The sequence below is a fragment of the Micromys minutus genome (genome assembly GCF_963924665.1).
Source record: "Micromys minutus genome assembly, chromosome: 4".
Lineage (NCBI taxonomy): Eukaryota > Metazoa > Chordata > Mammalia > Rodentia > Muridae > Micromys > Micromys minutus.
In genome coordinates, this window is record NC_137973.1 from 42486232 (window position 1) to 42538935 (window position 52704).

General features: G+C 52.3%; 3 protein-coding genes across 4 annotated transcripts; 2 read left to right on the plus strand and 1 right to left on the minus strand.

Moving 5' to 3' along the window:
- Window positions 1-2199: 2199 nt before the first annotated feature.
- On the plus strand, window positions 2200-20005 carry MYBPHL (myosin binding protein H like; the record flags this gene model as incomplete). Its single annotated transcript, XM_080916019.1, has 8 exons — window positions 2200-2344; window positions 11058-11146; window positions 11657-11852; window positions 12031-12170; window positions 12381-12540; window positions 12643-12779; window positions 14032-14218; window positions 19932-20005. 8 exons carry the CDS (start codon window positions 2200-2202, stop codon window positions 20003-20005), a joined length of 1128 nt encoding a protein of 375 aa, XP_080772145.1.
- A 611-nt stretch (window positions 20006-20616) lies between these two features.
- PSRC1 (proline and serine rich coiled-coil 1) lies at window positions 20617-23911 on the plus strand (the record flags this gene model as incomplete). The annotated part of the gene is made up of 6 exons (XM_080915200.1): window positions 20617-20635; window positions 20724-20781; window positions 21378-21816; window positions 22637-22751; window positions 22844-23080; window positions 23772-23911. 6 exons carry the CDS (start codon window positions 20617-20619, stop codon window positions 23909-23911), a joined length of 1008 nt encoding a protein of 335 aa, XP_080771326.1.
- A 3121-nt stretch (window positions 23912-27032) lies between these two features.
- CELSR2 (cadherin EGF LAG seven-pass G-type receptor 2) lies at window positions 27033-51185 on the minus strand. 2 transcript variants are annotated; one of them, XM_080915199.1, is made up of 34 exons: window positions 47727-51185; window positions 42527-43174; window positions 40270-40492; window positions 39818-39933; window positions 39545-39633; window positions 39208-39365; window positions 38721-38884; window positions 38437-38562; window positions 37924-38090; window positions 37392-37679; window positions 37133-37307; window positions 36805-36946; window positions 36536-36656; window positions 35935-36118; window positions 35675-35776; window positions 34932-35026; window positions 34522-34731; window positions 33825-34008; window positions 33592-33720; window positions 33318-33498; window positions 33036-33203; window positions 32818-32944; window positions 32515-32715; window positions 32032-32206; window positions 31642-31754; window positions 31416-31495; window positions 31204-31330; window positions 30994-31116; window positions 30302-30429; window positions 30005-30093; window positions 29722-29904; window positions 29422-29592; window positions 29093-29327; window positions 27033-28619 (listed from the first exon to the last, which is right to left on the minus strand). In XM_080915199.1, exons 1-34 carry the CDS (start codon window positions 51034-51036, stop codon window positions 28592-28594), a joined length of 8760 nt encoding a protein of 2919 aa, XP_080771325.1. In that variant the 5' UTR covers window positions 51037-51185; the 3' UTR covers window positions 27033-28591. The 2 variants fall into 2 exon arrangements, with proteins under 2 accessions (XP_080771325.1, XP_080771324.1); XM_080915198.1 differs by having other exon boundaries at window positions 27033-28752.
- Window positions 51186-52704: the final 1519 nt, after the last annotated feature.

Here is a 52704-nt window from a genome sequence, read left to right on the forward strand (position 1 = left end):
GGGAGGAGGGATTGCAGAAGAGCAGACAGCAGTCAGGATGTAAAATAAGTACATATATAAATAAGGGAAAATATATGGGGATATGGGTTTGATGAGATAGCTCATTGGGCAAAGATGACTGCCACCAACTTTGGCTCTGAGTCCAATCCCTGGGACCCACAAGGTGGAAGGAGAGAACTAACTCCCGGAAGTTGTCCTCTGATCTTCAAATGTGTGCCAGAGCACTGGGTTTGATTCCAAGCATCCTGTAGCAGCTCATTTACTTCCAGATCTGATACCCTCTTCACTGGCACCAGGAATGCACATGATGCACAGATATACAGTTTTTAAAAAGCGAAAAAAATTAAAATACAGGATTGCTGGCCCCTGAGTTAGGAAAGAGGGTGTGTGCTAAGAAACCATATCATTTGGGTAGAGGGTACAGTGTGAGGTGAAGTGTCTGAATGAGCATGGCTGTTGGGGGAGGGGGGGGACTCTTGGGCTTAACAAGCACTGACTGTGTGCTGGCCATTGGTTAGTGAGCACTGACTGACTGTGGGCTGGCCATTGGTTAGTGACACTGACTGTGGGCTGGCCATTGGTTAGTGACACTGACTATGGGCTGACCATTGGTTAGTGACACTGACTGTGGGCTGGCCATTGGTTAGTGAGCACTGACTGACTGTGGGCTGACCATTGGTTAGTGACACTGACTGTGGGCTGACCATTGGTTAGTGACACTGACTGTGGGCTGACCATTGGTTAGTGACACTGACTGTGGGCTGCCCATTGGTTAGCAAGCACTGACTGTGCGCTGGCCATTGGTTAGCGAGCACTGACTGTGGGCTGACCATTGGTTAGTGACACTGACTGTGGGCTGGCCATTGGTTAGCAAGCACTGACTGTGCGCTGGCCATTGGTTAGCGAGCACTGACTGACTGTGCGCTGGCCATTGGTTAGTGAGCACTGACTGTGGGCTGGCCATTGGATCCTAGCCTTAGTCCTGGCATCCACATTGCTTGTAACACAAACCTGAGGTTCAGAGCTGAATGGTACAGGAAATGCCACATGTCCCTGTCTCTGGGGAGCTTCCTTCCCTGTGAGGCTGCCTCTCACTTCATTCGTGCTTCTCATAGGAAGGGAGCCATTGACAGCTTTCAAGGGGGTAATTGCTGCTCTGACCTAAAAATAGCTCCTATTTATCCAGCGCTTAGTCAGCTACACCCTGCTAAGCACTTTACAGAAATTACCCTCTTAATCCTCGCAACAACCCTATGGTTATTATTATCTACATCTCACAAGTGAAACCCAACTTATGAAAGGCTGGGGGTGTTAGGTGTAGCTCAGTGGCTCTGTAGTAGAGGGCTTGTCTAGCAAGTGCAACGTCCCAGGTTCGAACCCCAACACACACACAGAAGGGAGAGTGGAGGCAAGTCCCAGTACATATACACACACAGTGGGGGATTCCTAGTATACACACATACACACAGAAGAGCAGAGACAAGTTCCAGTACACATACACACACATGGGGGATACCCTAGTACACACACTCACACACACACACACACACACACGAAGGAGGGAGAAAAGCCCCAGTATACATACACACACAGAGGGGCAGAGAGATTATGGGGTGTCACTAGTCACATAGCTAGCTGATGACAGAGCCCAAGTGTAGCCAACTAGTCTGGCAACAGAGAACTGACTGTCCCCACTCCTTCCCTCCCCTCCCCTGTCCTTGGGGCTGGAACAGCAAAGGGAGGGCCACCTGAAGGCCAAGGTATGGAGACCAGCTCAGTGACCTGCTGTTTGAGTGTGGGAACAGCTGAAGGGGTGCCTGGGCGGTCACTGGCCTTGGACCTTATGCCCTGTTGAATGAGTTGGAAATCAGGAGCAGAGGTGCCGTTCAGACCTTCCCCAAAGCCAGATGTCCCTCTCATAGACTGTGTTCATGCTCTCCCCTCCCTCCTAATGCTGTAGGGGTGTCATCTCACTCCCAAGATAACAGAGCCACCTCAGCCCTCCTCCTGTGGCTATTCTGGGCAGTTCTCTGATCCTCCTCTTCTGGCCCCTACTTCTCCCTTCATGGGAGTTGATGGGTGGGGAAAAGCCAGCCCACTTACATAAGCCTGTGGTTGCGACCCCAGGGGCACCAGCCTGGACAGCAGGTGCACAGCCCCTCCCTCACCAGCTGCAAAGAAAACTTTCATCTGGACCCCATGGAGACAGCCACCACACTGGAGACAGCCTCACGCTCCCAGCGGCAGGTAGAAGAAGCTGCTGACCCAGCGGATGCTGAAGGACCCCAGACTGCACTGCAAGAGGCAGGCAGCCCCTCTCTGCAGCTCCTGTCCTCTATTGAAGGTGACCTGTGTCAGTCTATAAAGGTGGGGGGGTGGGGAACGTCCTATTGCCCTGAATATACCTTAGGGGTTCACACACACACACACACACACACACACACACACACACACACACACACACACACACACCGATCCCTTTGAGTAAGCTTTAATAACTTTATGAAACTTTTAGTTGGAATAATGCAGGAACATTCTTGGGAGCACTTCCCTTCCCTCTAAATTGTGACTTGCTACTCAGATGTCTTTGATGCAATTTTATTCTTTAGAGAAGTCATCAAAAATAATCACAGGTCCTGGAGGACCCAGTACACTAAAGAGCCAGTTGGGAAGGGAACAGAGGAAAGGGTGGCTATTTGTAGTGGAATAGGAATGATTTTGAAACTGTTGGCTCTGAGGAGGTTGCGTATCTTGGACAGCATGAAATATGGCCTACCCCAACACTCCACACCAAATCACCGGCCAAGACCTCTCAAAGTCAGAGCTCTGAGGAAGAGCCTTTCAGAGAAAGCTCTCCATTCCCAGTTTCCAGATGAGGGTTTGTGGTGCTACCTCAACCGCATTGTCCTGCTACCCACCCCAGTGACAAATGTCACCACAGCTCACCTGGGCAACTGCTGGGAGCCAAATGACACTGTGTGTGCCTTCACTGTACCTGTGGGTCTGCAGACCAAGGGGAGAGATGGGAAATGGCTCTTTTCTTCGTGATGGTCTTTAGCAGCCCTGCTGCTGAGCTAAACATTTAGCCCAATGAAATCCCAGGATTATAACCCCTTAAATTTGCCGAAGAGTTGAAAACCTTCTATGTCTATGAAATCATAGAGAAGTCTACAAACTCCCAGAGAGCAAAGGGGAAAAGACGTTTTAGACTGGCAGGCAACATCCCAGGCTCCTTTTCCAGAGTGACCTCTAACATCACAGTGACCTTGAGCAAATCAATTTAACTGCTCCCTTTTAGTTTCTTCTCTGTAAAAGGATTTTAAACATCTTCCAAGAAGGTCAGTTAGAAGGATGGCTGATCAGCATTGGAAGAGGCTAAACCAACACAGGGACATTTGCAAGAAAAAGATGACAACCAAGTTCTGTCTCCAACTAAGGCCCCAAAGCACAGCTGTCCACTCCTTATCCTAAAGAAAATCCTAATGAGAGCTGCCTGAATGTCAGGAGCTGGAGGAATTTATGCCATTAAGACGAGATAGGAGAGCTATCGTGAGCATGCTAAAATAAGACATTAGAGACAGAAACCCAGTTCTTCCCCTGAAAGGCCAACAGGAGTGAAGAGCCAGAACCACTAACTGCCCAGCTCTGAAGGGAGTGGCGTCCATTCAACCGTACCACCAGAGAAGAGTCAGGACATCTCTCCAAGCCTTTAATTTCTCCCCTGCTTGGAGGGTGGGGCACTGTGGGCAGCTCCCTCTGGCAATTTCAGGCTCCGGATCCCAGCTAGAAGCCCCAGCCTCCTGTATAGCAACTCTGTGTACTGCAGACCTCAGGACCACAGCCAATGGCTCCACCGAGAAATGAGTGACAGTCAGAATATCCTTTGACACATTGCAAAATCTATGTGCATCTAGTGGCTTCTCGAAAGACTGACGGTGCAAGTTCAAATCTCAGCTCTATCCTGCATCAGAGAAGAAGCCAGGATGTTTCTCCGAGCCCTCATTTTCTCCTCTGTAAATTGAGAGAGCTGAATGTGAGCAATGTCCTATCCCTTTGATAGCTGTGGACTCCTGGGGAAATCTATATAATTTCTGAGGTTCACAGGGCCTCTGGAGCCCATCCAGAAATTTTGAAGGATGTTCAGTATGGGACCTGCTGACTCCTAAGTTCTCTGAGAGTTCCAAAGACTGTCTGCCTCCTAACACCGCCTGTTCCTCGTAGAACACGTGACAGCAGGAAAGGGTAAGCAGGCGGCCACTCAATGGAATCAGAACAAGTTGCATGTGACCAATAACGGCCTTTTAGTCCAACCATGAGACCAAATCGGCTAGACGACACGGCTGGCTTTGGGGCCATTTGTCCTCAGTGCCCCACAGAGGTACTGTGTCCGGGAGTCAAAACCCGAAGGAGCCAAAGGGGAGGCGAGGGAAGGGGCTGAACCCCTGAGTAGGAGAAGATGGGCCGGGAGCCAGTGAGGGGAAGGAAGGTCAACTGCTAATTTCAACAGAATGGCTCCGAGAGATTGCTCCTGCATCCTCTGAGGGTCTTCTAGGCACTGGAGCTGATCATCTCATGCCCAGGAAGAACCAGCCCATCTTTAGGTTTTCCTTCCTTCCCCTACAAATATTTCCTTCCTTACCTGTTAGACAGTATCCTAGGTGCAGATACTAGGTGTTTTAAGTAAACAAAGTTACTTAAAATGATGTCCTCAAGGTATATTCTAATAGAAAGAAAAATAAACAGTGTGGGTCAGATGGTGCCAGATGTAACAGAGGGAAGGAGGCCGTCTGTTCCAGATAGGATGATGAGCAAAGGCCTTACAAGTAGGGCACAATTTGAGCAGCAATGTGATAGATATTTGAGTGGATTATTTTCTCTGTAGACAGGCCAAGTACAAAGGTCCGGAAAGAGGAATGTTCTTCATAAAGGGTTGGGCCATTGTGGCGATAGGGAGGGAGGACACAATACTGGGCTGGAGGGCAGAGCGTTACCAAGCCAAAGCAAGCAGTGAAGAATGGACTGATTCTGGGATGGAAGGGCAGCCAGACAGGATTTTAAATAACTAACATGGCCGTGTATAGGTTCTAGGGATTTTTTTCTGTGGGTACCATGTTAAGAAAAGACAGTGGTGCTTCTTAAACACCACCAAAATTTTCTGCTGATGAGAAAAGGGGACCACAGACAGAGTGAGCTGAGGCTGTGTGACATGTCAGGACCCTCGGGGATGGTGGTGGTACATGACTTAGTACCGGAACTTGGGAGGCAGTGCTAGGAAGATGTGCTCTGTACGGTGGCGCATGCCACTAATCACAGTACTCGGGAGGCAGAAGCAAGTCGGTCTTTGTGAGTTCAAAAGCAGCCTGGTCAACATACAAAGCCCTGTCTCAAATATGCATATTAAGGTCCATCTAGGAGCAGCATAATAATCAAATCAGCATAGTTTTCATTACTTAAATAAACAAACCCATTTTAATAGATGATTGACATATCGCTAATCACACTTCACATCTGGATTTTCAGAGGCTGAGGGAGTTCATGGGAGGGAGGACCACGTCTCATACATACACTGTCTATTCGTCAAGAGTTTTGTACACATGTACATTGTTTTTTCGATGTCAAGTCAGAATGGCGTTTTGTTTTCTCCTACTTGCTTGCCTGTGCACACACACTGTGTGGGCGGACGGTTTATTTGACTAGTTTAGGCACTGCCAAGAGGGTATGCTGAAGTGAGAGAGAGATGAAGGATCTGGGTGATGATGCAAGAAAGTGGGTGTCACATGACCGTGAACTCCAGGCTGGTGGGGGAGAGCGTGAAATGGCTGCATGGTGGGGTAATCTGTCTCGGTAGCATGACAGAATTTCGATATGGCAGGATTCAGGAAGAGAGGTGAAGTAGAAGCGTCTGTCATCAGTCAGGTACTGGCAGAAGAAGCCAGCACAGCTGGAGAACAATTGAGTTTCTTGCTGGTAGTACAGAACTAGAAATAAGTGTCCCTGTTAAGTAGATAATCCTCCATAAATCAATTCAGGGACACTCCCCTTTTTCCTATGGGGGCCTCTGCCCTTGAGGGGCCCTATGATCACCTGCCTATTGATAGCAGGAGTAGGGGAGACACAGAAAAGTCTATTCTTGCAAACCCTGGCACTGAAGCAATCCTCACCCCTTGGATTCTCCTCTCATTGGAGAGTTAGCACCTAGCCCAAAGTATCGGGGACTGGAAACTGTTCCTGCTGGGGTAGCCAATGGTCAGAGTTAACTCTACCGAGAAGCATCTGAGTTGGTGATCAATGACTGTCTCAGTTATGGAGGTGTGGAAAGAGAGTAACACTTCCAAGTCAGATCGCAGAAAGGTCGCATTGTCTGGATTATGACCAGTGATGAAGCAGGCATTGAACTCGTGAGTGTCCAGTCTGAAAGAAACTCAGGACACACGGCTAACTGTGGTTCCTATTAGCAGAGCAAAGTGTCTGCTGGCCTCTAGGCTGGCCTCAGTTCTTCTCACTCTGCTCCCTACCCTAAACTCCAACTCACTGGCTTCCCTTCCTCTAGCTTCTCGTTCCAGTCCAGCCATGCACTCTCTTGTTCTCTCGGCCCCCTCTCTCTTACCCTCTCTCTTTCCTCTCATGGCCCTGGTTCCATCTGCTGATCCGGTTTAACCACTACTTTCTCACCCTGCTCTGAACTCTTCTGGATGCCTCTGGCTATGCTCACCCTTATACCTGAGATAAAGTCCTTCCCCCCCCCACCACCATACCTCGGAACCGTCATGCCCTTACTGGTGACACCCCACCACCACCTTATACAATGAGTCAGGCAGTGAGAGAACTGGCATGGATTAGAAAGACAGACTTTGAAATTACCAGAACTTGTGAGTGGGTGGAGCTGTGTGAGGGGCCAAAGCCATCAACCATGAGAGCCAGACAGACGAGGGATGATAGCCTATCACAGAGAACCATTTTCTGCTTCTATATGGTTTTGCTTTTCCTAATCTTGCTTTCACGATCTGTAACAGGGGTGACACTGTTGTCCTTTACAAGAAGGTGCTTCCGAGTGAGGTCTACCCATTCTTTTCTGTCCACATCTTACCAAACTGGTTCCTAAGGCTACACCCTTTGCAACCATAAATGTTTCTCAAATTCTGGTGCATTCTTCTCGAATCCCTGGAAAGATTTACTTTGAAATCTATAGATGGCTTTGAACCTCTTGCCCTTGTTTTGGTAACCACTTACTCACACTGGCATATGTTTATGTATGTATGCATGCATGCATGCATGGGGGTGCAGGGGAGGAGGCGTGGGGGAGATACACACTTGCAAATCTACCCATTTACATATACACACATATTCCTCTCTGTGTGTGTCTCTCTCTTGTTTCTGTCTCCCTGCCCACCCCCCAGGGCATCTACACTTTTCTTCTCCATCCAGGCCATAGTCAATAGCAATGTATGGACCATACAACCTCAAGATTACTGAAGGAAAAGTTTCTGACCATGTAGAAGAAAATTAAGAGAGGATATGACCAATTACTTCCTATGAAAATAGAAAAAAAAATGGGCATGAACTTCAGTTCATTAAAATTGGAGTAGACCGTAGGGTAACCAAGATCTTGGGACTCGAAATAAGCTCTCCATTTTTGAGACTTAATATTCTCTTGGAGAGAAAGTGCTGAGAACAGCCCAGCTGAAAAGTCAATGTTTCTCAAAGGACATTTCAAAATGTTCCACCCCCAGACCTGCCAGGCCTGTGGTCATCAGTCCTGGACTAAGAACACTGAGGCTGAGCTCTGGGTTCTGAGTCCCTCCGCTCCTGACATCAGAGGAAAGACCCTTGGGTGTGATAGGGAAGCCTCCCCAAGGTCAGTCCAATTTACACCTCACTTGACCGGAGGTGCGAAGAGAGAGGCCTCCAAGGAGCCCTCAGTTAACATTCTGAGCAAAGGGTCAGATTGCTGACCAGGTTGAATTTGGAAGGTGACAGAACTCAGTGCTGACAAGGCACCTCTAGCTGCCAGAACCTCTTTACTGACCAGCCTATAGTTACTCTCAGGGCTATCCATGGCTCTCCCCTGAGGTGTTTCTTCGTCCATTCACCCTCTGAGAATCAGGGACACCCTTGTGACTTCAATATGATCATCTTGTCAGGGGCTTCTTATACATAAAGAGCATCAGGGAGGGAGACCCTCCCCAACCTCAGCATCTCCACTATAGCTTCCCCCTTCTAGCTGCTCCAGCAGACTCCCCAGTCTCAAAGGCTGCTTCCCAAATCCTCCGAGCTCTGCACATCTGAGCTCTTGCTCCTGTCATTTTTCACTCTAGCGTAGGTGAAAGAAAGCTAACTTTTTCTACGATATTATTTGTAAGAAACAAGAAATGCCAGGGGGGAAACAGACATCAGGTCACATCAATCAGAGGAAGCCCAGACCCTGAAGCCTAGCCTAGGGCTAGTTGGTTTATCTCTTAGCACGTCCTAACTCAACCTTTCTTGGTCCTTGAGCCTCACCTGCCTCCTTTCCTCCTCCTCTTCCTCTGGGTGACTGGAGGTCATACCAGGCCCTGACACTGGCACCTAGGTCTAGGAAGATACTGATGGGGGTGGGACACTGGATGGATGAGCCATGCTTCAAAACCTGGGTCCTTTGGACATCTGATCCCAGCTAGGGAGGCAGGAGTCCTGTGTGCCAGGTACAACTCCACACCTCAGCTGGAGATCAGCAAATCAGTGTATCTCACAGCCTCCCCCGCTCCAGCTGGCTTGCCTCTCTGGTGCTCACTAAGATCTCTTTCCCTCGGATACTCTGTAGCCAGCACAGGGACAGAAGAGCCCTTCTTTGGCAAGTGTGAAAGGTTATTTCCTTGCCCAACAACGGATAACCAAGGCCAACAAGATGAGGTTTTTTGACCTTCATTTCCTATCACTTCCCTCCTTAAAAAAAAAAAAAAAAAAAAAAAAAAAGTTCCTCACATCCTCCCGTGTTCAACCCCTTGGTTGCTCGCCAAGATGGCCACAGGAAAGGGGCACATCATACAACATTCCATTGTTGCCACCCCACCCCCTGCCACCAGAGTCAGCAGAGAGCAGAAGGAGCAGGGTCACTGGGCAGCTGGTGTGCCTTGTCTGCCCTGTTCTTACTGAGAACACTCATGTTTCCAAAGGTAGAGACCAACTGTTGTGTTTTATAAAAATAGAGAAGAAATATGTTTGGTGAATAGGTAGTCAGGTGTGGGGGAAGGGTGTGCCTCTGCAGTATAGCATGGAATAGTTTATTCAGGACATGGGGAGGGGAGTTGAGAGGGTAGAAGAGGCAGAAAAGGCAGAGAGGGAAGAGAGAGAGAGAGAGAGAGAGAGAGAGAGAGAGAGAGAGAGGGAGGGAGGGAGAGCCAGAGGAGTAGAGGCCGGCCATAAGCACAAGAAGAGAGGGGGGAGAGGGCATAGGGAAGGGGGGTAGGAGTAAGGGGACAAAGCAGAATCAAGAAAGCAAGAGAGAGAGGAGGGAACAAGCAGCCCCTTTTATAGTGAGTCAGGCACACTTGGCTGTTGCCAGGTAACTGTGGGCGGAGCCTAGACAAAATGCTAACAGCAACCCTACTGATAAAAGCAAAACTAGATAAAGGAGGTAATCAGCAAGCTTTGGGTACTTACTTTAACTTCTAAAGACAGTGGTTTGAAATCGTAATGGGGAGGTAGTTTGCAAAGTGGGTCGTAAGAGGAACACAGTAGGGCCTCTGTCTATTTTCTCTCAACTGCCATTATTTAAAGGGTTGCTTTAAACAATGTATGTATTTAAGCTGTTTAAGCTCTAAGTAACATACGTGTGTTGTGGTGAACGCACAGGAATGTACTCTCTGGGAAAAGTGTATTATCACTGCACTTGGAATACCCTGTCAGGCACTCCTGCTGTTTGCCACAGGAATGTGCCAGGGGTGGAATTTCTTTAACTGCAAGGAATACATTTTGTCAGACATCTTGGGCTGTTGGTGGGAACCTAGGTGCTGTCACATTCTACTTGATATAAAAAGTGGCAGGGAGCTGTTTTTGAGGAAGGAGGAAACTGCAGTCCTGAAAGATGGGTGGGGGAAAATTGTCCCCAAGTGAGCCAGGAGGGATGTCTGCTCTTCTACCACCAAGGTAGCCTGTAGCATCCTCCTGACAGCAGGACACCCAGGCTCCCCCAAACCCTGTGGTCCCCTGAGCATCTCTTGCCTGTACCCTGGGAGCAACAAAGATACCCAACTCCCCAGTGCTTATATGCCTGGAAGTCAAGGACAAGTAACGAAAGACCCCAATACTCCCCAGATTCTGTTTGTATGAAGTGATCTATGACTGATGACAAGAATACCACACTGAAGGGATGGGGTGGCCATGCAGAAAAAGGGACCCAGATACTGGCTGCCTCTGTGTCTTTGCAGTGCTTCTGTGGGAGGACAGGATATTGACTCCTGCAGAACAGAAAGCCTTCTCTTGAGGTCTGTACCCGATTAGGAGGTCAGATTCACTTGGACAGCAATGTTATTAAGGACCCAGCTCCCCAAAAACAAAAATTACTGGAAAGACAAGCTGTGAAGATGGGTCTGCTCACGGAAAAGAACAAAACTCAAATGGGTGAAAAGCCAGTAGTCGAGAATTACAAATCAAGAGAAGCAGCATCTGGCTGGGAGTCCAGGTTTTGGGAGAGGCGAGGTTGTGCTGGACAAAGCCCCACCATGAAGCACATCCTGCCTTGCTTCTGGTGTTGAGATTACAGGCAGTCACCACCATACCCAGCTCCCATGTTTTTTCTGGAGACCTCAGCCTTTCCAGGGCTCCTTTAACCAACTGCTCCCCACATCCCAGCACAGTGGGAAGAGCATGGGTGTGTGACTTAATGGTAGACCACCAGAGTGACTGAGACTGCTGTGTTTGATCCCCAGCCTAATAGAAAGGTCTAGGAACATTCCATATGATAAGGGCTTAATCTGGTGGTCACTTGGGCCACTGCCCACAAAATACTACAGGACTCAATACTCACTTCCTCTGCCTACTCATTTCCTATTCTCTCTCTCTCCTTCTCTCTCTATCAGAGCACCCCAAGATCGTGTTACCTCGGGCCCTGAGGCAGACTTACATCCGGAGGGTTGGGGAGACAGTGAATCTACTAATCCCGTTCCAGGTGATCATGGGTCCCATGTTGGCACCAGGCCAAAGTTCTGACTTGCAAATAGACCGAGGAGTGAGGCAGTCTTTCTGGCCTCGAATGAGGAACCATAGTACAACCCTGAGATCACCACTATTCTATACTCCCAAGGCTGGGTTTGGCTAGGACAGGTGTGTCCCATGAGAGGAGGTAATAATGCCAAGCCAAGCCCTACAGTCTTCAGAGGTCTGGAGACCTTCAGTTTTAGTGGGTTCTTAAGCATTAGGCTACCCAACGACCCTGAGTATTTATAACCAAATCTCTCAGAGGGTGAAAGTCTCAAAAGCTATCCCATCTCTTGAGAATACAGTGAAAGGAGGAAGCTTCCTAGAGGAGTCTGCCAAAAATCCTCTAGCTCAAGGGATGCAGCTCCACGTCAAGATACCCTGAGGCCTTGGGGTAGGTTGGCTGAAGAGAGAGGAGGAAGGTTATGTGTGTGGGTCTATGAACATCTTGGGGATGTTCAACCTTATCCCATCTGGTCAGGGTAAGCCCAAACCTCAAACCATCTGGACTCACAACGGCTCTGCCCTGGACAACAGTCGAGTCAGTGTCCGGAACGGAGAACGAGACTCCATTCTTTTCATCAGAGAGGCTCGACGCACTGACTCTGGGTGCTACCAACTGTGTGTGCAGCTAGGTGGGCTGAAGGCCACTGCCACCATCAATCTCCTGGTGATCGGTAAGGTTGGGGGCTGGAAGAGGTTGTCTCTAGCATCTCTGAGCTGAACAGGAGCTATCGCAGAGAGCCTCAGACACGGTGGTAGGTGGTGGGAGGGTTCTGAGCAGAGGAAAGGGCCAAGGGTATTCTCTAAGTGAGGTCAGCATGTGGGTTGCCATCCATGGCTTTGCTCTTCCAGAGAAGCCAGGTCCTCCTCAGAGTATTAAGTTGGTGGAAGTTTGGGGCGCCAATGCTACTCTGGAATGGACACCTCCACAAGATACGGGCAATACAGCTCTCCTGGGATACACGGTGCAGAAGGCTGACAAAAAATCTGGGGTAAGGCGCAGCTGGGAAGAAGGGAGGGAGGCATTTTGGATTAGCTTCTGGCAGCTCCACGTGGGGCAAGATTAAAAAAAAAATTCAAAACAAAACCAAACCAAAAAAAAAAAAAAAAAAAAAAAAAACAACCAAAAAAAAACCCCAAAAAAACCCAAAAGCCAAACAAAGCCGAGGTGTCTTACATGGCATCTTCTGGGCACCCCACAGCTCTGGTTCACAGTACTGGAGCGTTATCACCGAACTAGCTGCATTGTCTCCGACCTCATTGTCGGCAACTCTTATGCCTTCCGTGTCTTTGCCGAGAACCAGTGCGGGCTCAGTGACACAGCCCCGGTCACAGCTGACCTTGCACACATCCAGAAAGCAGGTAAGGGAGTTAAGACCATGTGTTGACAAGACTTAGAAGAAATAGAACCGAGGCTAGACAGAGTTCTCACGTGCTATATCGTGGTTCCTCTTGATGCCACAGCTACTGTTTATAAGGCCAAGGGGTTTGCCCAGCGGGACCTCTCAGAAGCCCCCAAGTTCACCCAGCCTCTGGCAGATTGCACGACCGTCACTGGCTACGACACCCAGCTCTTCTGCTGTGTTCGTGCCTCTCCCAGGGTACGTGAGAGCTTCTGGGGTGGGCGTGCCTCTCCCAGGGTGAGTGGGAGTGTCTGGGGTGGGCGTGCCCTGTGCTTGGGGAGCGTCTGGGGTGGGCGTGCCCTGGGTTGTTTCCTGTCCCTATGCATCCTAACCTGAGTCTACCACAGGGCATTCTAACTGAACTTCTGCTACCAGAGCCCCCATCTGCCTCCTCAACAGCTGGTTACGTAGAAACCGTCGGGGCATCTGTAATTCAAGATGGATGGATGGAAATGTTGTTCCCTTTGAGTGTTGGGTCCTCCAGCTAGTTACCTGGCAGAAGTGTCTGATTCCTGCTAGCTTCTCTTTATTCGTTCCCCATGCCTCGCCTGTGTGGCGCTATGCACGTGTGCACGTCTCTGCTTGCAATCTGGTCTCCGCAGTCCGCCCCATTAACGGCTTTTACCAAGTAACTTGGGTTACAAGTACAGGTCAAACTGTGTGGGCATAACACCTTGAAAGGAGACTTGATAAAGCAACTCCAGAAGCCACTTTCAAAACAGAGGGCACAGAAACCACTCACCAACAGTGAGGATGGAATACAAGTGAATCACTGTGTGGACATTAAAACGAAACAAAACAAACTACAACAGAAACGGAGACCCTAAGCTGGCAATGTGGTTCAGTGGGTAGGGGGGCCTGCTCCCAAGCCTGCCCACCTGAGTTCAGTCTCTGGAACCACACGGTGGGAGGAAAGAATTAATACCTGCATGTTTTCCTCTGACCTCCAAGTGTGTTACAGCACCAGTGCACACCTCCACACAAGCATAAGTGTGGTTTTAAAATAATTTCTGAGTGGAACATGTGGCAAGGTGTGGAAATACATACCTTTAGTCACAGAGCCGCAGAGGTAGGGGTGGATCTCCGTAAGTCTGAGGCCAGCCTAGTCTCTGTCGTGAGAACAGCCAAGGCTATATAATGAGGCCCTGCCTTAAATGAAAAATATTCTCTAAAAACTGTAAAAAGTAGACTTTGATGCCCATGATGATTCCTGAGCAATTTCTTCCAAGTCACTGACATCTGTGGAAGTGGACTAGGGTTCAGACACTCTATTCAAACGTAGGAAGGAGTTCCAGTGGCTGCTCAAGGTACTGAAAGGGGAATCTTCCCACCGCGTGGTGGCAGAGAACCTTGCAGAAAACTGTCACCTCCAGCCTGTAGGCAGGGTTCCAGACACGGAGTGCAGAAGGGCTGATCGGCTCCTGCTCTGCTCTGTGCCTCCATCTTCCAGCCCAAGATCATCTGGTTAAAGAACAAGATGGATCTTCAAGGCAACCCCAAGTATAGAGCCCTCAGTCAGCTGGGGATCTGCTCCCTGGAAATCCGAAAGCCCAGCCCCTTCGATGGAGGCATCTACACCTGCAAGGCCGTCAACGCCCTGGGGGAGGCATCCGTGGACTGTCGGGTGGATGTTAAAGGTAAAGATGGGAGAATTAGTGTCTCTGGCGCCAGGCATCTCCTCCTTCCACCCTCCAGAGTGACTGACACGAGATGAGATGGAAAGGCCCTCCCTTTATAGCTGTCACCTGCTGCAGTGATGACCAAATACTCAACAAGAAGCAACCTGACAATGGGCTTATTTGGCTCATAGCTTGAGGGCACAGTCTGTCACCTGCAGGGTAGATAATAGGGCAGGAGTAGGCCTGGGTTACAGCAGGAGGAACAGGAGTCTGCTTCTTCATATCTGGACACATCAGGATGCAGAGAGAGAGAGAGAGAGAGAGAGAGAGAGAGAGAGAGAGAGAGAGAGAGAGCGCTGAATGCTAATATTCATTGGGTGTTTTCCTTCTGTCTTCTTTTATTCAGCCTGGGCACCCACGCTATGAGATGATGTCACCCAAGATTACAGCGGGTCTTTCCTCCTCAGTTAAAACCCTCTAGAAACACCCTCACAGACATGCCTAGAGATAGATGTGTCTGTCTCCTAGGTAACGAAGAGATGACAATTAACCATCACAACTACCCAGGGCTCTAGGGTCACTGACACCGTTGAGATGCACTAGGAGCCCATTTTATCACCCAAGGTTTCATTTCTGCCCATCACAATTCAATAGTAACCGGGGAGATGACATTCCAGAGGCGAAGAGCCCAGGCACTTTGTGACCTTTTTCCTAATGCTGCACAGGAAGGTCATGCTGCTCCCTTGCTTCCTCTCTAATCCATCATTTTTCCTTTCTTGTTACCTTGTTGGAATGCACCTAGCATGTTATTGGGCTTGGGGGGAGGGGCATTCTTTTTCTTTAATCTTCAGAATCACACACCTATATGTAAGTATGACCATATTGTCCCAGCACATTATTTTCTAATTATCTACTTACAGATTTGTCTTCCAGTTAAATTGTAAACAAGCTCTCTGTCCCCAGTGTCCAGCCTAGTTGCTGACACACAGAAGGCTGTAGCTAAATGCTGTTGCATGAGTCAGGAATGAGTGGGCCTTTATATACTTGCTATGTATAGACTCCCCATCTAGTCAAGTTTGGACACCCGCAAAACATAAGTGGGACATGTGTGAGATTTATGCAATGTTAACACTGAAAAATGTCTGCATTTTTGCAGCTCCTCATTAAAGCTGTCCTAAGACGACGGGATATACGAGGAAGGTAAGGAAGGAGGAAATGGTATCTTGGTGGATTATTTCATGTTCCTGATGAATGCTGATAAGTTTGGGATGCATGTGAGCCTCTCAACCATCTGACCCTTTTCTCTTTTGAGACAGGATCTCGCTGTATAGCCTTAGCTGCCCTGAAACTAACTCTGTAGGTCAGGCTGGCCTTGAACTCAGAGATCCGCCTGCCTCTGCTTTCTGGGTGTCAGGATAAAAGGATGGGCTGCCACCACCCACTTTTTTTTTTTTTTATTCTAACACCATCAGCTTTGCAGAGGAAACTTATAAAGTCTACTTATGTCATATCCTGTGTGTTTCTACAAAGGTCAGCGATAGAGCTGAAACCCTATAATCCTCAGAGAATTCAAGCCTCTACCTTAGGGGGCTCTGTGGGGAGGAAGAGAGAGGCCAGAGTTCCACCACCACAGACTCACACTGTGGGTAGAGGCAGGTCAGCTAATCTCTCTACCTCAGGATTATAAGCAGGATGAGAAACAAAACAGCTTGTTCATTTTTTTTTTTTTTTGCTTGCTCATATTCTTTTAAATTTAATGTGTCTCTTCCTGTTCAACAGAAGAAAATCTTTCTTTCTTTCTTTCTTTCTTTCTTTTTTTTTTTTTTTTTTTTTTTTTTTTTTTTTGTTAAATGTCAACAATAATTTAACATTTGGGCATGTGGTTCCCAAGCAGCTCCTCACTGGCAAAGGGCCACTTGGATCGTTACCTAGAATGTGGTTAGCTGCTTCAAAGTCCCTGTCATTCACAGGATGCTGCATACAAACCGATGTGTAAGGTGAAAAAGAGGCCAAAGAGAGAATGACAGAGACCTAGCTCCCAACATTCCCTCTGACTTTCAGCTCCAGGCTGCAGAAAACTGAGCATGAACTCGATCTACGAAACCATTTATTTAAGCCCATTAATGATACATAGCAAATGAAAACCCTAAAGGCTACATTAAACGCACAAACTCTTCTCAGGAGAGCGCTCTCTGCCAGCTGGCTCATGGCCACTTTTCTCCTTTCCCGCCTTCTCTGTCAATACCACTTATGTTGGTGTTGATTTTTACTTATCCCTGGTTCCCTTCTGTCTCCCAGCCGGTGCTCAGAAGCGAAGTGTGGTGGGCAAGGGATTTATAGCACTGGACCATGAAGAGAGATGGTCTCAGCACATCCCGGATGGAATCTGTTTGTCTGTCGCATTACTCTAATACACCCTCTCTTTTCAGGGCCTCTTGGGAGCCTGACTCTGACAAGACTATTCTCAAGGAGTATTAGCTGACTTGAAGTAGCCTAAATAAAGTATAGATCCTCAATTCTTGAAATGTCCTCTTTCTGAGCCTTTCTATAAGGAGAAACCTTACAAAGGTCACAGTCCTTTGGCCAGTCTGTATGATCCCAGAATCTTAAGATTCATCTTTTTCTTCTGTTCTACTTCATATCCACAGAGTCTCTTACAGAATTGTTCCTTCCTCCCTGACTTACTTTTGAGGCAGAGTTTTAAATATTCCAGCCTGGCCTTAACTCCACAAGTAAACCAATGATGTCCTTGAACTTCTGATGCTCAGAACTTTATTTCCTGAGCGCTGGGATTATAGGCTTGTTCCACCACACCCAGTTTGTGGGGTCCTAGGGATTGAATTTAGGACTTCATGTAAGCCAGACAAGCACTCTACAAAGTGAGCCACATCCCCTGCCAACCCACAGAGGTTTCTGATATTATCATTTACCCCAGGCCGCTTATGATAGGGCTGAATTCAGCTCTGTGCTGCATGGGGGTGCTAAAAAAGATGAAGATAATTTGCCATCTTCCCCCGCGGGCTTCCCTTTGTAAACTGGTGTTACAGGATGTGTGCCTGTCAAGAAGCAGCAAGCAGAACAACACAATCCTACAAAGGCAGAGCCCCGAGACAGAGCCTTGGGATGCTGTTTCTCCTGCTTCTGTTTGTGCTGAAGATGCTCTGTAATGGAATCTCTAAAGATGCCGATGGACCCTCCCATTCTTATATGCCCATTGTACCCATCTCGTCAAGGGCCACAAACCAGACTGGAGAGCTGTGATGGCTCATGACCACCTGTAAGGTACACACATGTGGTGCACATACATACAGGCAATTACACACACACATAAAAATAAATATTTTTAAAGAGCCTCAACTCAAGCTGGGAGGTGGTGGCAGATGCCTTTAATCCCAGCATTTGGGAGTCAAAGGCAGGTGGATCTCTGTGAGTTTGAGGCCAGCCTGGTCTACACAGGACAGCCAGGGCTGTAAAACAGAGAAAGCCAGGCTCAAAGAGCCAAAGTGGGGGGAGGGGAGTCGCTCAATTCACAATTCTGCTACCTTGATTTCCCAAGGGGTGGGATGACAGGCATGCCCAGATCCTACGCCATCTCTGTCTGAAGCAGTCTGTTACATAAAAGATAACAGAGGCTGCCTGGTTACATAACAGAGAACCGTATCTGGGTGGGAGAGCACTGGAGTTCAGAAGCTGCCTGGTTCCCTCAGCATTAAAGCCCGGTCACAGCAAGTATCTTCCTGTGAGACCTTAGGGAAGTATGTCAATCTAAGATTGCACTTCACATGGATAATAGTGACAATCGGCACTGGAGTTGTCAACAAGAGGACAAAGGTTCTCATAAGCACATGGGACCCTGCTGGTGACTGAAGTGGCCCTTCTGTCCCTGTGGCCCAGGGTTAGTGAACTTTAGTGAAGAGCTAGAGAGGGAGCAGAAGCCGGGGTGGGGGTAGGGGGCTCAGAGGGTAAGGAGTGGGGGGAGAGATAGCTGTCTATGCATCCAGAACTGAACGGAAGTGATTTCTCTTTTTAAATCGTCACGTTACAAATGAGAAAGTTAAGCTCATCCCCCCCCCCCATCCCTAAGCCATGATTGGGTAAATGGCGAAGCTTCTCCACTTTTTCTCATCTGTGTCCCCAGACAATCTGGGTTAGAAACATGGGCTTAGAAGACAAAAGTTTCAAGGTTTGGGGGGATAGTAGGTCACTTTTTTTTGGAGAAGGGAAAGGATGTGGATTGGCTCTGAAGAAGTCTAAAGGCTTTTTTTTCAAACCAAAGAGATGTACTTTCACTTTGAGGCTGAGACTATTCCGCCCTTCTCACTGAAGTTCTGTGAGAATGAAGCTTCCTACGAGGGAAGATACCTGGTGTGTTGTTAGCTCCTTAGCTCCTTAGCCCACTAAAGCATTACTACTTACATACAGCCCTGGGAAAACTGAGAAAACAATTAGCAACTCTATCGTCCTTAGGAAACACCAGTTTGAATTATAAGAGAGCGGCCAGGTTTGGTGGCTGCTGCTAAAATTTCTTCCCAGGGAGAGACATAAACAATGCCTATCCAGCCTCTTAAGGTCCCAAAGACAACAGTAGGAATCCACCAGAGTTTATCCAGAGGAACGAATGAGCTTGATGAACTTACAGAGTAGAAGGTGAGCGGTTGTAGGCACAGATGACCTAGAGGCAGTCACCCTGGACCGTCTGAATCCAGCAGCTATGTTGACTTCCTTGAGGAGCCCTCTGCTCCCCTCCCCCCCCCCCCCCCCCCGCCACTTATATCCTCTAGCCCCTCCCCCAAACCATGTGCAATTAGGACAGAACTGCATACAGTTGGTTGAGAGGGATGGCTGTATACTCAGGTGAAGGTCCCATGACCTTCTGCCCCACCTCTTCCTTCTATGGGGGAAGGTAAGCAATCCACAGGCCCAGCTGTGATGGTCTTTCCAGAGTATGTGCAACAGAACTCCTGAAGGTGTTTGCAGATGTTTGCAGTTGTCTCAGAGGATGCACAGGCCTTTAATCCCAGCACTTGGGAGGTAGAGGCAGGAGGATGGGGCTTCAAGATCATCCTTGGCTATATGGTGAATTCAAGGTCCACATGAGCTACATAATAAAGGGGAAAGAAACAGATGGTGTGTGTGTGCATGTGTGTGAATGTGCATTAATGGATGGAAAAGAGTGGTCAGGTCATAGCCAGGCAACAACATTCACAAAAGCAAAGGTTTCTCTCCACTTGAAGCAGGACTAGGGTAGAAGGTGGTGAGATATCTAGTGACTGCCCCAAGGATCCGCTGAACATTTCACAGGCCTGAAATTCACACTTCTCCAGTATCTTGGGGAAGGAATAAAATCTTCACACGAACAAGATCTCTAGCTATACGTGATCCTTTTTGTACTTAGGGAGCACTGCCCTGAAATCTGCTATTACTCCTACTTACTGTGTGCCTGGAAGAGAGAGATTTATTTGTTATTTAAACTCTTAAATAGCTGTTCATGCTCGTCGTTTTGGGGTCGTGGTTGAAGCACGAAGAAATATCAGATATCTCAGAGAAGTGGCTTTATACTAAATGAAGAATTCTTGTGCCTCGGGTGCTGAAGAGATGGTCTATTTGGTGGTCTCGGCAAGTAAGCGAGAAACCCAGCAAGCCTGGAATCCAGGAGGTGGGGTGGGGGAAGAGGCGGGGCTCCAAGACCACATTGGTTGGGCAAGTCTCCCCCTTTTCTGGCTCCGGTTAGAAGGAGGCACTCCCGAACGTGCCACGGCGCACTCGCTGCTCCTCCCGCTACCCCCCGCCGAAGCCTCGGAATGAATCTCTTTGGGACCCGCGCTTTGATCCAAGGAGACAATCTTCTCAGGCTGCAGTCCCGACAGCTCCCGCCTCAGCCCCGCCCCCGTGGACCCGCCAATCGCTGTGCGTTTGTGGCGGCCGTGGGTGGAGCCTATGAAATTCGAACGAAGCTCCACCCTCCCGGGAGCCTATTCCCGGGAACTGGGAGGTTGTAGAAGAAAAGCTTCCTGCGTAGACCGTGAGGCGAGGTGGGAAGTGGAAACCGTGTGTGCGCTGGAGGTGTGGCGGGGATGTGGTGCCGCGGAGTGGAAGATGGCTGGGTAGGGGGAGGAAAATTCCGGATAATAATAAGGATGGAGGTGGAGACTGCCCGACCTGAGGAGAGGCCAGGGCGCAAGTTGGCGGATTGCACATCAGGTGTTGGGGCAGGAGCTTTCTGCACCTTTCCCTAATATAATAGACTAGTTTCAGGGGCACGTGCTGTTCCTGTGATCTTGCTTTACCACTACTATGCTTCTTTACCCCAGCTAATGCACCCCGAGTCTAGATGGGGCTCTAAGGTAGGACGATAAATACCTGAGGTAGGCATGTTGTCTTTCAGGTCTAAGCCGACTTGCTTATGCTGTCTGGGCATGGAGGATTTGAAAGAGGGTAAGGAAACCATGGAGGGAGGAAAGAGGCCCTGAGAGTCTGCCTGTCCAGAACTGATAGCTGGCATTTATTCTTCTCATCCCTTCAGATATCAAGTTCATCGTGGATGAGACCTTGGACTTTGGAGGGCTGTCCCCATCTGACAGGTACCAGCCTATTTTATCTATTTATTGTTTTCCTCCAACAATACATCCTTATCTGAAACTCTTTACTGCTAACTTACTGACCTCTAGGACCCTAGGACCGCGGTCGGTAATTTAGCAGAGTATAATACACCCTAATACCAGCACTCTGGTAGACCTGGGCCTCTAGGATGCATCTCCTCTAGGTGAGAAGGGAGGAGCTGGAGGGAAATTTAGGGGTAAATGTAAATGAAAGGTAAATGTGCTTGGGCATGTTGAGACATGCCATGCAGACCCCCTCCCCCAAGGATAGACTAGAGTACAGAGGCAGGGAGAGAGGGAGGGAGAGAGGGGGGAGGAAGAGAATGCAGAGAGGATTTTGAATTTGAGATCATTCTGGTCTACAGAGTTGAGACCTTGTCTCAGAAAATGGGGAGTAGAAATGAAAAGAGAACAGGAGCTGCTGAAGGCTTGCAGGGCCTCCAAAAACCAGGTTTTCCTCACCTAAAGGCAGTTCTAATGGCTAAAATGGAGTCAGGGTTTGGGACTGTCCCCAACTCACCTACAGGAATGCCTTCTGCACCCTGTCGTCCAATATGGTGCCATATTTGTTTTTTCAGTCATGAGGAAGAAGAAATAACAGTATTCATGAGTCCAGAGAAACCACTTCGACGGGGCCTCTCTCATCGGAGTAACCCAAATGCAGTAGCTCCTGCCCTCCAGGGTGTGAGGTTCAGCTTGGGCCCACTCAGCCCAGAGAAGCTGGAGGAGATCCTTGATGAAGCCAACCGCCTGGCAGCTCAGCTAGAGGAGTGTGCCCTGAAAGATCGAGAGAGTGCTGGTGCAGGCCCTGGAAAGCCCAGCCCCAGAGGGAAGCCCAGCCCTCGGCGGGAGACATTTGTCCTGAAGGACAGCCCTGTCCGAGATCTGCTGCCCACTGTGAATTCGTGGAGCACCCCACCTCCGAGCAACCTAACTGGGCTCCGGAGCAGTGATAAAAAGGGGTCAGCCAGGGCTGTTCGGGTAGCAGTTGGAAAGAAGCCCTCCAGCATAAAGAAGGTGAGTGTGGAGGGTGGTACGGCATTCGTGTACCTGGACAAGGTGCAGGAGACACTGAAGGCATAGTGTGGTTCCCTTAGTGGGCAGAGGGAGACAGTTATTCTACCCCTGAGAGTCTTAGAATTACGTAAGTTGGGTTGGAGACATAGCCAGGTGGCTAGTGTTTGCCGAGCCTGAACAAAGCCCCGGGCTGGATTCCCCAGCATCACATAAATGGATGTGACAAACATAAAAGAACAAGTACATACTTGTGATCTCAAGACTGTGGAGGTAGAGCCAGGAGGCTCAGGCACTCAAGGTCATCCACAGGGGGCTGAGTTTGAGACCAACCTGAGCTACTGGGCTCCCTCGTTTCAAATAATAATAGGCTGGTCAGATGGCTCAGTGAGAAGAACCAGAGTCAATTCCTGTGGCCTGCCTGTGAGGACTCCCTATGTAAGGGGCACATTCCCACACACTGTCCTCTGATCGCCACGTGTACAGCCACACAGTAAATAAATATAAAATGACTCTTAAGAAAGAAAGCAGCCAGGTGGTGGTGGTGTACGCCTTTAATCCCAACACTCTAGAGTTTGGGGCCAGCCTGGTCTACAAAGTGAGTTCCTGGACAGCCAGGGATATACAGAGAAACCCTGTTTTGAGAGAAGGGGTGGGGGGGAGGAAGGAGGGAAGAAAGGAAGCTTCTACCACAGATCTTGCTGCGTAATATCTTCCTCACAGGTTCTAGACAACACCTGCCTCCTATCTCTTTTCCTTAAAGCCTGAAGGCAGCAAAACACATACTGTCTCCATTCTGGTCCCTTTCTGTACTCTGTTTTAGGACTCACCCACTTGCAATCCGTTCTCTGCATCCAAGAGCCCAGGGCGCTCTCCTCTTGCACAACCAAATCTTCCAGCTCGGCGGAAAACTGGGTCCAGCTCTCGGACAACAGCAAGTGAGACCTGGGCAGCAAAGATGTGGGTGAGGCTGATAAGGGGAAGAGAGGAACTAGGACCCACCCTGACATGACCATACTCTTGTCCACAGGCCCACCAATCCCTGTCAGACCAGCTCCACAGACCTCAGTCAGCAACTCCCACCGTTCATCCCGGCTACAGGGAGCAGCTGCCAAGTCTTCTAGTCGATTACCCGTTCCCTCAGCCCTCCCCAAGCCTGCCACCCGAATACCACTCACTGGGCGGAGTGTACCACCTGGCAAAGGTGCCCTAGCTCCAGATTCTCTCTCAACTCAGAAAGGGCATCCAGGTGCCACAGGGCACAGAGGTGAGATAGTGTGGACGGGCTGAGTATGGTAGCACATTTCGTCTCCACACCCGGAAGGTAGACGCCAGAGAATAAGAAACTCAAGGCCACCCTTAGCTATATAAAACCATGTCTCAAGAGAGGAAGAAAAAAAAAATTAGAGCGAGTCATGATGATGGTACATGCCTGTAATTTCAGCACTTAGGAGGCAGAGGCAGAGTTCTGAGTTCAAATCCAGCCTGGTCTACAGAGTGAGTTCCAGGACAACCATAGCTATTATAGGGAGATCCTGTCTCAAAAACCAAAGAAACAAAACAAAACAGAGAACCTTAGATAGAAGAATGCCTGTTGTGACCCAGCTTGATCTTACCCCTGCTTCAGTGTTACAACTGTATTAACAAGAGGCTTGCTTTCCGCGTGGCTCATGGTTTTACCTTGGTCAGGAAGCACATACCTTCATCCAGTCTTTTTTATTTATTATTTATAAGCACACTGTAGCTGTCTTCAGACACACCAGAAGAGGGCATCAGATCTCATTACAGATGGTTGTGAGCCACCATGTGGTTGCTGGTATTTGAACTCAGGCCCTCTGAAAGAGCAGTCAGTGCTCTTAACCACTGAGTCATCTCACCAACCCCCTCCCCCAAGTCTTTCTTTATGATGAGGTCAGCTGAGCTTTGCTCTGACTCATTTCTTGTTAATCCCCAACAAGCTCCTGTGCCCCAGCGAACAAATCTTCCAACCACCAGTGCCACTCGAGGCAAGACCTCCAGTGGAGGCAAGACCTCCAGTGCCACTACAGGCAGGATGCAGCCCCTCAGGAGAACCGCAGTCCCTGGGCCTACTAGGTAAGACTGTTCTCATTACCTGGGCTTCCAGGATACTATGTGGAGTGGGGAAGAGAGGGGAGAGGGTCCTGCTCTCTTCCATCCTGAGGGGCACAAACTTGGCTGGGTACCACATGGGCTCAAGAGGAAGAAGGTGTTCTAAAGCAGATCCCCCTCTCTCTTCAGGTAAGAAGATCAGCAAACAAAGACACCAACTATAGCAAGCCGCTACATCTTAGCCATCAAAGACTGCTCTCTTTTGTCAGCCATCCCTAACTCCAGTAGATTTGTGCCCAGAGATGGGAGGAAGAGATGTCTCCAGAGCTGATCTCTGAAGTAGAGACTATGGAAGTTGGGGTGGGTTAAACTTGAGAAAAGATTCAACCCCCCCCACACACACACACACACCCCGACCCTGCCTGAAGGAAGAAGTGAGAGGCAGAGATCACCTGCCCGTGGAGGAATTCACAAACAAAATAATAAATTCAGGCAGAGTGACCTGTCTGTCTCCTTCCATCTGGTGGTCAGGCCTAGAGAGCTTGACCTTCTGCCCAGACCACTGGCCATTTCCATATCAGTGGCCTTAGGAGCGGGCCGGCCTCCTGTTCTCCAGGACAGGTCTTCTGAAGATTCCTACCCTGGATTCTGGTCTGTTTGCAGGGGCCAGGCAGGCAGCTGGCGTGCAGAACTTGTTTCCTGTGAACACTGACTTCTTACAGGCCAGTCGGTCACATGCTTACTCACCTTCTTCGTATTTTGTCTTAAATAAAATGAATTAAATATATCTGAAAGTAGATTTTAACAGTTTTAAAGTAAGCATCTGTGTGATTCTAGTGAGACCTCAGACATAGACATAGACCCTAGGGCTTTGAAACTCCAGCTCATCCAGCCCTGACTAGTCCCCTGTTGCCGTTCAATTGGGATCAAACCTCCTTTCTGCAATTTAATGCTTACAGATAGTCCAGACCAAAGTTGACTGTAGTTTTTTCTACAGTGCCTGAGGCTGCTGTGCTAGGAATTAATTCTGCTATTTCTATTTTAAACTTTATTATTATTTCTGACAAGACAATGGAACCCCTTAGGGGATAAAGAGGCCCTTTGCTGGTGTTCAGCTTCTGAGGTTACCTCAGCCAGAAGATGCCAGAAGGCCTAGTAGTATCTTCCTCACATGATTAGGGTTGCCTGTGCTCCCTTCTCTGCTCTCCTGGATTTGAGGGCTGGCATCAGGATTTAGAAGTGTTCACTGTGCTCTTGTGTGGCACTTGTCCGTGGTGGTGAGGACTTTCTGAAAACAGGATATACCCCTAACAAGTCCAGCTCAGCGTCTCCCCGTTTGTAGCCTTTGACACTTGCAATCAGAACTAAATCAGCCCTTTATGAAGAAACTTCCCTAAGGCAGCTGAGCAAAGTCGAAGGGGTAGCCCAGTGGTTGGCAACTGTCCACCCATGCCTGTACCCATAAGTGCTCTTAGGCCTTTGGCGCTCCTCATCCCCACCATCAGGGGCCTTCCATAGCATTTCCTCTTCCATCACTGACCTTAAGACTCTTTTAATACACTATTAAGTACTATACACACAGCAGCCGATGCCTCTACATTCCCCTTTCCCTGAACTGGAACACCAGCTTCCACAGCCCCTGAAATTTTCAGAACTGATGGTGGGAGGGATTGTATACACAGATGCCATGGGTTCTGTTTTGAAGAAATACCTCACGAAGCAAGAAAGCTTTGGGTGTGTTTCCCAGACTCCTGCCTACCTCATCTTCCTTCAAACAACCTGGTCCAGGGGGAGGTCTACTGGATGGGCCATAGAGAGGGCAAGCTTACCAACCAGTTAGTAGCTGAGTCCCCTTGATCTGGGGTCTTCCAGGCTTTTCTTGTCCTGGGCATTCATCTAAGAGGAAAAGTCACTGCACACAACTCAGGGAACAGAAGTTGCTGGCAACCTCCCGCTCTAACTGGCATCTGTAGTAGCAGCAAGCCCAAGAACACACACCTAGGCATGGCCAGTAGTTGGCAGGTTTGTTTTATTTGGTTGTTTTCGTTTGTTTGTTTGAGCCAAGCCCCTAAAGGGTGAAGCCAAGCTAGCCACAAACTCTTGTATTGCTGCCACCTGGTGGCCAGAGCGGACAAGACTTGTTCTCACTGAGTCAATCTTGAGTTTCTACCTCCAGCCCACAGGGCTCTTTGGCTCCAAACCTGCTAAAGTGGCATTCATTTGGTAGTGCCACAGTTGCCCTTCTTGTTTAGCTACTTGCTTGCCTCCTCCTCTCTGGCTTGGATTTCCAACTCTGTCCATCCACCACACCCTTTCCACTCCACCAGCAACAACAGGAAAAGCCAGTGTTTATTGGCCTTTTGCTATGCACTGTGAAAAGCTGTAAGCACTTTGTATGTGTTAAGTTATTTAATCCTCCTAAAAGCTCAATTAGGCAGATGCTGTTACCACTGTCCTCATTTTGTAGACAGAGGAATCAAGGCTCAGACAAATCAGGGTGTTTCCTGTGGTTCCAGGTTTGTTCACAATTTCAGCCCTATTTTGTTGGATAGACCTTTCAAAAACATGTGTAATGTCACCAAACACATATTTATCCCCAGAATGAGTATATGCTTCATTCCCCCAATAAAACAAACAAACAAACAAACAACAACAAAATGGCCCACAATAGCCAGGTAGTGCTGGAGCACACCTTTAACACTTGGGAGGCAGAGGCGGACAATCTTTGAGCTCCAGGCCAGCTTGATCTATAGAATGAGTTCCAGGACAGCCAGGGCTACACAGAGAACCCTGTCTCAAACAAACAAAAAAGAAAACAAACAAACAAGCCCCAGAAACTCCCATTCTTTCTTATCTACTGAATTCTGCCCTAGAAACCTTGTTTCTGTCTGGGACTCAGGCTGAGACTCGGCCTGATCTGTGTAATCTCTCCAGCCATACAAGCCTCATATCCTAGGGGGAAAATATCCACCTGTCTTCTCTTCCTTCCATCTGACAGACTCAGGGCTCTAGTCTCTCTGTCCTCAGGATTTTCAAGGTTCTACCCATTTTGTTTCCCAAACCCTAGGCCTCTGCCTAGGTTGCTATACACCAGCAGCGATGACACAGTCCCTGCACAGAACTAGTTTATTCAGTAGTATGGGGGGAAAAAACCAAACAAAACCAAAACTCTACCATATTTACAGCAACAATCAAACTGTACAGTCGGATGGTTAGTCTCAAGTTAGCATCCAGCATCTTTGTATTTTTTTTTTAAGTCAAGTCATCAGTAGTTTAAAAAAAAAATCAAAATCCAGTTAAATTTTTAACCCTTTACAGGAAGTGCTGAGGGCAGAGGGCAGGTGAGAATCCATGACAGAAAAGTCAGAGGCCAGCCTTCCATGTGAGGAACAGGAGCATCTTTCCTGCTGAAGGCCTTTATTCTACCCCCTGCTCTAGAAGGAAGTCAGTGACAAGTCTGGAATACATGCTTAGAGGAAAGGGTGACTCAAACGAATGTGGTTGGTAAAAGCCGAGGGGATCAAATGGGGCAAGAGGAAGGATGGTAGGCCCCGACTCCAGGGCTGCCAGGGACTCACCCAGCGAGGGATGGCCACATGAGACCCCCTGGGACCAGACACAAACCCATCCCAACACACATACACACATACATACACACACAAAAAAAAAACCAAATAAATAAAAAATATATTAACTCTCTCTTCGCAGGGAATTGGGATCAAGTGGGGGGACAATGAGGAATGGGGACCTGGTTCTTTGAAGAAGAGAGCCAATTCCAGGAAGGGGTTAAAAATAGAACATGTCTCAGAGGCCACAGCAGGTCAGACAAAATGGCGGTGAGTGGGCACCAAAACCCAGACTTGAAACCTGTGCTCGAGGCCCCTCGGGGCCACCAAGCCAGCTCTGTGCTTACTCTTTCCTCCTGGTGCCCCCCACACAGCAAAGAAGCGCAACTTAACAGTGACTGGCCCTCCCTACGAGGTTGGGCAGGAGAAATGAAGCACTTTGGGGTCAGCAAACTGAGCAAACACCTGGGCTGTAGCACGTGGCCAGAGTCCAGGAAAAGGAGAGGGGCTGGGGTAGTCATTCCCCATCATGGGGGCTACAGGCTTCCCCTTAAAACACGGTTCATGCAGCATTTGGGGGGTCCAGGGGCCATGAGTCCTGCCCCTGGCCGGACAGGGCTTTTCAGTTCCTGGGAGAGGCGGAGCTGGTGGGTGGGAAGTGCCGTTTTGTTTTTTGTCCTGACCCCTCACCGAGGCCTGTCCGTCTGTCCGTCCTTCTGGTGCAGCCTGCTGGTACAGCCTTGCAAGGGCTTCAGCCCCTGGTGCATGTGGCTTTGTCCTTTCCTTTTGGTGATGGCAAATGAGGGGCAGGCCCCCTAAGAGTCCCTCTCCTCCCAGAGGCACAGCAGATGAATCTGAAGAGAGGCTGGGACACATCCTGGGAGGTCCCATCCTCTTTGGGAAGGGAAAGGGAAGTCCATTTCCAGCGTATATATATATATATATAAAAAATTAATCCCTGAAGTCATGAAGAGTGGAGATCCATTTTTAAATTATTTTTTCCTCTTTTTCTTTTTCTTTTCTTTTTTTTTCTGAAAAACTTTGTCTTGGAGATGTTGGCCCCGAGGGTCCAAAGTGCAGTGAGGGGGAAGTGGGGGAGACACTTGGCACTAGGTGGCCTTATAGTGCAAGGCCCAGGCTCCTCAGATGGACGGTTCGTCACTGCTGCTGCTGCTTCCGCAGGCAGGCGGTAGGGAGCAGGGGCAGGATAAAGCAGAAGACAGGGTTGGGGCATGAGCGCAGCGGGGGAGGGGACGAAGGAACACCGGCCCAGGGTTAATGCAGGAAGTTAAAGAAGAGAAATCTGGAGAGGCAGGAGAGGAGAGTGGCAGAGAAGGCAGACAGAGGGTTAGCTGGAGCAGCAGAGAGGACAGTAAGCAGCTTCCACCAGAGAAAGACAGAGAAGCAGACCCAGTTCCCACCCTCTTCCACTACTGGGGCTGGGTGGCTGCGCATACATCCCAAGAGGTCTGATATACCCCCAACAGAGCACCATGTTGTCTGGGCGACAAGGGAGCTAGACTCCACTTAGCCCAACCATCTTTCAAGTGGCAAGCGGAGTAGCCTGGTGAAGCTGAGGCAGCTCTGGGCCAGCGAGGATCTCTGCAGGTAACACCCCGCTCCTCCCACCCAACCCAACTCACTCAGAGCCAGATGAGTCCTCATCCACCGTGCCTGCCTTGATGCTCATGGCGATGGGCATGACCCCGTTTAGCTGTTCCTGGAGGGACTGGCGCGGTGGTGGGCGGGGGGGAGGTCCATTCCGACTGCCTTCACTAGCGGAGGAGCCCCGAGAAGACCCTGTGCCCTGTTCCAGGGGCAGCCGGAGGAGGCTGCTCTTTTCGCTGATGGTGGGCAGACACTTCTTCTTGAGGATGCCTGGGTATAAGGTATGGGTAGCATGAGATGGGGTCTTCTAACAGCTCCGGCAAGAGTATGCGAGAGTGAAGCAAATGGGAGACTCCTCACTCACCTTTGTGAGGTTGGGAAGAAGGGCCCGGAAGGGGTCCCAGAGACCCTTCCCGAGTTAGGGCATCTCCATTCTCCCGTGGTCGCTCTTCAAGGGGCCCACTAACACTATTCTCCTTTGTTGTGGTCCCAAAGTCTCCTGGCCAAGGGACCTTCCCAGACCCTGGACCCCCATCTGTTAAAGAAAGGAAACCTATGAGTCCCAGAGAGGGTAGACAGTTAGGATAACCACCACCCCAGGTCTGTTCTCCAAGAAGCCCTGGCCTAGCAGGCTTCTGTTGCCCCCCAATGGGTGCTGGCCCACCCTTGGGGGTACTGTGAAGGGGCAGTCTCTCAGCTCCAGGACCCAGCAGGCTGTCCCAGCCCTGCTCGCCAGGGAAGGCGGCCTCCTCCTCCTCGTCCTCGCTGTCTGATGAGTGGGTAGAAGCATAGGAACCACTCTGGTCATCTTCCGGGGACAGGTCACTGTCAGAGTCCGTGTCGGGATCTGGGAGGTCAGGGAGGGATCACAACTGTCCCACCTGCCCCAGCCCACCCTCAGCAGCCAGGCCCCTGCCCTGCTAGGCATCCAAGGCTTCTGTCCTCACCGTGTTGCTGGGTTTGACCGTCCATAAATAGGCCACTTGGGTCCCCTAGGCCAGGGGGAACCTGTCCAGGGTTCAGCATGGACTCCTCCCTAAAAAGACGGGACTGTGCTGTAAGGATCAGTCTGGCCCTCTAGTGGGATTTTCAGCTCCTACCTTGTGTCCCTTCCTGCTTCTGATCTAAGCTGCGACCTGTGTTGGCCACAGTCTGTGAGACACTCAGGTCCTAGCAGCTGGCTGGCCTTGGTTCTAGCATGCAGTCTTTCCCTCTTTCCCAGCTCTCCCGCTTCCCGGGCTCACCTCAGCAAGAAGGGGATGTAGCTGGGCTGACTCTTGCCTGAGCGGCTGGCGCTGTGCAACGAGCCAGCTGAATCTCCATAAGGCTGGTACATCCTCCCGTCTGCGTAGGGACTGGGGCAGTTATAGGACTAGGCCGGAGACAGACGTGCCAGTGAGTGTGTGAGTGGAGGGGTGGCCCCAGGCTACAAAGTGAAGGGTCCCAGGAACTTACCCCAAGCCCTACCTCCCACATGCCCAGGGGTTAAAGTGGAAGGCCCCTTCTGTGTTGCCTTCACCATAGGCCACAGCAGTGGGCACAGCTATACCATAGCTGTGTGACACTGAACACTCCAAATGCCCTGAACTTGTATAAGGGCTTGCTGGTTTAAAAAACAAAAATGGCACTTGGAACTGTCTCCTACTCTAGGAGATAGGAAATTTATCAAAATTCATGAGGAATTCTCTGGCTCAGGGTGTCCCACACGACAACCAATCTCAGCCTACATCTCCCCCACGTCAAAAGCTCTTTTACCCAGTGATAGCATTTCTTCCAGAGAACGCACCCCTCCACTTCCCCCTTCCTCCTAACAGGAAGGTGTGCGGAAGTGGGGAAAAGGATGCCCAGGTGAAAAGTACAAAGAACAAGCAGGCTCCTCGGGCCTGCTTTCCTTTCCATCCATACAGCTCGTTAGCTCAGACCCAGGTCCCCTCACCGAGGTCAGAGTAGACTTAGTGGTCAAGGCAGGGTCAGGACTGGGCTTCCGGCTGCAGGCGAACTTGAGTGCTTTCCGGACCTCCTTGCTGAGCACCACGTAGGAGAGGAAGATGAAGGGGCCCTGGCAGGCAGAGATGGCCATGGTTGACACTCTAGGCACCCCACCGCCAGGGTGCTCTCTTCCACTCAGTGGGGCGGGGCCAGGTACCTGGACACAATTGCAGGCGGCAAAGAGGTAGTGGAAGAGGAGAGTGTCGCTGTTGACAGACAGCAATGCCAGCAGCCACGTGGCACTCAGCAGCAGGAGGACAGCGAAGGAGGAGCGCAGGCCTGAGCTGGAGGGCAGGGCACGAGTGAGCTCTGCTGTGACGCCCTCTATACCAACACCCGCCCTGTGCCCAGCCACCTGGCAGTACTCACACAGGGCCTTTCTTCTCGAAGCCCTGACGCTGGGCAGCACAGGAGGCTCGGGCCGACAGGAGGTACAGGAAGACACTCATCTGGGCAGTGGAGAGGGACATGAGAGGACCAGAGAGCAGAGACAGTTTCCACCTTGCCCAGGGGGCCCAGGAGCCTCAGTTCTTCCTAAAGGGGATCTATAGGACCCTCTAATCCTGCTTGCCCTAAATGGCTTTCTAGCGCTTACCGAAACAGCAAAAGCCACTGGTCCAGCAAAACTCCAGATGAGCGTATCGTAGATGGAGAGCCAGCAGAAGTCAGGGTTCCCGTAGCCTTCTGGATCCAAGCCCACAGCTAGACCTGGAGCATAGGACAGTAGCAAGGCAGGGTGCTCAGGGTGGAGGCAGCTATGCTGCCATCAAAGTTCACAGAACCAGGTGTGGAACACATAGAAGGGCCGTCTGTCCACTCCCCTCTCCCAGGAGAAGCCCAGCCCCCGACAACTCATTACCAGGCTGTCCAAGTATAGGGGGAAGGAATTCTTAGGACCTGAGCTATGGGTTTGGGGTACATGCATGAAGGTGGACCCCAGGGTTAGGGACAGGGGAACTCTAGGCCAGGAAAGGAGGCAGGATACCTGTGATGAAAGCAGGAACTCCCCAGCCCAGCATGTAGTAGAAACGCATGGGGCTGGCATTGACGTCTCGCACCTCTGTGAGCGCCCGGTACAGGTGTAAGGCCTCCAGCAGAGCCCAGGAGAAGGTGCAGAGGTACAGGAAGTGCAGCAGGATAGCAATGACTGTGCAAGCAAACTGAGGGCCAGGACACTCGTCAGGGGCCAGGGCAGCCGCTACAGGGCGTGCACCCAGGGGAGGGAGGCAGTGGGGAAGCCTAGTGGTGTGCGCTGCCTCGGAGGAAGCCCGGACTATATGCAAGAACATCTGGGATGCTCGAACATGAGAGAAGTAGAGAAGAGCAAACTGTGGGCCGGGTACTGGAAATGGGTCCTTTATCTGTTCATTGCTGTGTGAGCAGGGATGAAAAAGGACCACAGAGGGGACACCAGGAGCCTTAGTGGGGTTGAGAGTTGGGAGGGTCTCTGGGAGAGGAAGTATCTTACAGGGAGGTCAGCCTGGTTGATCCCCAGGAGAAAGACCAGCTGGGCCAGGCTCAGAGCAGCTGTGAGGTTGCGTCGGATGCCGTGCTGGTTGGAACGAAGGGCACGAAGGAGGGTGAGGAAGAGGAAGGTGATTATCAGGGCAGCTAAGGTGACTCCAAGGGCCACATATGTCAGGGTCTTCAGTGGCAAGATCTCACCATTCTGAGGGATGAGTGGCAGGGGGTCAAAAAGAGCAGGGCCCCAGCACCCAGCCCCTCAACGTGGTTCCCACCCACGGCTCTGGGATACCCCTGTGAGCCCAACCTCTCGTCGGGACACATCCATAAGCACAGCAAAGCTTGTCATATGGTTGCACTGACAGCTGACATGGCTCTCGTTACGGAAGACGACTTCGCAGCCTCGGGCGGACCAGCCACCAGTGCCACTGACCCTGCAAGAGGAAGACGGAGTCAGGCAGAAAGAAGTGGGCAGCCAGGTGCCTGGACTCTTGGTCCATGGGGACAAGGGTGGTCCAGACTCACAGGATTGAATGGTTCCAGAAGACACAGATGGGCTTGGTCCGCTCCTCCGTCTCCAGAAGCCGGAACTGAACGGTGACTGGCTTGTCCAGAGCCCGCGGCAGGAGCTCCTCATCATCGTGAACACTGATGCTTACTACAGGTGTGTTGATGACTGGGCGCTTGGGGACTCTGATAGAAAGATACATGGTCACCAGAGCAGCCACAGGACACCCTTATCACTGGGAGATGCTTGCACATTCCCTCGCTGACCTCAGCCTCCCAGGCCTCGTCCTGGCCGCTTACCTCAGGCTACGCTTATCTGGATCGTAGTTGTGGGGCAGCAGTCCAGCCAGCGTGTGGTAGATGATGACACTGGCCACGGCCTCTCCCTGACTCAGTTCTGGGTGCCTCCGCTGTCGCCGTGACAGCTCCTCAGTCTCCTGGGCTTCGCCAGGTCCTGAAGACCTCATCATGGGGGGCATCTCTGGAAGTAAAAATGCTGCTACAGTCAGCTGGCCCTGCCCACTGCATGGGTGTCCCACGCCAAGCCGTTACCACCTCCGTGTTCCCCGCTGACCTCTGAAGACAGACTCTGGCAAAATGACTGTGGTCTCAAGATCTGGAGGACGCTCCCCCCGTAATGCCTCATAACGGGGCAGCTTGGTCCCAGCAAAGTTCCCCTTGTCCAAGCGCACCACCGAGATGACTAGAAAGAAATATGGCCACAAGTCACTCACCAGGTGAGGCAGGCAGGCCCTAAGCACGGCCGCCCTTTAACACAGGCCACCCCCAAGTCCAGCACCACCTCACCGATGTTGGGTGTGACGATAGTGAAGGGGCTTAGGTAGGTGTGCCGCATGTTCTGGGCGAGGGCGCTGGCGTAAGCCTCATAGTGCTGGAGCAGCCAGGCGGTGCCGCCCTCTGTCTGCTGGATCAGTTCCCAGTGCCTCTTGTTGGCTGCATCCAGGAGGGCACTGCCCACCCTCAGCAGATTCTGGAGACGGGCATGGTCACAGTGGCATATGCCTGTGGTCAACCTCGTACCAAGTTCCAGCCTGTGCCTGGCCCAGACCCGCCTACTGTGTCCTCCCCTGGGAAGTCTTGAGTATCATACTGTTCGCTTCCAGCATGGGTGCCCCGCCTCCAACCCTTCCTCCACACTTTAAATCAGAGCTACCCAGTGTGTCCTCGCACGCCTCCTTCTGTCGTGTGCCTCTCTGGTTCCCTGAAAAGGCTGAGCTCTCGGTATAGTAGGCAGGGCTCTGTTTCAGGTCAGCTTACACCTCAGTACAAGCAGCCTTTGCTAGACACTAAATCCTTACACTGGTAGGAGGAGGAACTCTTAATCAACTGTGTTGCACCATAGCTTACAGGCTGTCATGGAGGCCTCGTGCCAGGGGTGGGGCAGCTCCTTACAGTAGGGAGTATCCCTCTCAAAATCTCCCCCAAGATCTCCAGGAATGGGATCTCTCTCCCTGGGCCCCACCATGCCTACTTCAAGCCCCACCTCAGTGAAGTGCACATCCTGAGTGGCAGAAAGCCCAAAGCCCCGCTGGGCACTCTCATGAGCCAGTAGTCGTGTGGCCAGCTGGTAGGCCACTTTGACATCACTGCCGAAGTAGCCAGAGGTGTGCTGTGTGGCATTGCGCAGGAGCAGGGCTAGCCTCTGAGAGCGTCCCGAGTCCAGGCCTGATTCGTTCCGCTGTAGCCGCTCAGCCTGGACGGAGGACCAGAATTGCAGAGGGTCAGTCAGAATGGTAGGGACTGGTGCTCAGGAGTAAAAGGGCCTCAAGAGGTTAGGTGAGGAAGAGGTGGCCTCTGCAGGTAGGAGGAGCCTCAGGAAACAGGAAATAGGATTCACAAGCTCTGTTTCCAAAGACAAGGGTGTGAAAAAGAGAAGACAAGGGGTCAACTTACAAAGCCCTTTAGCTCTGAGAAGGTGACTGAGGTGCAGTTGAAGAGGTTTGGGGGGAGCCACCCCCTGTGTTCATCACAGTGGCGAACAGCAGTCCCTAGAGGAAAGAAGCCAAGAAGGCGGAGCTTAGGGAGACAGGAAGCTTGGAGTATCTAATGAGCCAGACAGGAACAAGCAGCCCATAAGAAAATAAGAAGACAGGTGTACAGAACTCCAGAGCCAAAACATCTCAGCAAAATCAGTACAATGGCCAAAGGGACAGAGGTATGTAACCTCCGCCACCACCCCCCCCCAAGACATAATTTCACCTGTTCATCCAGCTACTGCCTTACTCTCTACGACTCCTTACCCAGGAATCCTGTGCATCACTAATCTGGCTCTCTTGGGATAGTACCCAGCACTCCATATGCCTCAGGACTGCCTCCCTTTAATGGGGGGAGGAGGGATCCAGTACTAAGTTGATAGCTGAAGATAGGCACCCCATGCAATCCGCCTTTGAGTTTAGCTCCCAACCCTGTTCCCAGAACATGCAGGATTTTTGACAGCTCTATTTGGGTTGGATATAGGCGAGTTTGGTCAGCCCAGGGTGACGGGTGAGTGAGTAGAGGAAGGTGAGCCACTGAGTCTCAGGGAGCTAGAAACCAGAAAGTGGGGCCCGGGGACATACAAGTTGGGGTCTAGCTGCTGTCTTTATTCCTCTGAGAGCAAAGGTCCAGTGTTCACATCATTGTCCTCTAGAACCTACCAAAGGAGCCCTTGGGGCAGGGGGCAGCAGCAGGTAGCCCGAACCGTGTGCGGGGCCACCAGATCCCAGCCTCTATGGCCCGTGGGCAGCTGTCGTAATTCACTATGGAGAAGAACACATGGTTACCCATGAACAGCTCTGTCTAGGCCCTGCAACCTTCCTCCCACATCCCGACCCACTGCCGGCTCCATTTCTAACCTCTGGAATGTAAGCTCTTGGCATACAGTGAGGAGGGAACCTACCTGTCCCAAGAGCCCTACCTTCACAGCCATTGGTGGTAACCTCAGCAAAAGGGTTGTCACAACGATCACACTGACGCCCAATGACTCCAGGCTTGCACGGACACTGGCCATCCTCAGGGTCACAGACTCGGGACAAAGAACCAGTCGGATAACAGTCACACAAAAGACAAGTGGGGCTGCTGGGGGGCCGGTAGTGATTCTCCTGGGAGGGAAGAAATGGGTCATTGGATCAAGAGGTCTTTCCTGGATACTAGTGGAGCTTCAAGCTGTGGCCTCCCTAGAGAGAGTCTCCCCTACCCTGGGTCATTGTGGGAATAGGATTCAACACTCAACAACAGATTCAACTTGGAGTTGAACTTCTCAGTGAGAAGTCAAACATTCAGAATAGGCTGCAAGCAACCATTATAGCGAGTCTAGGGCTTACTGACTCAATACTGGTCCTGGATCCGCCTGCAGCTGGATATAAGGCAAACAACCACTTGCCGTGCCCGATCAGGCAAAAGCACGGGGCCCTCCACTCTCTGGAGGAGAGAGTGGCCCATCTCTTCTCCTCTGCTTTCCCTGTAGGGCCACTAGTTACAGGACGGTACCACAGTGGGGACGCATCGGGGACTCTCACCTTGCAGTGGCACTCGCCGCTGGTCTTGTTGCAGTCTGGGTCAAAGCCTTTGCTGACATCACAGTTGCATGGACCACATGTGGGGTGTCCCCACCAGCCACGGGGGCAAGGTTGGTCAATCCTACAGAAAGATACCCAAACAGGCATGAGCCCCCTCTGCCCCCTCCCACTTGGTTCAACCACATGTAGTCCTATCTGCCTTGGCTGCAGCTCGGGGCCAGACTCTCAGGGCTCAGAGTGACACCAGAGACGAGCCCTGACCCACCTACCTGGTCTCACAATATGGCCCAAGGTAATTTGGTAAACACTCGCAGGTGTAGCCATGGGGTGCACTGGGTTTTCGGGTACACACAGACTGGTGCTCGCATGGGTTCAGGTCACACACGTTAGTACAGTTGTCACCATAGTAACCTGGACAAGAAGAATCAGAACAGTTCAGGGCCCGCCCTCTACAGGCATTGTCTTCCATCTAACAACTCCTCTTAACTACTTCCACTCTGAACACTCAGGGATGGCTATACCCTTGATGTGACTGGCTACATATTAGAGACAGAGTGTGACCCGTGGCAGCAGCCCCATTTCCCAGCATCCTCATACCTGGATCACAGCTACAGGAATAGCTGTCCCAGTCGTTGCTACAGTAGCTGTTGGTGGGACATGGATTCGAGTCACAGGGATCAGGCCAACTACAGCCTGGCTCCACATTGACGTTCTCCCCACGGCTGGGGTCCAGACTGCTAATACCCTCAGGTGTCTCGCTCACCCTCACACCCTGGAGGGGTAAGAGCAGCATTAGCCACCAGTGGAACAGGGCTCCAGGTTGGAATGGGATGGGAGGACAGGGGCGGAGACTCACCTGCAAACAGCCCCGGAAGCCACGGGCCACACCGCTGGCTGGCCCAGGAACTCCCCCAACTGTAATATTGCTCAGGTGCAGCCCATGCAGCCGAGGGCCCAGATTACCCTCTGCCTTCTGTTGCCCGTAGTCAAAGGACAGGATGGCATGGCCAGGGCCCCCGCTAGCTCCCAGTGCCAGCTGCGCATGATGCCAGTCACCATCATTGGCTCGGCCTGGCTCCAGACGCAGAGATGACGCCTGGAGCCCTGTGCCCTCCACACTTAGCACTACGTGGCCTGCCCGAAGCTGTACAAGAGGGGAAAAAAATCAGCAGACCACCTCAAGGGGCTCTTCCAATCTGCCTGGATGAGGGCAGAGGAGACTGCATATTTCCCCTAAGCCCATTAGGTGGCAGTACTGACCCACCGAATGGGCCCAGCCAACTCAGCTTCTGCCAAACCCTGCCCAGCCACCTGGGTCCAACCCCCTGAAGGCTCCTACAGTGCTAGCCAAGCCAGGGCTTGCCACACTCCCACGTGCCCTGCATCACCTGCAGGGTGATGGTGCTGCGCCCCCTGGTGACGGCCTGCAGCAGGACGCCATCTGCCTGGCGTGTGCGGAACATGAGGCTGAGGTGCCAGGGCTGAGAGATGGGCAGAGAGAGGCCATGCCAGGCCACAAGACTGCTGCCCAGGAAACGCTGGGGGCTGGCCATTTCTGGGAAGGCAGATGAAAAGTAACTCAAGGGCAGAGCAGTGGAGTCGGAAGCGGGCTGGCTCGAGAGAGAGACAGACCCTCGCCTCCCCTCACACCCAATCCTCTCACTGCCCCGCCCTCCGGAGCATTTACCTGTTCCAGGCCCGCCCTACATTGTGCCCAGGGCCTGCCTCTGACTAGGCCCTTTGTCTCCTGCCTAGCTTCTTACTTTGCCCAGACACGCTTTTGCTTTCCCACCCACAGCCCAGATCGCAGAGACCTTCCCAGAGCCTGCCCCAATCCCTGCCCGTGATCCCAGACAACTGACAGCACCCAGGCCCCAACCTGTGGCAGCTGCCACTCCTACCCTGGGCACAGCTCTTGCCCCCGAAGCCTAGGGGACACTCGCAGCTGAATGCATCCCACTGGTTCACACAGGTACCACCGTTATGGCAAGTGTTGCTGTCACACACGTTCTTCTTGTTGGGGCAGCCTGGAACGGAGAGAAAGGGACTCAAGGACCCCAGGTCAAGGCACTGACCCCAACAGCAGTGACTAGAAGACCACGTAGACTGGTATTCCCAGGTCATACACAGCCAGTCCTCTTGGCACCTGGCTCCCAGCCTTGCCCCTACCCTCAGGTCCTCGTACCAGGCACAGTGCCATTGTTGGCAATGAAGTCGGCCATGTCTACGTGACGGCTATCCACTTGGAGGTTCTTCATGCAGCCCACAAAGTGCCTCATTCGGACCGGGAAGCTCTCGGGCAGATCTGGCACCCCACCCAGCAACAAGGGCCCTGTCAGGTCCAGAGACCTAGGGGACAAAAGTGTGAAGACACAGACAGGAGTTTAAGTTTATGGTTCATCTCTTACTCCAAACCCTGCCGCTAGAATGAAAAAAAGGGGGCACTTGGACTGAGGCCAACAAGCCCTTTTAGAAAAACGCCCGGGCAGTACCCCAATATAGACAGATGTGCTTCCAGTTCATACCCCTTCCCCTCACAGCCCACCAAGACCTAATTCCCCAGCACTGCCAGTGTAGAGAAGGGGCACATCTGACTGGTTCCTACTCTGGAGTCCCACCCCTTTGACCCACCCTGCCCTCTCCCTAGCCCCTGGCCCTCCCTCTCCGCTTACTTCTTGCTGCCTCCTTGGGTGCCCTGGGCAGCACAGGAGTAGTTGCCCAGCATAGCTCCAAAGCGCAGAGCCACCCCTGTGTCACAGCCATCCACAGACACCACGGCTACCTTCTGCTCAGATGGACCCTGTGGAAGCCCTGTCTGACCCAACAGCGGCTGTGGACAAAGAAAGGGGACAATCGACAACCCAGCAGAGACGCCAACAGACAGCCCCCCTCTTCCCAGGCACAGGAGCTCTGAGCAGCCTTCCCCACCACTCACAATGCCAGCCGGGTCTAGAAAAACACATACACCAAGAACAGGACCCTCTAACTCTGTCCCTCACCCACACCCACCTTATTGTAGTACTTCAGCTGTACTGTGTGCCACTGGCCGTCACTGACCCCTCCGGGCACGAATGGAGACACAGTGGTAGTTGATTCCCCTGGAGAAAGGACCAGGTAAGCTGGGTCACAGGATGGGAGTTGGGAGTGGCAGAGAAATGGGCATGTCTAGGGATGGAGGCCGGGTCCGGCTTTGACTGGGAGGGAAGGCGTGTGGCTTGTGGTCAGAGATTGGGAGACGTAAGATCTTAGGAGGTGGACCAGGACTTGAGGTGCTGGGCTCACCTGCAGAGAAGGTGAGCTGCACCTGCTCCTGGATCACCTCGAGAGCTACAAAGTCGTGTTTCTCATTGAAGCGCCCATTGTACAGAAGTAGCCCATCACGCTCCTTGGTAGCAAACCTGTATAGGGTGTTGGTCAATAGGGGCAAGGAATGGGGCACCCACCGGTGTGCCAGTACCCCAGACATCTAAGCAACAGCAAAACTGACACTCTGGCTAAGGCTATGGGGTCAGAATGCAGATGATGAGCCCAAGCCAAGAACCCTGGCATTCTGGCTCCCCATTCTCAAGGGTGGGGGAAGAATCAGCCAGATCCTGATGCTGAGTGCAGCCTGCCGACAGAGCATATGAGCAACTGTTGCCAGTACTTGTACTGAGCTGCTACCCCATCTACTAAACCAGGAGGTACCCCACACCCTCACAAGTGCCGGGCGACCCCAGGGCCTCGTCACTCACGAGAGGGCCAGAGTGAAGTGGAAACGCTGACGCAGGCCACGGAAGGTGATGAAGGAGCGGGCTGGGAAGCTGCGCGTGGTCACCTGGCAGAAGGGTTTCTCAAAGTCCCCGGATGGGCAGTCACATTTGAAACCTCCCACCAACAGGTTGACACAGGTACCCCCATTCTTGCAGACACCTGGGGTACAACGGCCTGAGCGGGCACTCACTTCACAGTGCTCACCTGGGGAGGAAAGGCAAGCAGGGTGAGGTCCCGAAGAGAAGGCATTTGGAGGTCCCCCTGTTCTAGTTTGAATATGAAATGCCCTAAAGGCTTGGTCCTGGCTGAGGGACCTCCATTTTCGGAGGTACGGGAACCATCAGGAGTATAGCTGGAGGAAGCAAGTAACTGGGAGTATGCCATCCAGGGCTACATCTTGTCCCAGGACCCTTCTCATCTGTGTGAACAGTTTCGCCACCCTGATGTTCTGCCTTATAGCGAAGGACCAGCCACAGAACTGAAACGTCAGAGACTGGGAGACAGAATGAACCTTTCTTGTTTTAAACTGTCTCCCTTGGGTAATCCAGTGGTGAGAAGTGTAGTGTGTCCCTGGTAACATCTGTGACCTCTCCCCATCCTCAAAGCTCTCCCATACTCTCACTTCCTCTTGGTAACTTTCTTCCCTGAAAGCTGATACACCAGGTCCTCTTGCTGGCCAGCCACACTATTCTCTCAGCAGCTCCACAACACTACACTGCAAGCTCCCCGGAGCTCTTCAGCCCTTCCCCACACATGTCTGATCCCCAGGCCCTGGGTTCTACAGAGGCAAATGCCAAGACAGGAAGGACCTAGAGGACAGCATAGGGCTGTGCCAGTCCCCGCACCCCCGCCCGTTCTTCCCTCCTTCCTGCGCCTGCTTTTGTTCCTGTCAGGGTCAGAGATCAGTTTTCTTCCCTAGAGATGTGACCAGGTTTCCATGTCTGAGTTATGTGAGTTATGGCTTGGGGTTGATGGTGTGAAGAAAGCAGGGGCTTCCCCAAGAACAGAACACTGGGGTCTGAACTGAGATCCCTCCGCACCTAAATGAGACTCAGAGAGTGGAGACCTGGGCCTGAGGACAGATGAGGAGTCAGGGCACTGAAAACTCAGATATCAGATGGGAAAACCCGCTCCCTTCTCTCCCTCCCGATTCTGATTCTAGAGATAGGTTCTCAGTTCCCTGTGCCTAGTGACTGGCTCTTGTTTCCATGGAAACTGTTGTTCAGCCTACTCTGAGCCCCCTTCCCCATCCTCCTGGACAAAGACTCCCCTCTCTCTCAAACGCACCCTCCTCTCTCCCCCACCCCACTCCCACCCCGCCCCACCCCCGACAGCAGCACAGAAGAGTCAAGTCTGGCAAGTTCTGAGCAGAAGGATGCAGAGGCGGCACCAGGCCTGCCTTAGGTACTGGCAGAGACAGTGCGCCTGCGCGGGGGGGGGGGGGGGGGGGCGGGAGACGGAAGCCTGGGAGTCTGGGAAGGAAAAGGAGAGGGTGAACCGAGGAGCAGCAGAGCCTACGGGGTGGGGCAGGGTGTGAAGAGACCTGCAGCCACATCCAATAGGGAGGCAGTGGTGGAGCCATTCGGCTCAGGGCTAACTGGGTCCAATGTCCTGGAACTCCCTGACTCCAAACCCCTGCTTTTCAGTGCCTTCCTCGGGAAAGTCTGGTTACAAGTTAATGAAGGAATTCACCCAGCATTATGAAGGCCTGGTCCTAGGCCAGCAGCACCTCTAACTGAATCAAGTCACCTCATTCAGAACTTCCTCCAACAAGAGCCGACACTCAGCACGCAAGCCAACTTTCCCTTCCTGTCAAATTATTTACATGGATCCTCACAAGCAACTTTTGACCTACATAAATTGGTTATCTCCATCTTAAATACTGTGGGAAGAGAAGCTAAGTGGCTCGCTCGTTTTCACAGTTATTAGTGGTAAAGCTGGAACACAAACCTAGGTGCCGGACTGACCTCAATTACACAGTCTTTGTGGAGCTGCGTGCAGGCGGCATGTGCCAGTGTGGGTGTGGGTGTGTGGGCTTGCACAGTGAACATAAGGCTCCTCATTCTGACTTACTAAGCAGGCAGTTGTCAAACAGCAAGTAGGATCTAAGAACAGCTGAAGCACCTATAGTTTATACTCTTGGAAGGAACGAGGCAGCCCCATTATTAGCCTGGTTTGTGCTTGACCCACAGCGTCAGCCCTGCAGGGCCGCCCCCACTGTCCCTGCCCTCGGCTCACCCGTGTAGCCATCACGACAGAGGCAGGTATAGCCGCCCTCTCGGCTGCGGCAGCGCCCATGGGGTCCACAAGGTCTTGAGTAACAGAGATCCACCTCAGTCTCGCAGTAGTCGCCTGTGAAGCCTGGTGGGCAGCGACAGCGTAGACCCCCGACAGGGTGGATGGGGCGGAAGAGCACCGAAGAGGATGCGATAAAGGGCGCAGAGGAGTCGAAGCGCAGCACGGACACACAGCGCATGTAATTCTCGCAGGGCTCCCGCAGGCAAATGTTGTCGTCGAAGGGGAGCACGCGCTGTGCTGAGATGGCGGTGAGCAGGCTGCGGTTGAGGTACAGGCGCTCCTGCAGATCCTCTGAAGGCAGAAAGGGTGGCCCACCCCCAGGTCCGGGGGGCTGGCCCACTGACAGGCTCACGTTGAGGATATGGCCGCCTGGGGCGTCAGTATCCCTTTGCACGTTGAAGACCACCACGTGATCTGGGGGTGTGGCCAATGTGGCTGCCACAGCCTGAATGAAGAGTCCCAGCAGTGGTGACAGAAAGCGTTCTGGAGACATGTCTTCCAAGCGCAGCGTGATGCTGTGTGTGAGCATCTCATCTGTGATGATGGTGACACGTAGTGAGCACTGGGCTGTTACACTGTGGACACCATCTGAAGGGAAGCAACACGGATCAACATCAGCCTTAGGGTAGGCAGAAGCAGATGTGCCAAGCCACAAGACCCTGGCTTAGAGCAAAGGAGGGAGTAAGCTTGTGTGATTGTCAGAGGAGGAGTCAAGAAAAATGAGGCAGGAGGAAGAAGTATCAGTAGGAGGGAGCACCATCAGGAAGAAGTACTGAGAAGAGGGAGCACCATAAGGAGAGAGCATCAGGAGTAGAGAGCACTAGGAAAAAGGAGTAACAAGAAGAGGAAGGGCCAGGAGGAGAGAGCACCAGGAAGGAGGAGTAATGAGAAGAGGGAGCACCAGGAGAAAAGAGACTAAGAGGGAGCACTGTAAGGAGAGAGCATCAAGAGCAAGGAGCACTAGGAACAAGGTAATAAGCATGAGCACCAGGAGGCGAGAGCATCAGGAATAGAAGGTACAAGCAGGCTAAAATCCAGCCCATATACTGCAAGGTGCCCAAGAAAACCTTTCTCTAGATGGCACAAAGGTGGCCAACAAGAGGCATCACTTGTGGACAAATCTCTCCTTGAGGGGGTTACCCATGTGTGCTTAAAGAAACGAGATTTTTCAAAAATGCTCTTTGTGTGTTTTCTCAATACTCCTTGGCATGACGCATGAACTGCCTTCCAGTATTTCTGCCTTTCACCCTATTCAGTGTATGCCCTGTCCCCTGAGACCAGTCCCTGGGTTTCCTTGCTCCAAGACTGAGCTTTGTCTTTGCCTACTTTTCTAGAGGGCCCAGGGTACCATGGAAGCCTCCCACCCCTTACCCTGCACATCTCAATCCCACTATAACCCTGCCTCTCCCCATGCTGTGGCGGGCTGGGTGCAGAAGATGAATCTGGTCAGTGGTGCCAGGTTCTTCCTAACTGCTTCCGAGCAAGCCTGCTCACCCATTGTAGCACCTCTTACACAAAGCCTTCTTCCCACCCAACTCTGGGTAGCCTGGGGGTTCCCACCCCAAGAAATCCAGCTGAGCCACCCCAGCCAGAGGCAGGACCGCCCACTGCTTCAAGCAGGAGAAAGGATGTGTGGGGGTGGAGAATCTGGCCAGGAAGAGACCAGGCAGCTTTCACCCTGAGCCCTACTGGGCTGCTCTCTCCTCTGGCACTAGGGCCTCTTAGGTATTCATCACTCTCTTGGCTCACCAAGTTGTACCCAAAGGTCTGCCTGCCACACCCCTAGACAGCACACTCACTTATAAACAGCCAAGTGCTAACACATCCAATGGTGCCTCATTCCACCCACACACCCTACACTCAGAAGTGCCATGCACACCTGAATGTGCATACACATGACAACGGACCTTGTTTAGATTAAAAATGAAACCTGTCAGGCAGACAAATGGCTTGGATGGACTATAGGGGGGGCTATAGGGGGTATTCCTAGTTAATACAGTGCCTTACACATAATGAGTGTTCGGTAAGGACTGACGTACTGATGAAAATCCCTTGTACATAAAAGTATCTTAAAAAACATGGCAGCAAACTAGGCGGCGGTGATGCTCGCCTTCAATACACTGCTCAGGAGGCAGAGGCAGGAGGATCTCTGAATTCAAGGGCAGCCTGGTCTACAGAGCAAGCTCTAGGACAACCAGAGCTACACAGAAAAGCCTTATCTTGAAAATCCAAAAGGAACACACACACACACACACACACACACACAGAGAGAGAGAGAGAGAGAGCAAACTCTCCAACTAGATGCAAAATATGACATCCAACTGGGATAGGACGGGAGCCAGTGTTGCTGAGGCAGAAGTAGAAAAGAGATATTCTGTACACGTCACACTTCAAGTGGCTGCTACCTTGGGCATGCTGAAGGCAGGCACCCATCTCAGCGGTGTCCTGGGTGCCTACCTGCCCTTCAGCCTCACCGCTGTGACCCACTTGTTCTCACGAGCCTGCTGCTGTCACTGCTGTTCACCTCTGCTGCTCCTCCTTTGTCCAGTCCCAAGACAGCAGGCCACAGTCCTCTAAGTCCTCTAGCCTGCCCACAGGTCACTGTGGTGGTCAGACTTCTCTGCCTCCCTTCAGAAGCCTGCACTTGGGCTCAGGAGCGGATGTTACAGCCCAGTGTTTTCTGGATGGGTGTTTCCTCCAGACAGAAAGTAACATAGGACTCTTTTAAACAGTACTCCTGGGCCAATGAGCAAGAGAATCTTTGTCATCCCCTGGTCCTGGGAAGCAACACTCCTGAATGTTGTCCTCTACCAACCCAGGCCTGTCTGTGCCCCTCGCCCAGCCTGTCTCTGCTGCTCCCCATCTGGCCCACCATCTGTGGCCACCTGCCCCTCTGCTAATGTCCCCATCCCAGCAGCCAACCCACTGCTCTTTCTCCTTCCTCTTTGTCCTTCTTCCCTGCCTTGGCCTGGGTCACTCCTCAGGTGCAAAGGCAGGTTGGGAATAGGAGTGGCCGGCACATTGCCTGACTTGTTTTAGACAGGAGAGAGAGCTGGGGTAGGCTTTGACCCAGAAACACCACCTGGGTCTAGGCCTCAGCCAGCTGCACCAGGGAAGATGCCAGCCTCCCAGTCTTCCCTCTTCTGGCAGAGGATCTGCTGTCTGGAAGGTGAGCAGGCCTTGGGCAGGTTCTCCTGTGTGTCTGGAGAAAGTAGCAGCTGGGGCCTTTTGGGCTGCAGGAGCCATTGAGCCCAGGCTGGGGCAGCTGCAGCCAGAGGGAGGAAGGGAAGACAGGATCTAAACACAGAGACCAACAGGGAAAGACAAAGACCTAGGAAAAGGGCCAGCAGTGGAGGAAACGTAGGAGAAGGAAAAAGACACAGAAGCTGGGGAGAAGGTGACAGACAGGCAGTGCAGGAGGGTCCCCATGGGCAGGGTGGGAGGGAAGGAGGAGACAAAGAACCAGAAGAAGAAGACAAAGGGACAGTGGGCGTCAGTCCCTCTCACCCAGCCTCCTGAACTTTGGGGTTGCCTTGGTGACTGACTCTAAGGGTCAGGGCTGATGGGGGAGGGAGACAAGGGCAGAAAGGCAGCCACAGTGGCCCTAGCAGTGGCCAGGCCTTTCCCTCTAGCCTAGAGGGTTGTGACTGGGGCTGTGTGCCCTGGTGAGGAAGCAAAAGCTAAGCAGAGATGTCCTCCACAGGTATCGAGCCAGATTCACCACTGAAGGTTGTGGAGGGAGAGCAGGAGGGGAGAGGCCTTTCTTCTGCCTCTAATGCCAGGCTCAGATGAGGGTACGCCTGGCTTCCTTCTCCTGAAGGGGAACTGAAGTTTCAGGTGCTATACAGCCTGACCATAGCCTTTGAAAGCTCCTTCTCCCTGGTCTTTGCAGCCACCTGAGGGGTGGGACCAGGAAGTGTCTGTCCAGTAAGAAGTATGAGCAGGAAAGGCGTTAAGGCCATCTTCCCTTCCCTGATGTACGAAGGCTGCCTGGAGTAGGCTGCGTGATCTCACCCCTGGAAAAATCAACAGTCTCTTCCTCCTTCACTGAGTCCCAACTGCCAGACTCAGGAAAGTACTCGCCCGAGTCTGCCTCACTCCTGCCTTGCTTCTCATCTCCAGAGCTGACAGAAAGGATAGAACACTGTCACCAAGTCCTCCTTTCCTTCCCCGAGTCCTGCTGTCTGGGGAGTCTGCAGGCTGAGCGCTTGACCAAGCAGCAGGAATGCCCAGGCAGGGTTCTGGCCAGGCTCCCACGCCCCTAGAAATCTGTTCTCTCTCCACCAAGTCAGGGCCCTGGAGTCTCTGCCCTCAAGGCTCAATAGTTCTGTGTCTGTTTTCCTGAGGCCAGGCCATCATGGTCAGCAGGGAAGACCTAGCACCCCATGAACAAGCCAAGGGGGCCCAAAAGGTCCATCTGCGCTGGCTTTGTTGCAGCCCTTCCCCCAAGCCAGACCTCAACCAAGACCTCAGGACAGAGACAATGAGCTCTGGTTTTACTTCCTGCCCGGAGCTCTGAAGGGGGAGCCAAGGCAGGCTCTTTCTGCCTGGAGGGAAAAGGAATGCTCTAGACAAAGTCCAAGTCAGTTTCTTCTGCAGCTTTACTGAGAACCAGAGGGGGAGAGAAGAAAACAGGGTCCTGACCCTCCTTGGTGGAATCCTGTGCCCCTGTAGCCCTCTGACCTGCCAAAGGCTGTGTGAGATCACAGGACCACCCTAATGAGGGTGACAGGGTGCTGAGGAGGTAACTTGCCTCCCCCCCCCCCAGGCAAGGTCTTCCCTCTCCCTCCCCTAGCTCTTGGGCCTTCCCGGCTTCCACGCGCCCTTTTTCACAATTCTTGGCAGCCATAGTCAGGGCACTCTCACAACACTTCCCCCACCACGTCACAGTCTGGTAGGCAGGGGGCAGCCAACCAAAGCAGCCCTGCCCAGCCTGGGGCAGCAGGCGGGGCCTGCACCAGCTGCCAGGATTCCTGGGGCTTCTTCTCAGACCAGGTTCCTGATCTCCCAGCCTCTGAGCTATTCACAGGGTAGAGAGCTTGGTCATCAGCTCCACTTGGATGGCATTCCACCTCCAGGGGCTTCCAAGACCTCCCCAAAGGACTGTTCCCACCCCAACGTTACTGGGCATCTCTCTTACCTGACACCAGTACGCTCATGATGGCTTCCAGGGGCCGGTTGTTGTCCAATGCCCGGCTCAGTCTCAGCTCACCAGTGGAGGCATTAAGTAGGACCAGGCTGAGCTCATTTCCTCGCTCAAAGCTGTAGGTCAGGCTGTCTGAGATGTCGGGGTCGTGGGCAGGCACGCGACCTATAGCACCCCCGGGGAAACTGCTTGAGCGGTTGGTGACATAGTTGTTAAAAAGAATCTCAAAGTTGCCCAGCACGGGTGGGTTATCATTGCGGTCAAGGAGGCGGACATGGACAGTCGCCCTGCTCACCAAGGGAGCAGAAGTAGCCTGGATGACCAGGACATATTCAGGCCGGTCCTCGTAGTCCAGATCTACCAGGGCAGTTAGCTCGCCCGAGAAGATGTCCAGCTGAAAGACCTCAGGGATATTGCCCTCCACAATCTGGTACATGATCTGTGCGTTGGTCCCTTCATCTGGGTCAGTGGCCGTGACCCTGGCCACGGCCAGCCCAATGGGGCTGTTCTCTTCCACAAATACATCAAACTCATCCTGTTCAAAGACAGGGGGGTTGTCATTCACATCCAGTACAGTAACTGTCACTTCCATGGGCGTGCGGGCTGGCGGCATCCCCTTGTCCACCGCATATGCTCGCAAGACATACTGGGCCACGTTCTCACGATCCAACCTCCGAAGCGTGCGCACAATGCCCGATGTTGACTCTACAATAAAGTCGCCGTCTCCATCATCTCCTCCCTGGAAGGTGTAGAAAACCCTGCCATTCAGACCGGAGTCACGGTCGGTGGCTGAGATCTGCAGGACACTGGTGAAGGGTGGCACGTCCTCATAAACACTCCCCTGGTAGGAATCTCTGAGGAACTGGGGAGCATTGTCATTTACATCATTGACCAGGATCTCCAGGTAGGTGGTGTCAGACTTCTGGGGAATGCCATTGTCCCGAGCAGTGATGGCCAGGGTATAAGACACCTGATCCTCATAGTCCAGCTCAGCCTGGGTGGTGACAGCACCGGTGTCCGCATCAATTCGGAACTGGGGGATGCTGTCCTCCATAAAGTAGGTGATTCGGGCATTCTCCCCTGTGTCCTCATCCGTCGCGCTGATCAGCACCACTGTGGTGCCCGCTGGCCGGTCTTCGTTAACGTTTACCGTGTAGTGGGAACTCTGGAAGACGGGACGATGGGTGTTGGCATCGGTGACATTCACCACGATCTGAGCCGTGTCCTGCCTCGTACCATCTGAGGCAGTCACTGCCAGCACATACTGCCGCTCAAGCTTGTAGTCCAGTGGTAAGGCAAGGGAGACCAGTCCACCACCACTCTGGCTGGTGATAGAGAAGCGGTTTCGGGTGTTGCCGCTGGTGATCTGGTAGGTAATGACGCTGTGGGCATCTCGATCCACGGCTGACACCGTCACCACACTGGTGCCCACGGCCGCATCCTCGTTGAGACGCACCGTGTACTCTGGCTGCGTAAAGGTTGGGTTGTTGTCATTGACATCCAGGATGGTCACACTGACACTGGCTGAGGCAGTGAGTGCTGGGGTGCCATGGTCCCGGGCTTCTACACCGAAGCTGTAGAAATCAACCTCTTCCCGGTCCAACTCTGCAGCCACAGAGATCCAGCCGGTGCCATTGTTAATGGTGAAGGGGAAGTCATGCCCAACTCCAGCCAGGCTATACTCGAGGCGGGCATTATCACCAGCATCAGCATCAATTGCCTGGACATGCAGAACTAGGTAGCCTAAAGGAACACTCTCCAGGACAGTGGCCTGGAAAGGGGTGCTGACAAAGATGGGGGCATTATCATTGATGTCTAGAACTTGCACTGTTACTAGGCCAGAGACGTTGGAAAGTGGAGGACGGCCACCATCCTGAGCCCGTATCCGTAGTGTGTATTCTTTGGTTGTCTCATAGTCAAGTGGGCTTACCACATCCAGGGCTCCGGTCTGAGCATCCAGATAGAACTGTCCCCGAGCGTTACCACTCATGATGCTATAGTGCACCAGGGCATTGCTGCCCTTGTCTCTATCCGAGGCCGTGACTCGGAGAACTGGGGCTCCTGGGGTCACATCTTCCCGCACCTGGACCACGTAACGCTTCTCGCTGAACTGCGGAGCGTTGTCATTGTCATCTTCCACAGACAGGAAAACAACAGCTGTGGAACTCCGTGGGCCTGGGTCCCGACCCTGGTCACTTGCCTCCACTGTCAATTTGTAGGATTCCACTTCTTCCCTATCTACAGGGCCACGGGTTCGGATCACCCCAGAGCGAGGATCAATCTCAAAGACTTCCGAGGGGCCGCCTCCAGCCCCCTCCAGCAGGCGATACAGAATGTTGGCATTAGGAGGGGCATCGCCATCGGTGGCCCGGACTGTAAGCACCTCATAGCCAACCTCCAGGTTCTCCCTGAGGCTCTCCTTGTATTCTTGCTGCTCAAAAACAGGGTCATGATCATTGGTGTCAGTCACTAGGATGGTAAGTGTGGCCAAGGCACTCCGTCGGGGCACACCATGATCCTGTGCTGTGACTCTAAAGACATGGGTGCTCTTGGTCTCCCGATCCAGCTCCTCAGCTGTGGTGACAGCACCAGTGATTGGATCCAAGGAGAAGAAGTGATTGGAGCGGCTATCAAAGAGGGCATCCATGGTGTACTCAAGTCGACCCGCCTCACCCTCATCTGGATCAATGGCTTTTAAGGATGCAACAGAGGTACCAGCAGGCTGGTTCTCAGGCACTGTGGCCTGGTAGCTGGGAGGCTGGAATTGGGGAGCTGTATTCACATTCCTTTTTCTGCGCCCACCCATAGATTCCTCTGGTGATCCTTCCCCAGCCCTCAGCCCTGGGGCCTGTGCCAGCTTGCAAGACTGGCATCTGAGCCGCGGGGCCTTTAAGCAAGGGTGCTCTTGAGGCAGGGTCAGCGTGCCTTGTGGAGAAAGGTGTCCTCCGATACCCAGGAGACGACAGCTCCAGGGGCAGCCTTCAGGGGATGGCGGGAGAGGGATATGAGCCCCTGATTCTGGACACCAAACCCTCAGGCCATCGTGGTGGGGTACCAGGTGGCCAGTCAGTTCAATGCCTGAATCTCTGCAGCGGCTGGTGTAGAGCCAGAGGTTCGAAGCAGAGGCTGGACAGAGCCAGCCCACGGGGGCGCAGGCTCCAGAGGAGCCGCGTCCCCCGGACCCCAGAGAACGACAGGGCCCCACTTGATCTCCCAGTAGTGGCGACGGCGGCAGCAGCAGCAACAGCAGTAGCAGCGGCAGCAGCGGCGTTGGGAGGGGGGCGCTGGCAGCCCGGCTCCGCATCTCTCCCCGCTCCCGGCCAGCCGGGTCAACAGCCGCGGCGGCTCTTCCTCCGGCTCCTGCCGGCCCCGCCGCGCCTCATGCCCGGGCCGGGGCGCCAGTCCCCGGGGGCCACCTGTACGTCCCACTGGGCCTGCACCCAGTTGGCTCGGCGGGGCCGCGCTCTCAGCCCACGATGCGCTGGGCTCCCACCACTCTCGAAGCCGGGCCCGCTCCCGAGTCACCGCGACCCCTGCGGGTTCACACTGCGCTTTCCACCTGCGCTCTGGGCGTTCTCCACCTGCGCCCGCGGGCCGCGAGGATCTCTGGCTCTGCCGGGTCCCCGGGTCCCGAGCCCCAGAATGTCCCCTCTGCCCCCGTGAGATCGCCCACCTGCGTCTGCGGAGCCGCACGCTCCGGCCCGGGCCCGGCTGCCAACGACCGCCCTGCGCCACCCGCTCGCGCCCTGCGTCTCTGCCTCCGCTGCTGCCGGTCGCCGCGGTCCCGGGCCCAGACCCGCGTTCCCTCGCCTCTCAGGCGGGCGGGCGAGCTCTGCAGAACGGCGGCGGCGGCTCATTACCATAGACCTGCTCGCGCCGCCGCGGGCTTAAAGCGGCGATGCCTAACGCGCAGAAGGAGGTGGGCCCCACCCATCGCCCTCTTCTGCATGGATGGATGCTCTAAGTAAGATTCCCGCCTCTGGTAGCATTTTTCTTTCCAACACATCAGACTTGCTCCTTGCCAGTTCTGGGTTCCCTACTACAGCTTAAAGAGAGATGAACAATCAGAAGCCACACAGGGAATTGATAATCTATGGCTAAACAGAGAACTTCTTTCAAAACATTTTTGAATGTCTGCAGAAGGGGAACGGGGTGGGAGGAGTGGATACGGACACACACATACACACATATACACACACAACTCACACACATATATACACAAATATGCACACACACTCACACACATACACATATACACACACACTTACACACACTCACACTCATATATACACAAATATACACACACACTCACACACATATACACACAAACATATGCACACATACACACACACACACACACACACACACACACACACACACAACTTTCCAGTCTTACCATCCTTGAGAGCACTCATTGCTGCCCCATCCTACAGGTCCTGGGTCAGAACTGAAGACTTTGCTCAACACTTCAAAGTTTCCCCCCAGACACCGGAAGTTGTGATCTCACTTGGATGTCTTGGATAAAAGGACCCCTAAGTTCATTTTGGATACATCTTGGGTACCACACGTTAGGTCAGGGGAGTGTCCAGAGCAGCAAGTTCACTAACACTACCAGATTCCTAGGGTCAGGGGGAGTTGTGGCTACCTGGGTCTAAGGACTTGTGGCTCCACTAACTTATAGTCGGGCCTGCAGTCTGGAGAAGTGACCTTTTTCTTTATCCCTCCTCCCTCCCAGATCGATCTCCAACTGCTGCCCTCCTCCTACCCATGTGGCCTTGTAACTAGCAAATGTCCATTGCACAGGACTACTGAGCCCTTCATGGAATGGCACCTCAGAACCTTCTGGAAGGGGTATGAAGAACAGGTGAACCTACCCATGAGAGAGGTTCACACAAGAAGCTGGAACATAAAAACCAGAAAGTGAAAGTGGGCATGCCAGAGAGGGCCTTTTCCTCTCATACCCTGAGAGAAA

Coding starts and splice junctions, on each gene's coding strand:
- CELSR2 (XM_080915199.1), bottom strand. CDS start 51,036: ATGCGGAGCCGGGCTGCCAGCGCCCCCCTCCCAACGCCGCTGCTGCCG. Junction 39,366..39,544: donor AGCTGAAGTACTACAATAAG/GTGGGTGTGGGT, acceptor CTTTGTCCACAG/CCGCTGTTGGGTCAGACAGG. Junction 37,308..37,391: donor GCTTCCGGGGCTGTTTGCAG/GTGAGTCTCCGC, acceptor TTACCCCTCCAG/GGTGTGAGGGTGAGCGAGAC.